The sequence below is a fragment of the Rhipicephalus sanguineus genome, chromosome 3, assembly GCF_013339695.2.
Source record: "Rhipicephalus sanguineus isolate Rsan-2018 chromosome 3, BIME_Rsan_1.4, whole genome shotgun sequence".
Classification (NCBI taxonomy): Eukaryota; Metazoa; Arthropoda; class Arachnida; order Ixodida; family Ixodidae; genus Rhipicephalus; species Rhipicephalus sanguineus.
The window spans coordinates 172,676,223-172,748,311 of NC_051178.1; the positions used below are offsets into that span (position 1 = coordinate 172,676,223).

The 72,089-nt window shown below is 45.7% G+C and overlaps 2 protein-coding genes across 2 annotated transcripts; one reads left to right on the forward strand and one right to left on the reverse strand.

The window, feature by feature from the left end:
* Positions 1 to 26,472: 26,472 nt before the first annotated feature.
* LOC119387678 (NADH dehydrogenase [ubiquinone] 1 alpha subcomplex subunit 1) lies at positions 26,473 to 32,584 on the reverse strand. Its single transcript, XM_037655142.2, has 3 exons — positions 32,348 to 32,584; positions 30,290 to 30,376; positions 26,473 to 26,581 (listed from the first exon to the last, which is right to left on the reverse strand). The coding sequence occupies exons 1-3, from the start codon at positions 32,444 to 32,446 to the stop codon at positions 26,546 to 26,548; spliced, it is 222 nt and encodes a 73-aa protein (XP_037511070.1). The 5' UTR covers positions 32,447 to 32,584; the 3' UTR covers positions 26,473 to 26,545.
* A 696-nt stretch (positions 32,585 to 33,280) lies between these two features.
* Positions 33,281 to 50,367, forward strand: LOC119387677 (metallo-beta-lactamase domain-containing protein 1). The gene is made up of 6 exons (XM_037655139.2): positions 33,281 to 33,514; positions 34,046 to 34,208; positions 37,402 to 37,565; positions 39,932 to 40,046; positions 41,808 to 43,824; positions 46,364 to 50,367. The coding sequence occupies exons 1-5, from the start codon at positions 33,320 to 33,322 to the stop codon at positions 42,026 to 42,028; spliced, it is 858 nt and encodes a 285-aa protein (XP_037511067.2). The 5' UTR covers positions 33,281 to 33,319; the 3' UTR covers positions 42,029 to 43,824; positions 46,364 to 50,367.
* The last annotated feature ends 21,722 nt before the right edge of the window (positions 50,368 to 72,089 follow it).

Consider the following 72,089-nt stretch of genomic DNA (forward strand, 5'->3'; position numbering starts at 1 on the left):
TCTATCTATCTATCTATCTATCTATCTATCTATCTATCTATCTATCTATCTATCTATCTATCTATCTATCTATCTATCTATCTATCTATCTATCTATCTATCATGCTCTATGCGTTGGGTTCGAACAGTTCTTTTCGCAAATACTGTAATGGACGCCTTCTCTCGTTGATGCCTTCGCTAATTCCATTGAGACGGGACAAAAAGAAAAAAGAAAGAAAGAAAGAATAAAGACAAGTAACACGCGCTGCAACATCGTGTGTAATAATCGCATCTCACGCCGGAGGATCGCGTCCACAAGCGTGAGTATAGATTCATTATGGGAAATTTCCTCAGCGCGCACAGAGCAGACAACGTGAGTATAGACTTCGGCATCGGTGACGGGCCCGATTCTGGCTAACTACGTGCGCGCGAAGGAATTCCCGCAGGTAGAGCTCGTAACGGTGTAACGGACGTGTCTCCAATCAGGCCTAAGCAGAAAACAACAGGAAACAATTTAAAAACGGAAACGCAAAGATAAAAGAGATAAGACAACGATGTTCTCAGAACGAAAATCCCCCCTAGGAGAAAACCCCCGCCCGAGTCACCTGAGAAAGGAGAGAGCGCTATGCTATCTACCTTGTCGGTGGCATTGAACGCTCGCATTTTTACGTTATAAGCGAACGTCGGTGGCAAGCGGGGCAAAGCGCCGCAGCGGGCAGTTTTCCAAAACGCGCAGAAAAAGAAAGCAGGGAAGATTGGGGGGGGGGGGGGGTAGTGGTGTTACGTCCGAAGCCTCATGCATTATGCTGCACCAACACGCACACACTTATAATGATGGTGCGTCGGACGCAGATTACGCTCCTCACTAACTTTGTTTGTAATCGCTCCGTCCCCCTCCGACGGTGACGTCACGAGACTCCCAGCGACGTCAACTATGACGTCTACGCCGGTGGCCAGACCGGCCGGCCCGGCTCGAAAAGACCGGTCACCGGCATGGTCTGCTCGCTGAAAGCACTGCGATTTTGAAGCACTGTGAGACGTCTTGCGTGTCCACCTTGGCAGAGTGTCGCACCACAGAATTCATTACGTAAGAGCTAGACGCTCTTCACGCCACTTCGCTTTCGCAACCTTGGGGGGAAAATGGAGAAGGTTTGCACGCGCACGAGAGATGCGCGAGTCGCTGGACAGAAGGAAACCGCCGTTTTCATTAAGCCTTCTCGTTTCTGCGTATTCGAGAATTCCTCGCGCGTCACAGATGCACGAACGCTGCAGTCGTAATTACCGCGCAGTGAAATATGTGGCGCCACGCCCAAGACGAGAAAAGAAAAGAATGTACTCGCAGTTTAGTCTAAAGTGCTAAGCGAGGAGGGCGACAGCGCTGCTATAGACAAACAGGCGCCAGTAGAAAGCTGTGTAACTCGCACAAAACGTTCGTTATACAGTGACGTGCGAACGATCCCTTGGTCACTGACACGCCCTTCCAGCACCAAGTTACTTCAGTCGAGTCCCGAACGCGGTGCCAGTCATGGACGAATATTCGTGGTCGTGAACCCACCCTTCAGGACAGTGCCGGTGCGAGGGTTCGGAAAAATGATAATAATATACAGTATTTTTATTCGAAGACAAGTGGCGCGCGTGTGCAGACACGACCGTTCCACAAGTATCGTCGCTTGATTCCGCGTATTCTGGTCTGTTTTCAGAATGGCAGGTCAACTATAAGGTCTTGAAAAGTAAACAATCTAAGAACGATCAGGAGAATAAGAAAGCGTTTTCATCTCTGTTGGAGCTGGCAGCTGTAATGTTCTCACAAAATTTTGTTACGCCTATACGCATGCTGCATGCAGACGTTATTGCAGGTCGCAGTGTAGGTCTCATGTGCATACTGTAAAATTTATTATACCTCAAAAAGATCGTGCGGTACTATTGCTTGCTTGTGCTGTCTGCTTCCTAAATGTGCTGTTAGAAACGACCCGGTTTCTCTCGCGAATCCTGTCTAAATATTCGTTCAGAAAACGACGTGAATGCGGATGATTATCGGCAACGTGCGCGCCAGTGCAGCTGATAAACAGGATAATATTAATAATTGTGGTGGTTTTACGTCCCAAAGCCACGATATGATTATGTGGGACGCCGTAGTGGAGGGCTCCGGAAATTTTGAACATCTGGTGTTCTTTAACTTACACCATGAAAAATCTGTACACGGGCCTCTATATAGCATTTCGCCTCCATCGAAATGTGGCCGCCGTGGCTGGGATTCGATCTCACGACCATCATCGGGTCGGTAGCCGAGCACCATATCCACTAGACCACCGTGGCGGGTCGATAAACAGGGTCGAAGACTATAACACATTATCTTGTTTGTGGTCAGCGAATACATAGACTAACGCCACGGACTTTTAGGATGCTGCAGCAGTGCCGAAGTTCACAAATTCTGGTCGAAAATATTGTCGTGAAGTTGCTGCGAAATTAAAGCATCCCAGCAGTAAAAGTATAGGGCTGGTATTTTGGCCTGAACGCTTGCTTTACGCAGTGTCGCGCGCTATGACGGTGCAGGCCGGCATTGACGCGACATTATTGCTGTTCTCTTCAGCGACGCAGTTGACTCCTCTCAAAAGCAGTATTTATTTATTAACACGATGACGTCATTTTATTGGTTATGTTCACTGGTGACGAAATGATATTTCGCAATAGCAATTGACACAAATTATATGGAAGAAAAAAGATTCGGGAGCAGACTTGGTGCGACTCGGCAGAATAACGAGCCGATTTGCAACGAAGGCTGTCGGTGTACGCTTACACTTGCATTAACACTCCGCTGTAAAAAGTCCGTTTTGAGCATAATGAAGTCCGGTCTTTATTACGAAGCCATGTGCACACGTACCGTGACAGGCGATTTAAGATGGATATGTGCCAGGATATAACTGGTATCGCATTCTTCTAAAGAATCGTGTGGAGTGCAAGAAAAACGAGACGAAGCAGGAGGGGACACCTTGCACGAACGCTTGCGTTGGGTGTAAAACTCGTCTCTCGTACGTTTCCTTCGCTCTGTAGTCTTATTTCTCTCTCTCTCTCTCTCTCTGGGATTATCTAAAAAGGAAGGGGCACGGTAGACGTCATTATAACTTTGAAGACCCGAAATTACACGCCATGCACGGAAGATTCGCAGTATCCACGGGTTCTTTTAGGGGCGAAGCCCCTTATAGCGGCACCCGTTCGTCCCTAGTAGCGTAGTATGTAACCAGTCTTACGCTTTGACCTGCAAGGTGGCGCCGGTGGGAGATTTTTCCTGTGCGTTGTTGAACAATAAAAAATTCGCAGCGTTAGCTAAAAGCCGACTTCTTCTGTCTCTCATTCCCATTAGCAGCCATTGTTTACCTCCAAGGTAGTGCCTGGTGAGATTTCTCCTGTGCGTGATTAAACAATAAAAATTTTGTTCAAAACGCCGTTGATTGATGAAATAAACCAACAAAAGACGCCAGTTGTTTTGTAAAAGCAAAACGAAAGAACGCCAGATGTTTCTAAAGCAAAACGAAAAGACGCCAGCTGCTTAACGAAAGACGCCAGATGTTTTCTAAGCAATGGTTTTCTAAACAATGAAAATTCACAGCGTACATGTAAAATTAAAGTGCGCTGCAAGTCGTCATAACCCATCGAACCTTTAGTATAAACGCGCCCGATCTCACGTCGGTGATGATGTACTGGGCAGCATTCACGGAAGATTCACGGTTTACCGATGAACCTCCGCAGCTTCGCCCACTCATCATCATTCACTCCGTGGATATGCTGTGATTTTTTAGGATTTCTTTGTGGGATTTTGTTTTCATGTCCCCTCGCAAACTTCACGCACAAATAACAACAGGGACAACAAATGAATAAAATGCCCTTCGGTGCAGGAAACGAAGGCGTCCGAAATCCCCGAGAAATTAAGCTTTTATTTCTTTTTAGAAGCATGTATGGTTCGTGATTTCCAAGTGGTCGTGTTTTTTTTTTTTTTTTTTTTGAGGTAGATATTGTTCGTAATCGAGGCGTACATAGCAAGGCGATGACAGTTTACAAACCAAGGCCTCCATTTCCCAGCCATACCCGAAGCAGAACAGTCCGCTTCTGCGAACCCGCAGGAGTGACTAGCATGGCGATGCGACCCCCCCCCCCCCCCCCCAGGATCAAGCATCTATCTATTCGAAAGATGGCACGCAGTACACGAAGCGCTTGCTTGCTATCTCGGGCTTGCAATCTCGTTCAATTAAAACAACGAACATGTTCCTTGTGGTGAAGCAGTATCACTGTATATATAGAACTCAACTGCACCGCCGCAAGTTTTTGCTGGTATGCGCTTCCTTTCCTGGTGTAGGCCTTGACTTTACAATGACGGGGCAAAGTCGTTGCCCTGGCTACGGAGATTCGTGCTTCGCATTAAGAGGAGAAAAGCACAAATAGTGCCACAGCCGGTACTAAACAAGTTACGACTGTCTACGTCAAAAAGAAACATAGGAATTAAAGGCGCTAAAGCTGCACTGCGTTGCCTCGAGTTACGGTGTACACATTATTCTCCTTTCTCATTGTTCTGTTCAACGACAAAAAAAAATAAGAAGAAAAGACTGAATGACATTATGATGTAGGTTGATTGAACCCTCGGCTTGCCCATCCAATTCACTTTTGCCTGTATTTATAGACGTGCACTATATACCACTTTGCCGATGATGCTACTATGTATTACTGCATATTCGACACGTCGCGTTCCTTCAAAGAACGTGGTTTCTTCCTCCTGCCTCGTAATTCCAGTAACGAATATAACGGCGTGTCTTTAGAAATTAAATTTCAAATGGTTTCTCACAAGAATAAAAAAAAAAACGTGACATGACTGGCTACACGCTCATTCAAAAATGCGCTGTAATTACAAGGACCTACTAGAAAAACGTGCGAAAAAGTTCACAAATTCGATTATCTTTCTGCCGAGATGTTATAACCAGCGGTTTACGGATGTATTCTTGTTTTTATCATTGTATAAACAGCCAAATAAGCGGCAATCTCTCCAGTAAACACAGGCCCTGATCACGCGCGCCCGGGTAGCGGTAACTGCCAATGGACTCCTGTAAGGAGGAGCCCATACCCAGCCATGGCCCCCATGCGGGGAGCCTCCACCTCTTCAAACCTACCCGAAATAAAGTCTTACTACTACTACTACTCCAGTAAACAAGAGTGCCTTCTTTAAAGAGACGGTCGCCGACACGATTTGGCAATACCGTGCATGTTCATTTACCGACGGTGTTGTGGCCAGTGGCGTAGCCAGGGGGTGAGGGGGGGGGGGGGGGGCACACCGGACCCGTGCCCCCCCCTCCCCCCCGAATTTTTTTTTTTCGCCATGGCATACAGAGCTCAAAATGACACTCGATCACATCTGCCTGCCCGATCCCCACTTCAGATCAAGAAGGTGCCACCCCCCCCCCCCCAAATAAAAAAAAAATTTCTGGCTACGCCCCTGGTTGTGGCGAAGTGCGCTTCGGGAGGCTACTTCCAAGTTACATGTTTGCCTTCCAGTATATATGTATATATATATATGTATATATATATATATATATATATATATTATTATATATATATATATATATATATATATTATATATATATATATATATATAGATATATAGAGAGAGAGAGAGAGAGAGAGAGAGAGAGAGAGAAGAGAGAGAGAGAGAGAGAGAGAGGGGATAATGGTAGTTTACCATTATCTCTCAAAAGAAAGGTATATAGAAGATGCATCTTACCGGTTCTTACGGGGCAGAAACATGAAACATGGGGGCTTACGAAGAGTGTACAACTTCAATTGACGACGACGCAGCGAGCCACGGAAAGGAAAATGATAGGTGCAACCTTAAGGGACAGGAAGAGAGCAGAGTGTGTGAGGGAAAAAACGGGTGTTAGGGACATGTTAGTCGAAATCAAGAGGAATAAATGGACGTGGGCAGGGCTATAGTAGCGCGAAGGCAAGATAACCGCTGGTCATTAAGAGTAACAGACTGGATTCCAAGAGAAGGCAAGCACGCGTGGGCGAGGCGGAAAGTTAGGTGGGCAGTTAAGAAGTTCGAGGCAAGCGCAGGACCGGGTTGATTGGCGAAACACGGGAGAGGCCTTTGCCCGGCAGTGGGCGTAGTCAGGCTGACGACGATGATGATAATCTACATAGATCGACATACGTTTTGTTTTTGTTTTTCTTTATTTATTGCTCTCACCCCCTTACTCAACGCTTCTTCGGAAGCCCTGCGTTGCATTCTAAATAAATTAAAAAAAAATAAATACAACAAAAGTACAAGCGCGCGCTCTTCATGCCTGGTTCTTAGTTCATCTTGTAGGGGAACGCAACACATTAACACCTCTCGAGGAGGGAAAATACAGATCGGTATCGAACTGGTCTCCCCGCCGAGCGGGGGAATTTCGGCCGCCGCACGAGCAGTACCCATATCGCTGCAGAATTAGCGAAGAGCCCCTCGTTTTACAAGATTGATTGTGCTTACAAATATCGACGGTAGGTCGACGAAGGCAGTGATCTTTTCCACAAGGTGCTTATCGCTTTAAATAAAGTCGAAGGCCAGGCTGGCTGGTGGGTGGGTAGTTAAACGCACGATATTTTTCGCCCTTGCTGCTGTCTTCTTTTTTTTCATTATATTCTTACCAGAGGCAATGTGTGTCAAACACACGATTTTCCCTGCAGATCACTGAAAAATAATAAAAACAGAACAATAAGAAAAAATTCGGGAGCCCTTGCCCTATCAGGAAAATGGGGGCAAGCGAAGAGCTTGGTGTGTGCGTGCCTAACCTACTATTTATTTATTTATTTATTTATTTATTTATTTATTTATTTATTTATTTATTTATTTATTTATTTATTTGTTTGTTTGTTTGTTTGTTTGTTTGTTTGTTTGTTTGTTGTTTGTTTGTTTGTTTGTTTGTTTGTTTGTTTGTTTGTTGCCGTGACGCGTCGTACCGCTTGCCACCGAGAGTTTCACACTTGCACACCCCCTACCGTAGTTCCTGCCCTGCAGATAAGTATTGGAGTACAAACTGCAAAAATGGTTGTACGCACTCTTGCATACAGTGAGCTGCAGTTAAGCTGCTACCCATTACATTCCATGCTTCTACAGTCTATGCGAGGTCTACCATTCCATTCCGCAGCGTTTTCATTTTTCGTGCATAGGCCTAAACGGATGCATGCGCTTCACGCGGCTGTCGCCTTGCAGGACGGGTTGTTAGGAGTTTGCTACCGGGCGCACCGATTTGCAGCACAGCAGACAGCAACGATACCCGATAAAGCGCGCGCGCGCGAGAGAGAGAGAGACTTTTATTCGTAGAAGTATTAGCGATGTTCCTCGTAGAGGTGTGCACGGGCTCCGGGTAGCCCGAAAGCCCGAGCCCGACCCGGCCCGCGGGCCGGGCTCGGGCAGGCCGACGTATTTTCACCTCGGGCCCGAGCCGGGCTCGGGCTACTTGGAGTTTTATCGGGCCGGGCTCGGGCCCGGCGCGAAGCCCGACTCAAGCCCGAAATATAGAGAATGAGCGGGAATTGTTTTCCAGCACGCATACAGCGTCTTTTTCGCGACCGCCCTTTACCGCTTTTCCTTTCCATTCGCTACTTTAAACAACAGGGGAGCAGGTAAAGCACTGCCTCTGTTGCACTCCGACAAACAGAGAAGTAACACCACCTGAACTAGTGACGGTGCCACGCGACTGTTCGCGTTAGATTTAAGGCCAAATCCCATATGAGTGAAAATGCACGCGACAGTGACGAGCGACCCGATGTAGATCGCCTTCGTGCAAGCTGACGCTTGCATGGGCATACGCCATACACGTGACGGCTTTGGCGAGCGAACTCCATTGTTGCTGGCATGAGGCCGTCTACTTGTATAGCAAAACTGCCGCGAACAGTCTCTATTAGAGACTGTTCGTAGTGTGTCGTTTGATCATATTTGATATGCTCAATAAAATGCCAAAATACCGGAAAACGATGTTTTGTTTTCGCAGCGAACCTTCAAAAAGCCGGGCCAGGCCGGGCCCGGGATTGTGTTTTCGTACGTCGGGCCGGGCCGGGAGGGCTCGCAGCGCTTTGCCGTCGGGCTCGGGCGGGCCTTTGATAAAGTCAGCGGGCCCGGGCCGGGCTCGGGCTCGGAAATACGGCCCGTGCACATCTCTAGTTCCTCGTAGGGTGGCGCCCTTCGCTCAGGGCCCCATTGGCTCACGGCATCCACGTGCCCGCTGGATCAGCCTGATACGTCCAGCTATCGAGAGTGAGCCAAGTCCGCAACTTTTCTGAGCAAATATACCGTATATATACACACATCATTTAATAACGATTGCCGGATGCAGACGCTCGCCAAAACACACACACACACACACACACACACACACACACACACACACACACACACACACACACACACACACACACACACACACACACACACACACACACACACGCACGCACGCACACACACACACATTTTTAAGCAATTTTTTTTTCGTATCTATATATCTATGCGGTGCTCTCAAGCACGCAGTCAGGGTACTTCTGTAATCGCCTGCTCTCGTATACATGCCGCTATGGCTGCCAGGCATTTTCAAGAGGTACCCTCCCAAGCTAACGGCCTTGTATACCTTGTAACTGTGAGACCCGCAGGGCTGTGTAACCTCTACCTATGTGACGTCTTGGCCCAGGCTGGAGATCCCCGTCAGTTCACCGTTATTCGCTTATCTATTTAATAATCCACAGTAATTAGCCACAGGCGGAGTTGTGAGCCAATTATGGAATCTGAAGATCGTTCACTGCTCAGCTACATTTCTCGTTTATGCTGACGCCTTTTTTTCTCTTCTCCTTCTTTTCCCGATGTAGTGAAAGCTTCTTTCGGTCATGATGTTTGAGCAGCAAGGCAGAGATTTTGAATAACTGATCACGTAGCGCAAAATTTGACACAGGACAAGAGAGGGGGACGAAGACGAGCGCTTCGTCCCCCCAAGCGCTAAGAGAGGGGGACGAAGACGAGCGCTTAAGCGCTCGTCTTCGTCCCCCTCTCTTGTCCTGTGTCAAATTTTGCGCTATAGTTATGCATTACCAACATGCCCAACTTCATACTCTTGGCAGAGATTTTGTCTCGATGTCGCGCTTGTCCTTCGTGACCTCTCTCTCTCTCGCCCGCTGTGTACGGAACACGTATATTTATTTACTCTTGCTCAACACCCTGTAAATAGTGAATATATATTCACAAAGATTAGGTGGCAAATTACGAAACTAACCAGCGTTTTTTTCTTCCAGGAAGCCAACTAGTGTACAAGCCATTCCCGCGACTTACTAATTGTCTACTTATGCTTTCCTTGCGTGCATCTTATATCTGAGAAATTATAGTATGCTTATATATAGTCCAGCCTGTTTGCCGAGCGGTTGAAGGCCATCGAATCGCGTTCACTAGCACATTGTCCGCTACTTCTTATTTCTTATCTTTAAATCGTTATGAACCGCGTTATGCAGAAAAAAAACTACGTATATAATTAGAGAAACGCATGCTTCGTCATTATTGCGCCAAAAGATGGGTAGATTGTGCTAAAGAAGACTTAGGCATGTTTTATCTCTGAATGGCCACAGCGTCTACGTTCTGCTGCGCTGGGTGAAAGTGGCAACGAAAACTTACGACAAAGAATAGAAAAGCTCAGAATAAAGAGTGCACATTTATGCTCCTTTACGCCTTAAATGTTTGTATCCAGAGTCAATGAGCGCCGTACAAGACGAACGAAACCAACTAGCCCAATGTGCAGCCTTTCTCAGAGACATGTGTTCAGACATTTGTCTGCATTTGTATGCGCAGACCAATAAATTATCACGCGTACTTTTACGTCGTGGTTTCTGCCGGTACCGTATCGTACGACATGTACACCGTGTTTCCGCCTCTCTCAAGCCGAATTCATGGGCCTCGGTTTTAAGTGAGGCGCGGACTGTCCCTGTCTCTCGGCGCGTCGTATCCGTCGACGCCACAGAAAACGGACAGTGAGCGACCGATGTACAGTATTTGCAGCCGTTATTAGGTGCGTAACGTGTACTTTACTCACGCACGTATACAAGCGTTTATACATTCGAAAAGCCTTATAGACTCATGCGAACGTGACCAATAGAGCGAAAAGACTCGAAATCGTACAGAATGTCACATGGCCATCTCGTGGTTCGAGGTGCGCGAGATGCGCGTTCACTTCGTCTTTGCGGCGTTCGCGTAACTAAAAAAAAAAAATTTAACAGCGGCGTTCACGTGATATAACATGCACAGTAAAATAGCCTCATCACCGTATGCATGGCTTTCGCCTTCGAGTCGTCTTAGGCGTGAGGGACATAATGGTGGGACCCTCCGAGTTTTTCTTTTTTTTTTTAAGTCGTTCAGAGTTTCGAGTCAACACGCCGTTGTGCTTGCTTATAAGACATCGGCTGTATTTAACAAAAGCTCAAGAAACAAAGAAAGAAAGAAAGAAAGAAAGAAAGAAAGAAAGAAAGAAAGAAAGAAAGAAAGAAAGAAAGAAAGAAAGAAAGAAAGAAAGAAAGAAAGAAAGAAAGAAAGAAAGAAAGAAAGAAAGAAAGAAAGAAAGAAAGAAAGAAAGAAAGAAAGAAAGAAAGAAAGAAAGAAAGACCGTGTCTCGACGGAGCGTGCTCGACGTGAAATCAGATTGCGCAATTTGAGCGACTTGACAAGCAAACTCCACATTCAGGGCAACGACGCCTCATTTCCATTGTTCTTTACAACTGACCCACCTTCTCACTCGGTGCGCGCGTTACTTGTGGCAAAGCAGCACGTAACCATTACACAAAAGTAGCTGTACGTGCTGGCGTGCGAGGCTTGTTACAGCTCTTGCATGCAAAGCACGCGCTGGCTGCGCTCGCGGCATTCGACTGACCCACCTACATGTTTTTGTGGCACCACACTCAACTCTGAACTGTGTACGGGCTGTGGATCGTGCATGCAAGTAATCGAAATACTGCAAGTATCGATTTGCGGAAATGATATATTCATATAAATACGTACGCCACACACAGGCGTCAGCTATGAAGAAGGGGGGGGGGGGGGGCAAAGGTGTACTCGTTCCCTTCCCCCTTCTACACCTACGGGGGGGGGGGGGGGGCATTCTCCTTTTTCCTTTCCCTCCCTTTTGGTGGCCGTAAATTTAGGAGACCAGCTGCGTTTCATTCCGGACATGTAAGATGTAACTACACTGCCGGCCGGAATATGAGACATGCGTAATTACCACAACAATGAGAGATTTATTTTGCGTTTTGCCTTTCTGCTTCCGAGCCCCCTCGGCGTTAATTAAGACCGCTTAATGAGAACACGGGCAGGCACACGCACCGGAGTTTCGAATTTCCGGACACGCTTCGTGGAGAGTTTCATGCACATATATATGCGGATAAGCAACACGGCAGAAAATTCTTGCGCTTAAGGTTTTCCTTTTCTCCTTAAAAATTTATGTGCACAAGTCAATTAGGAAACGCACAAATATATATACAAGCACGAAGAAAGCGAGCTGCATGGTTTGAGGCAGGACAGCTAGGACCACTAGAAATTCCTAGCTGTACAGGCTTTCAAGAAGACATATGGATGATGTTGACAATGGATGTACGTTACGATACGGCCACTGGCGTAGCTAGGAGGGGGGGGGGGAGAGGAGGTAGGGGAGGGAGGGAGAGTCAAAGTCCTCCCGAAAATTTTCAATTTTGCAAGTCCAGAGGGTTCCTGGACTAGGGAACCCTCCCACATCAGGATGATACCGGGCGTCGCTCGGAACACCGTTTCGAGAATAAACGTTTATTTCTCTCCCTCTGTATATATACATGCACACATACAAACGCACGCACGAACACAAAGTATGGTTGAAACGCTCCCCCACTTCGAAAAAAAAAATATTATGGCTATGCCCGTGGATCTGGTTTGTACCTGTCACCGTACTTAATTGCCACAAAAAATAAATGAATATGACTGTTACGTACGTTGTCAAAGGCCAGGTATGTACTCTATTGTGTTAAGTTGTTCTAGCAAGGACGCTTATCACCTTATCAACACACACTTTTGCCCGTTTTTGTAAATGCGCGCGCGTGCGCGCGATATTACAAGCGTGCGAGAACACAAAACTGGCGGGGACGTGGCGACACCTCGTGCTGTAAGCAGCACTTCTGGCGGCGTTCCATCAAGCGGAGCCCATTACAACGCCGAAGAAGGGGAAAGATCGCGTAATCGCTGTAAAGATTAGCCAGCCGTGACATTCGCAAGCTTCTGATGCTGCGGCGGCTGCGGCGCGAGGGACAAGAGTAAATTTGAAGGGAAGAAGCGCTATGTTTACTACGCAACGTCGCAGCAACCAAGGCTGCGCGGGGGTTTTTGGCCATAGAGCGGAGCAGAGGTGTAGCCAGATTTTCTTTTTAAATTTTATAAAGCGAAGCTCTTATACCTCACGGGTTTCGGCGTCGTCGTACGCAAAAAAAAAAAACAAAAAAATATCGGTGCCCTCGAGCGCTAAGAAGTGCGGCCCTCGAATGTGCGCCGGTCCCATGCGTATTTAATGCGCCGTTTTCCAATAATTGATGCTCTCTCGACCGTGGGCTTGTCAAAGATCAGCCGTTTCTGTTATGGCAATCCGATCTTTTATCGAAGTCACATTTCATAGTTGTATTTGATTGTTTCCCGCGTGACTGTCATTGTTGTCTGTAGCAACAGAAGTGTTGCGCTGCTATAGGTGCATATGGGGGAAGGTCAGTTTCCGGCATGGAGAAGGAAAAAGTTAGGAGGAAGCATTATGCAATGCGTTAGGAAGAAAGAAAAAAAGAAAAGATCACACCATCTCCCGCTAAAAGGGGACCATGAGGCGATGCGAAGCATCGTTTTGGCATATCAAGCCTGCGTTTCAGAGGGGGAGTGGAGAGGTGGTATGTGGAGAGGAGTTGTGTGGAGAGGGTTTGCGCATGCGCAGTAAGGGTGGTCACGCCACACACCACCACCACCGGATTGAACTCCGCCATAAAATGCTTCGCATCTAAAATAGCAGGTCAGGTACAGACACGCCAAGCTTCGCTTGCCCCCCTTTTCCTGATGAGGAAAGGGCTCCAATTTTTTTTATTGCGATAGCAATTATATGGACAGTCTCGGCTGGAAAATGTCCGTCCCCGTCGCCGTCATTCACCGTATATGTATAAGTATGTATATATAGAAAGACCACAAAGAAAAATAATTAAATTCTTTCCGACGCGCGACCTCTCGCTTTGCAGCCCGCCGCGTTAGACGTTAGGCCACGACACCACAGTCTCTCAGCCAGCTAACGGCGAGCTATTTATATACACCATGTAATTCAGCATGCTTTCTTAGTGGCCACATAGATGGCGCGACGTGCGCGCGTGTTGCGCGCTTTAAAGATCGCCGCCCCGCCCCTGCGAACGCCGTTGCTGTTCGCTCTACAGGGCGTCGTCGCTTTCGTGCGCTTATCTCAAGGAAAGAAGGGGCGGCCGGTGGGGTACTTCGCTTCGCTCGCTGCAGCGGCCGCGTTTGCGAAAGGAGCGCGCTGTTCAAACAGAAATAAGTAACAACTGTGACAATTAGTTCGCGCTCGTCTTGTGTGTACCTGTTCGTTTGTTTCGTGCGTCCTGCTTTATGTTTGATCAGTGCGCTTCAAGTGTCGAGCTGTGACGCATTAGTTCGCGCTCGTCCTGTGTGCGTTCTTTTCGTGCGTCCTTTGGGCTCGAGCGACGCGCTGGTATGGTAGCGCTGGCAATTTCGAGCTGCTTTCCGTTCTTCGCGTTACATTACAATTTATTGCTATCGCAATCATTGCTTCGCCGTTGCGGCGAAACTGTGACTTTTTTTCTTTCAGCGTCTAGCCCCCGTATTCAGAAACGCTCCTTGACTTGAACTTGACTTGCCACCGCCTCAAGGGAGCGCGTTTGAAACGCGTTTATGCTGCCTTGGCACCGCCTAAAGGCAGCGCGTTCGAAACATGTTGAAGGCGGTGGCAAGTCAAGTCAAGGAGCGTTTCTGAATACGGGGGTAACACATGTTTTGGTGACAAGCGCGAGTGGTGTACTGTGGCTACCGGTCAGAGAAACATGCAAATGCTCAATTGGTGGTAAAGAGGTTCAAAACGTATGGCGCGTTCTACATGATGCATCGTAATTTTAGGCAAAGTATCAGATCTAACATTACGTTGAATTACAGTAAAACCTCAATAATTCGAACTCGGTTATTTCGAAATCCCCCTTAATTCGAAGGATTTCTGCAGTCCCGTATTTTGCAATGTAATTTTGAATGAATAGTTTGAAGTGGCGGTTAGAACCAGCCCGGTTAATTCGAAAACTTTGGGTGCCATGTGCCAATTCCCGATCCCGATTTCGCCGCAAATCCACGGAAACGACTGCCCTTAGGAGCCACAATGCAATGTAGCGATACTAATGAGTGACAGCAGAAGCACCTCAGCCTCGCTGCTGCCAGCGCAAAAAAGAAAAAAGGAAGAACAAGAAAAAAAAAAAAAGTGGTCTCGTGGTCAACTGAAATGTGCGCCTGCGGAAAAGAAGACTTCCTTCACTGCAACGCAGCGGTGACACGCGGGCAGCATGTCGCATGCTTCTCGCAACGTCAGCGCGTCATGGTTTGCCCATTCTTTCTGGGAAAATAAAGAAATTGATAAAGGCCTGTCTGACGTAATTCGCAATTTATGCAAACCTGCGATTGGCGGTTGCTCCGGCAATTTGCGCACTTGCACTGCTGGCGGAGTTCTTGCCTGCAACGCCTACTTCGAAAACTTCAGTGATCATAATTTCCAGGCGAATTTCATCACACTGGCCATTATTGAATTCTTTGTTTTATCGAAAAGAATATATGAATTGGTCGCATCATGACGTGCTGACGCTGCTAGTAGTAGTAGATAAGCTGCCCGCGTGTCACCACTGTGTTGCAGTGAAGCACGTCTTCTTTTCTGTAGGGGCGCATTTCAGCTGACAAGAAGGCCTTTTCTTTTTTCGTTTTTTGGCGCTGGCAGCAACGAAGCCCGCCGTTTCCACGCGTTTCCGGCAAAACTCGGTCCGGGCATTGCTGGAAAACATAGCCCTTGGCGCCGCAAACTAGCAGACACAGCAAACGACCACCTCAAATTACTTTCAGTTATTCAAAGTTCCTTGCATCCCGCTTTTTGTAAGTTTCGTCAATTCGAAAACCCGCTGAATTCGAAGATTTTTCACAGTCCCAGTGACTTTTAATTAACTACGTTTTACTGTGCATCGTGCATACCTGTATTTTTCTTTCACATCTGGCACAGCCTTTAGCGTAATAGTGCAAAAACATGAGACAAAATGGGACAACAAGCGCTAACTTTCTGACCACTCTTTTACTGTACTTGCTACGTTAGCTCTGTTTCAACACGTGCCTGCTTATTCTGTTTTCATCAGTCACTGTTAACATTGCCTGTATCTTGCTTCGTTTCACAATAAGCTCAGTTGAAAGTTAGCACATGTCGCTGTCCCATCTTGTCCTTTGTTTTGTTTCCGCACTATTACGCTAGAGATCATGCCGTACCAACTAGCCCGAACCCCTACCCTTCTAAAGGCACCAATACATTGCAGCTGTGAATGTGACAAACAAGAAAAGCCTTGCAGCAACAAGAGCTTGATTTGGGCGAGTTGGTTCATGCTGAATATCGTGGGTACAGCGCAACATCAGAAGGAAAAGAAAACGACACACAGGAAAGAGCGCTGACTTTCAACTAGACTTTATTGAAGGTGCTCCGGCCGCTTTTATACATGGTGCAGCTACCGTGCGCATGCTCTATAACACGTGTGATTCTATGTATGATTACGCTAACTAAGAAAAGAATATTCTATATCGGATAAGTGAAGAGAAGGTGTACTAATGCACTGATCCAACAAATATTAATTTGTTGTTTTCCGCCCCGTGCAAGCTTTCAAAAGTGTGTGTCCTGAATTGCAAGAAGAACGATCGACCATGTAATATACGTCATGAGCACAGCTTCACAGAATGCCAATCAAATGTTGTCTATCAGATACCGTTAACCTGTGGAAAATTATATATAGGTCAAACAGGGCAATGTTTTAATGATCGAGCTAGGCAGCATGCGTACAACGTCAAGAATGGGTATGGTAGCCATATGGCCATACATTGCAAGGAATGCAAGTGCAGTCCTGTATTCCATAAGACAAGGTTTCTGAAAAAAGCAAAAACGAAGCATGAAAGAGAAATTATAGAAACGTTTTTTATCAGGAAGGCCTCGGATCAGTGCATTAGTACACCTTCTCTTCACTTATCCGATATAGAATATTCTTTTCTTAGTTAGCGTAATCATACATAGAATCACACGTGTTATAGAGCATGCGCACGGTAGCTGCACCATGTATAAAAGCGGCCAGAGCACTTTCAATAAAGTCTAGTTGAAAGTCAGCGCTCTTTCCTGTGTGTCGTTTTCTTTTCCTTCTGATGTTGCGCTGTACCCACGATATTCATCAAGAAAAGCCTCTCCAGCTTTCATAGCGTTCCATGCTATGTATGAAATGGAGTGCAAGACCACATAAAGTATGAGACCACTCTCCAATGTGCTTTTGTACCATTATGTTTGAACAAAATGTCAGTTTGAACAAAATGTCAGTTAATGTTGCTATTTGAAAGCCCTTTTCCATATCTCATATATGGGTCATTTCTGAAGGTGATTCGGCATCAGGATTCGAGAAAAATATCGATACCAATGTCCAGAATAACTAAAACCTGGGCGCTGATTCTGCAATGTAGAGTTTTTGTTCCACAGTTATGTTACAGCACAGGGTGACCACCATGAGATGCCTCTCTAAAAAAATGCTTCAGACCAGTCACATCTGTGTAGCGCGCCCGAACAAAGCATCATTAATTGCTATAAGCGAGAAAACAATGCGAGTATCATTTAGGGAAGTCACAAAATTTCAGTCACAAAGTCATAAAAAAATGGGACGAAGACAGTTGTGTACGGGCCGGGCCACTAGCGAAAGGTCTGTGAGCCACGTGTTTGAGACCCCTGCCCTGAGAAAGAGAATATGTTTGACAGTCCCCACACACTGGGCCAATATAAAGGAATTGCGCTATTCAAATGAGGAATGAACACAAATGTGTGAAAACTACACCCAGTTATAGGTGGCACAGCAGTGCTGCGTTCTACTGGGACAGGCTAACAGCAATTGCAGGTCGGTGATGGATCAAGAAGGCACAAATGACTGCTGTATTCCCGGAGTCTTCCGAAGAGCCAGCGTAAAGCTGCGAGCAATTCATGATTTACCTGGCTGCATCCATTCTAGAGAGTGGCATGAACATGGCCCGTGTGTTAGAGTGGGCTGATACCTGTGCCACACGGGCACAGAAAATGGCATCAACTTCCTAATGCCTTAAGAGTCAATGCCATTTCCGGGCGCCACCTGGGCAAACCAACTGGAATTCGCCTTAATGCCATTCGTCCCCTAATGCCTTTGCTAGAACCCATTCGACTGAGAAATGCGTACTCTCGACACCAAAGCTTGCCCACTTCAGTACACACAATGAAATAGCATATACCATGTCAAAAATATTTTATATATGACTTTTAACAAATCACATGTTATTTCCCATATGCACTATAGTGAAAGTCACCTCGGAATTTAAACGGCTTCGACATGACAGGTGCCTTGTGGGTTTCGAGGCTTCGGATTCAACTTGCAACTACCTAAGTTGCTGTGATCAGTTGCGACGTTGTAAAAGACAGGAACTCAAGTTAATGGCACCATAGTATCCTTCCTTCTGCATTTCACTATCCCTGAATGCAGATTAGGGTTGTTTAAATGCGTGCTCATATTTTATTATTACTCATAGACTGTTCTCTTAAAACAGGTGTCTCAAACTCACCTCATCTAGCAGGCTGCAGTCATGAAATTTAGTCCCGCAAGAGCTGGGACAGTGAAGAAGGTTGGAGCGGGGGGATAGGTGGAATTTGTACAAAATGTCAGCTACCATTGCCATTTGAAAGCAGACATTTCCCATATGTCACATATGGGTCACTTATTTAATGCAAAGTTTCGAGAAACACATCGATGCTGGCCTCCAGAATGACTGCAATCTGAATGCCGATTTTGAAATATAGAGTTTTTGTTCCACGGTTATGTTTTAACACATGGTGACCGCACGCAGTGCCTCAAGAAAAGAATGATTGAGACCAATCACACCTATGTAGCTCATGAACAAATTTCTTGATAAAAAAAAATATGGGACAAAGACCGTCACGTGCACGGTGGGCCGCTAGCGAGGCGCCCGTGGGCCACGTGTTTCAGACCCCCAATTTAAAAAGTTCGTTATAGACATCATCTGGTCAAATGCCATTAAATTCAGACCAGTGGCAGCTCTGCCAAAAAAAATATCATTCAGGAACTTAATGCCTTAACTACTGAATTTCATTTCTTGTGCCCCTGTGGCACAGGTACGATTTGGCATGTAGATCTCCAAAATGATTGCTGGAAATGCGTCAGTGATGAAGCCGCCATCAGAAATCATTATGTCCTCTTCCAACAAAACGATACGACACTGAAATCAACTGTTGATAATTACCATTGCGTAGTACTATCCACGAGTATGACAACCAGTATCGAAATTGCAGAACACCACCCATTTACATGGCAATTAATGTTCAATATGTTCAACAGCAAAACGAATACGTGAACATAGCCACATCCAGCATTAAAAAGTTAGCTGGAAAGGTGGAAGAGAAAGATGACAGCTACCATTGAATTTGTAGATGCAATTAAACCGTCCATGTAAACAAGAGAACCGCAAATGTCTTTTTTCTTTAACTCGTCCTGTTCTTCACATGTAAACTGAAATTCTGGTGCATGCCGAAACCACAACATAATTATGAGGCAAGCCAAAATGGGGCACACCAGACTAATTCTGGTCACCCGAGGTTCCTTAACGTGCATTTAAATATAAGTACTAGAGCTGTGCGAATAGCAAAATTTTGGGTGCGAAGCGAATTCGAATATTGAAGTGTGAGTGCGAATCAAATCGAATATTTTTCGTATATTTCTCGAATATTTCTAGAATATTTTTCTAATACTTCGAAGCGAAATTTCAGTTAGAGAGGATTCCTAAGCATATTTTTATGAGATAGCAACATGAAAGTGTGTCTTTTCGCTTGGTTGATGGAGCACTGGCGGGGTGGTGTTTCATAGTTTTCTTATCAAGAATGAGGCAATGTAGAGGTCGAATCCTATTCATATACATGATTTGGTGCAACCAAAGTGTTGCCGACAACACTTTACGCGTGATAGGCAAAGATGCCATTTCCTCAGCCTCTCCTCCTCTTTCAACTTCTGTGGAAGCCCAACTGATGTGGCGGACAAGGGTGTGCTCCCTTCAAGTCCGGAGTTCCAAATCTGCCTCATAGACGTCGATATACAAGAACATCTGAAATTTTTGATGCTAAAAAGCTTCGACGTCCGATTTTTCGGACTTTCTGCCCAAATTTCGGGTCCAAAACAGCATTAATTGAGCCCCCACCTCTGCCACATCTTTCATCTCCATGTTGGAACCATCGTTTTCTTAGTTAATACATTTGCGACCGTAGCAGAGCTTGAAAGGCAGCTTTGCCGCAATACCGGGGTGTTATGAGGTGAAGCGTATTGAAAATTTGGCGACCACTTCCGATCGGACGACTCTCGGCAAAGTTCGGCCGTAACGGAGCTTGAAAGGCAGCTTTGCCGCAATACCGAGGTGTGATGAGGTGAAGCATATTAAAAATCTAGGGAGCACTTTCAATTGGACGTTGACTATGCTGGCAAAGTTCGACCGTAACGGAGCTTGAAAGGCAGCTTTGCCGCAATATGAGAGTGTAATGAGGTGAAGCATGTGCAAGGGACGAGCGATAGATTACAAGAGACAGGACGTCATCACTCAGCAGGAGTTATCCTTCTGCGCCTGCGCCGAGACTGGGCGTGTCACAGACCACAGCATAAAACTGCGAACGGAACGAGCATCTGACTCAGTTCGGCAGCGGTGCACTACGGAGCAACATCTAAACTTTGCCTCTGCTTCTTGCAGGTGAGCAGTAAATCTTTACTAAGCCAATAAGTTATACAAACTTGCACTGCTGCCGAACTTGTCAGTTCTTTTCTTTTTTTCTGTACTTGTTTGATTCTTGTTTGTTAGGATTTCCTGTGTTCTTGTAATGTCGAAGGAGGCTAAAGCCATTGAAGACTTGAGACGGGAACTCAGGGCAGACTTGAGAAGTATCAAGGAAAAGTTTCAAGAAGTGGCTGAGCTGAAAGCAGAAATACAGCAGGTCCTAAAAATAAACCAAGATCTTCGCGCCGAGAATGTTAAGCTCTCATGCAGAATTGAGGAACTGGAACAATACCAACGCTCAAATAACATTGAAATAAAAGGCATCCCACTTGAAGGCGAACCGTTAACCATAGTGTCGCAATTGGGGGAGTTGATTAAAGAAGAGGTCTCGGAGGCCGATATTGACATCTGCCACCGAGTGCCTACTGCTAGACATGACCAGGCAAATATTATTGTTCGGTTTGTTCGCAGAACCAAGAGGAATGCCTTTCTCAGCAAAGCAAAGAAGGCAAAAATAGACACAACAGCACTAGGATTTCAACTATCATCCAAGGTGTTCGTCAACGAACACCTTACTCGGTATGGTAAACGCCTTCTTGGTGCTGCCGTAGAAAGGAAAAAAGAACTGAGATGGCGGTTCGTGTGGACGGCTGGTGGCAAGGTGTTCGTACGCAAGGACGAAAACTCGCCAGTTGTTCGAATCGCCAGCCTGGAAGACGTTGAAAAAATGGCCGCGTGAGCATTATGGCTTTTTTGTTTTTTTGTTTAATAGTTAGTTTGATCTAATGAAGAGTGCATATTACGATATTCCATCGTTCAATAAATTAGTTTCTAATAGCAAACTACTTAAACTTTTCTGCCTTAATGTGCGGAGTATTAAAAACAAAGAGGACAAACTGAATTGCCTGCTCGAGACAATAACGCACAATTTTGACATCTTATTGTACTGTGAAACATGGCTCACCATGAATGATGACCCCCCATACTATGAAAATTATGAATACCACGGTTTAGTAAGAACAAACAGCAGAGGTGGTGGTGTAGCAGTCTATGTTAAACAATGCCTTGCACATGAGCTAGTTCAAGAATTCTCTCATGTAACGAACAACGTAGAAAGTATAATGATACGTTTAGAATATGTCACAATTGTGCTTATATATCGGCCTCTATTGGGAAACAAACTCACGTTTTGCAATTTCTTAGAGCAGCTTTTGCATTTCCTCAGTCTTTCGTCTTCCCCCTTCGTCATAATGGGTGACGTAAACATAAATATGATGGCTGATGACACATCATCTAAACAGCTTTCTGGTTTAATTCATTTATGTGCGCAAACGTAATTACGGAACCTACCAGGCTCACTGTACAAACGCGTACACTACTTGATATATTGTAGCGAAGCGTTGTTAGTCTGTAATGGGTCGCCCTCTCGAGCGCTTTCTAGTGGGTCGTCCCCTTCGGCTCCGCTCCTCGCGCTCAGAGCCCGCGCTCTGTCTTGACTGTCGCCGTTGTGCTTCGTCGACTAGTGCTGTCAATAAACGCCTTTATAATATGTATAACTAACATACACCCAACTGACTGCGTTGCGGGACTGCTATCTGCTGAGATAAGCGATCATCTGCCTCTATTCTGCTTCATTCCTTACGTTCGTAAGCGAGGGGAGGGGAGAAAGGTAATACTGATGCGTAGTTTTCATGCCACAGCACTGGAAACATTCCGCTCCTTGATCCTATCAACAGATTGGTCATGTGTGTTTGAAAAGCAAGACCCAAATGCGGCGTACGATTTGTTCTTTGAAAAAAATGATCCACTGTTATGACCAAGCGTTTCCGTTAAAACCACGCTACCGAAGGAATAGGAAGATACGCAAACCTTGGATAAATGCTCACTTGTTAAAAATGATAATAAGAAAGAACAAACTGTACCACCAGTTTGTAAAATGTAGAAGTGCTGATCTGTTTAGCGACTTTAGGAAATTTAGAAATAAGGTGAATGCTGAACTGAAGCAAGCAAAAATTATGTACTACGCACAATTATTTGATAAAATAAAGAATGACCCTAGGAAAGTTTGGAATGAAGTCAGAGACCTGAATGCCATGAAAACAAAGAGCACTGACATCAGCATAAAGACACCCACGTACTGTACACCCACGGGAGTGTTGACTGGTACAGAGGCAGCAGCTGCTTTAAATGAATAGTATTTTGTTTCTAGCGCCCAGTATCCTGACAAGGAGGAACACACGACCACACCTATCGTGAACAGTTCCAGCCTCTCTAACTCGATGATACTTACACCTGTTACACCTACTGAAGTTGCTCAACTACTCCTCAAAGTGAAAAACAATGTTTCTGCTGGGCATGATGATGTCAAACCAGAACCAATGAAATATATTGCGGATATTATCGCACCCGTTTTAGTTCATATCATAAACAGAATGTTTGAAAGCGGTATATTTCCCGATGTTTTAAAAATAGCCCGAGTGTGTCCTATCCACAAAGGTGGGAATAAACATTTAATGACAAATTACCGGCCCATTTCTGTCTTACCTGTCTTATCAAAGGTGTTTGAGAGTGCCTTAAACGTTAGAATGCAGAAATTCTTTAATAAATACAACGTAATCAGTGACATGCAGTACGGTTTTCAAAAAAACAAATCTTGTGAAGGAGCGCTTCTTAATATTAAACATGAAATAATATCGAATATTGAAAATCGAATGTATACATTAGGTCTATTTGTTGATCTCAGAAAAGCATTTGATTTGGTTTGCCACAACTTATTAATTGATAAGCTGGAAAAGTATGGTGTACGGGGAAACGCACTCAAACTTTTACGTAATTACCTAACAAACCGATATCAATATGTCAGCATAAATAACGACGTTTCGACTTACGCTGAAATCACTACGGGTGTCCCACAAGGTTCAATACTTGGACCTCTGATGTTCATCATGTATATCAATGACTTGTGTGATATCCCTGAGTCGCCACAATTAGTTATGTACGCGGACGATACGAACATTTTCTTTAAAGCTGCCACTATCCCAGATCTCGAGTTAAAAGTAAACAACTATATGAAGCAACTCTCTTCCTGGTTACGACAGAATAAATTACAAATGAACACTTCCAAAACAAAATATATGATATTTGCCCCAATTAATAAACCGCGAAACTGCAACGCAACTATTGTTTTCGATGATAGAATAATCGAGCAGGTGAAATGTCAAAAATTTTTAGGAGTGTGGTTTCAGGAAGATTTGGCCTGGAACATGCATGTCGAGAAAACTGTAACAGAATTAAGTAAAACTGTTGGTTGCTTATACAGATTAAGTGCTCTGGTTCCTCCTTGGCTGAAAATTTCGTTGTATTACGCTCTATTTTACTCCCGACTAACTTACTGCATATTAATTTGGGGCACTACCACACAAAAAAATTATAAGCTGATTGTACTGCAAAAAAGAGTCCTACGGGCATTTGAGGGTTATCGTGGACCTTTAGAAAACTTTAGAACGCAGCCTGTTTTTATAAAGTACTCTATGTTAAAGGCAAATCAAGTGTACTATTACAAGTTAATCAAACAAAACAGGACACATTACATCATGGATGCACCCACCAACCCGCACTACAGCTTACGGCAACATCATTTGAGAAAACCAAAAATAAGAACGAATTACGGGAAACAGTTAATATGTTACCAAGCACCTTCACTAATCAATAGAATACACGAATTTCACGACGAAGTTATGGAAGTGTCAAATGAATTATTCAAAACATTGCTCATTTCACACAATATTGAGTTTGTCTGACAAAGCTGGTGTGTGTATTATCAATTTCCTTGTCTAAATTGCAAATTTTGGTTGTTGACTGGGGCAAAAAATGACCTATCAGTGTATTATGTAGTTCTTTTTGTTTTGTTTTCTTCTCGCGACTCGAGTATTTTCTACGTTTTTGTACACATGTCGTTTTCATTTCGTGACTGTTTTAGTTGAATCTGTATGTACAGAATATTTTTTTATTGACTTGTGTGCTACGTACGGCCTGCGTGCCGAACTGTCGTAGGAGCAGAAGCCTTTGTCAGGCCACATGGCCTTTAGCTTCTGCTTCCTTTCTGTTGTAAACAGAAGAAATAAAGTCAAATCAATTCAATTCAAAAATCTGAAGGGGTCACTTTCAATCGGACGTTGACTGTGTTTTACAGCGAAAGCTGTTATGAGATCATTTCAGCGGCCGTTTTTGGCGCCGTAGTTGTCCGCCACCGCCGCCGCCGCCGGTGTCCGTCCAGTATCGCTCGAAATAAGAAAAAGAACGAAGAAAAAAATTCCAGGATGGAACGAGGTTCGAACCTGGGCCCTCTGCGTGGGAGCCCAGTATTCAACCTTTGAGCCATGCCGGTGCTTGAAACTGCTTTGCAAAAAGGTCCTATACAGGCTTCATGTCGGGAAAGAACCACATGTCATTAGCATATGCAATATAGCGTGGTAGAAGAGTAAAATAAGCACCAAGCGTCGCACAACACAAGTTCTGTAACCAGGCGTCACACAATGTGAATTGCGCAACGAGTAGGTTGTTGAATGCTTCCAACCCATTACAAAGGGTTCTGCCATAATTCTTCATCAACATCAGGCATAGCATCAACAAAGTGCGCATAATGCCTTACATGCGTTTAGCAGGTGCCACGGCTCTCCGTAGAATGGTGAAAAATGGCACAGTGCCTGCTGCCCTACTTCTAAAAAATTACAATGATTTATAGTGCAGTGGGTTCCTCGCAAGTGCACTTGTATTGGTTGCCAAGGAAGCCCATAAGCGCATGATCTATTTCCTTGGGGTCTCAGTAAAGTTCTTCGCCCCCCCCCCCCCCTCCGTCTCCCTTCCACGTCAACGTATGCTATACAGCATGACGGGAGAGGGAAGTAGCGACCGGGCGTCACCCAATGCAAATTACATAACTGGTGGGCCGTTTATAGCTTCCAACCCATTACAAAGGGCTGAGCCAGAATTCGTCATCAGTTGTCGCGTCAACAAAGTGCACGTAATGCCTTACAGACGCAGAATGACGCAAGTGCACATAATGCCTCGCTTCTCCGCAGAATGACGAATAATGGCTTAGTAGGTGCTTCCCAACTTCACAAAAATTGTGATTTATGGCGTAGTGGGTACCTTTCTAGTGTACTTGTATTGTAGACCCAAGAGAGCTAGCTTACAATGGGCTCTAGAAACGCCGCTCTTCCAGCTTTTGCTGTGACTGCGCTGCGGTTTCAGCGCAGGCCTGGCGTTTTTTTGGGAAGTTCGAATAGTAAAATTCCAGTGCGAATCATTCGAATAGCAAACCCTATTAGAAAAATATTCGAAATTTCGAATATTCACACACCCCTAATAAGTACACAAGTGGCTTTTGCGTTTCTCTCTTCATTGATTTTCAGCCACAGGACCAAGAATCCAACCTAAGGCCTCGCGCTTAGCAGTTCAACGCCACAGCTGCTAAGCTGCTGTGGTGGGTTCACTCTTCATTTCTAATGTGTTGGACTGGTTCTCTTAATGTGAACTTACACGAACCAGCCCAACGTAATGAAGTTGTACAAAGTTGTGGAACCGCAAGCACTCCAGCATGTTGCAGTTATGTATGCCCTGTATTTCATAGCCACCGGAAACTCGAACACCTTTTTAGGTCAAGTGGATATGAATAGCTGGTTGCTTTTCCACGCTAGAAAGCAGGATGTTAGAAATCATAGTGAAAAATCATGCCAATGTTTAAGGCCTACAGTCGCTGAAAACAGCCAATCGCGACAGAATCGCAGTTTTAAGACTATTATCTTTGTGTAGGCCATTGCAAAATTATTGTTGTGCAAATTAAATGATTCACACAGAGTCAAACCTATCAAGACTTGCACAAGGAGAGCTGATAATGACTGTAATCAACTGTCTGAGCTAATTAATAATATGAGTGACTTTTACAGCTAATTTTACATATGAGTGACTTTTGTGTATCAGCCATTTTTTTTCCCCTGCCTGAATAAGCAGCCTCAGTGTTGAGACCTCAGCCCTCGGTAAATGCAGACCGCTGTGTATCTCGCTGCCACCAGCAGTTAAAGTAACACATATACAAAGTGCAAACATAAATTATGGATTCAGTATCAGCTCAATACACTCTGCCCAATCAATTTTCACGTGAGTTGCAGCTGATCCAGGCGAGATAGATGTACATGATCACAGATGGCCATAAGACCATCTTTATATAAAATGGATGCTCCTTTTTATTTATTTCAACATATTGCAACAAAAAAAATGGGTTATTGCAGAAGTAGGCCAAAAGAAACATTGCAAAGGACGCAGCTATCCCGAAAATTCTCAGTTAGTGATAAACCACTCAAGTCAGCAAGCGTCACTGTACATATGTCATTTATATCACTTCGTGACTACAGTGCTTGTCACAAACGTTGTTGCTCACTTCTTCCTTACTTCTCAGGCTCATCGGGAATTCCTTCAAGTCCCTATAAACAAACAAAAATGCGAAAATCATCTCTGCACCTTGAAACATGAGGAAGAGTAAAGAAAAACAAGCACCATGTATAGTGAGTACGAGAATGCAGGGACAAAAGATGAGGACACAGGGAAGGCTGGAAATGAATAAGACATGCTTGCAGGTCCTTCCCACTTTTCTGCTACCATACCGCAATTTTTTTTTGCTGAAAATCACTACCATGATGTAGGTCATGTAGAATGGAATACGATTACAATGCTGCCGGAAAAAGCATCCATGCCGGTAGTTTGTTGAAATCATAGTTTGTAACACAAGAAAGCACACGCACACAAGGCCTGCATTCACATGAAACGGTGTATTAGAAAGCACACAACATAACCACAATTATATCGTGGAGGTGGCCTTTCTGGAGAAAAAGAAAAAAAATATTGCCGCAGTTACTATGCAACTGTGGCAGATAGCAAACACAGCTGAAGGCTCTAAGCAAATGTGCAAATATCAATAAGCAAAGGATCAGTGGATTTAACACGGTGTCAAGAGAAGCCTAATTTGATGCTTACCCAAATGTTAAAAAATGCTATGCAACTCTAATGATAATTATACAAATTTAAAATGGAACAAATGCAATGAAATGTTTATGCCATTTTAAGACTACCGGCACGAATGAAGTGCTTATCAGACGTACCATGCTTAGAAAGCACTTATTGAGCCATTAGAAAGTAATACCTGATGCAAAACATTTGTGAAAAACAATGAATGATGTGATGCTGGAACACGATGACATACTGATGTTGCCGACAAACCAACAGCCATGTATTCAAGTAGACAAAAGTATTCAAGCCATGTACAGTGCTCGTCAAAAATATTCACGCTATGCTGCCTGCAACCAGTAGGGTGACTACAGGATTAAAGAAATTCTGGGGCTCAAGTGCCAAAACCACAATATGATTATGAGGCACACCACTGTGTTGGACAATGGGTTAGTTCCGACCGCGATGGGTTCTTTAATGTGTCGCTAAATGTAAGGACACTGATGTTTTTGCCTTTTGCCCACATCGAAGTGAGGCCACAGCATAGGTTGGAAAAAAATGTGGAGCTCCCTCAGACTCACTCATGAAGTATATTTCGCCCTTAGGGCTCATTTGCACTCAGACTCACCATAGTTTTCCTCAACCGGACTCACCCGGACTCAGACTCACCTAAACATTTTCTCAACTGCGCTCACTCGGACTCAAACTCACCAAAATATTACTCACTCTGACTCAGACTCAAGGTTCGATCTAGTCTGGGTGAGTCTAAGTGAGACGACTCATGAGTCCGTCAATGTGTAATTAGTTTTTTCGACAGTGGTGTCAATGCTCTTTAACACCAATATCTTGTATAATCGGTACTCTATTTGGCGCCTTTTGATCTCGTACCTACAAATACAAGTTACCAGTGGTTGAAATCTATTAACACTGTTTTCATTGAAAGAGATGACTCACACGAGATATTTTTATCAAGAACTGCTTGCGAAGGAGTTTGCGGGAGGGGCGGGGATAATGTCAGAACTCACGCCTCTGATCAATAAATATGTAGCTGGCGCATGAATGCTAGTGCGTTGAAGTATGTGTGAGTAGACGTGAGCATAAATGTGAGTCGACATGAGGCTGATAGTAATGCTAAAGTTGAGATAGGATCATAGGTCGGCAAAAAAATCTGGAGCTTACTCAGACTCACTCAAGAAATATACTTGATGCTTAGGGCTCACTCGGACTCAGACTCACCAAAATTTTCCTCAACGGGACTCATTTGGTCCCAGACTCACCAGAATATTCCTCAACCAGATTAACTCGGACTCAAACTCACTAAAATTTTTTTCACCAGAACTCAGACTCATGGCTCGATCCGAGCCTGAGTGAGCCCGAGTGAGCTTGCCGACCTAAGGGCCACAGTAGTCAGAAATTGAACCTGTGACGTTGTGATTCAGTACATTTTTATCAGTAGGCATGCATGTATGAGTGTAGGAAGAATTTTGTCCCGTGCAGGGCAAACCCGTGTTGCATTGCAGTGGTGGAGCGCTGGTTGGATTTTAGGGGCAGGTGCTTGATAAGGGGGAAGGGGGGCAAGTGTCCCCTTTGCACCCCCTACTGATGCCCATGTAGATGTGCGCTCCAATTTTAAACTGTACTTCACAAAGCATCGATTTTCTTGCTCTGCTCGACTATTCTTTCGAGCTTTGGCTTCCATGTGTTTATTGTATGCTCTGCCCTCATTTTGCTTGTGTATGAGCCCACGTCTGTGCTTCACTGCCCACCACAACAGACCTCTACAGCTTGCGCAATCTTGGGGATGGACACACCATGCAATGCAGCAGCCAGCACCCACAATGTAGGGGTGAAGCACAGAAAGCCTCATTTCATATTTGTGAGCAACCATTGGTCGGATCATGATTGTGTCAAGTAAGATCTGTGTGCTGTTAAGGCTGCCAAGCTGCCTTTTGCGTGCACAGTGCAACTGTGCACGCAAAAGACAGCTGCAATGATGAAATAACGAGAAAGAAATTATGACACTGCCATCACAAAAGTATCTGGAATAACAACACAGGAATGACAATTATGGCGTGGCAACACGGATATTGCACTGATAGGAATAGATGCTCTAACAAACTATCAGAACTTGTGGCACCAAGGAAACAAATCTGGGTGCATAATGACAGTGAAGTGATTATGTTACAAGAATGGCGGCATCGTGAGGGCACAACATGATGCGATGATGACAGAACAGTGACAACATATTATAACAAAGAATGAATAAAGGCAAGGAAATTGCAATGGAAACAAATTTGTGCAATGCTTCATTGGCCACTGCACTACTATATATAGACTAAAGAAAATCACAGTAACCAGCCCTGAAGTTTTGCAAACATTGCTTCAAGAGCACATGTCCCTCTATAATTTATAACTACTTTTGCAGTTAAGCTGCTGTTTCAGAAGACATGACATAGCTCCCCGGACCCCTGCCAACTAGCCCAACATGACAGTAATGCAACATCAGATATTTAAGCTACAGTAAATAATTAGCTACCTTCAGAATGGCATTGTACATGTGTTGTTGCATGTAGGCAAGTAATATCTGACACGGGTAGAGTCGGGGAGAGTAATATTTTACTCGGGCAGAGAATAGGCACTGGACCCAAGGCAGAAAAATGAAGCATTAGTAACATTTATGTGCTATTTTTTAAGTCTTGCCCCTTTATTGGAATGTGTACTTTAAAGTACAAAACACCACCCCACTTGAGTTCCCGTTATAGGATAGAACATGCAACCATCTACACCTATAGTCAGCTGCAGCCAACCACAACGTATGAAGTTCAGAGAGGGCCCGCCCAGATGACCAAAGCATGGCATCTCCCCAGTGACTAGAGAAATAGTCCCATTCATGCAATTGGAAATGTTCTCCACAGGCCATCAACTCGCTCAAGCTTCCATTCTTATACTCATGATATCAGTCTGTAGTGCATGCCCATTGGTGCAGGCTTGTGTGCCTCCGCAGGAGAAAATGCCACAGCCTTCTAAAGTAGCAGCCAACTATACATTGCACGCTGGTTCAATCACCATATGCTATTTTAACATGAGACAATGCAATACATGAAAGCATCCCAGCCCCACCATGCACACAGCACGGCTGTTTTTCGACATACAAGAAGCGTAAATATGCAACACTGAGAAGTACTTACGATGGTCTTGTATATACTCCCACTCAGCCGCTCGTCCCGCATGCAGTCCTCCCGATCTTTCACATTGTACAAGATTCGCCTGTAAGGCTGGAAAGGCCAAGTACAAAATGTAGCAGACCATAATTTTACGTCTGGGGCCACAAACACATTCAAAAAGCTTGTCAAAAGGAGACATGGCAAACAACTGCACCAAACCACAGCCACAATAGATAAAAATTTTAAAACAGATAAAGCCTAGGGTTTTACATGCCAAAGCCATGTTATGATTATGAAGCATGCCAGAGTGGGGGACTCCAAATTAATGTTGATCACCCAGGCCTCTAACGTGGGCCTAAATGTAAATACACAAGTGTTCTTGCATTCCGCCCCTATTGAAATGTAGCCACTGTGGCTCACAGTCGACCATAGCATACAACACATTACCTGCTAAGACCATGGCAGGTAAACACTTGAAATAAATTTTAGGGCTTTACATGCCAAAGCCATATACATATGATATGATTATGAGGCCCAATGTAGTTGGGGAATCAGGGTTAACTTCAACAACCTGGAGTTTAAACACGTACCTAAATTTAAATACCCAGGCGTTTTTGCACTTTGCCCCTTTGAGGCTGTCATGGCAGAAAATTGTACATGCAACCTTGTGCTAAGCAGCATAACACCACAGTCGCTAAGCTACCGTGACAGACGAGGTCATGAGAAGCGACAGAATAAAAATGGGTAGAAGCACATACAGCAGCCATTACCAAGTCATGACTGACAGCTCACTGCTATTCCTGAAAGGTGTACAACTGAGACGTGCCTGAAGGGCTTAACACGGTAACAGAGTTAGTTTTTGGGCACTCAGCAGCAGCAGTTATATTTTGACACGTCACACTTTCCGGCATCGCTGTATGAGACAACTGATCTTTGGGATAAACGGTGCTTTCCGTTTACAAGTGACGGCAATGGTTAGATGTAAGCTTCATAAACGACGTGCTGTTTTAAAGTTCGAGGAGCGTTTTTCCTCTGAGACATCGAATCAACAACTCTGTGGAGTTCCTGCCACGGATGAAAACTTTCGAGCCATCAGTAAAGCTTTAATCCCAATTTCAATTTGTGAGCAAGTACTTCTTATTCCTCGGAATGCTCGGCTTCTAGGACAGGCTTCAAGGAATCCTTGAAGGACAGTGCAACATTTGCCCGCTCTCTCTGCCAGATCCTCTTCACGAAACAGAGGAGGAATGAGCCAACTGACGCCCAATTATGATTGCTCCTCAAAGTGTACTAGCACAACACTAGAATGAGCTCGCTTCTTGATCTCCACCTCGTATTGTTCGAGTTATTTTTCAAAGCGACAATAGCACCGAATGCCTCAGCTTCTAGGCTGCTTATGTTAGCACAATAAAATTATGCCCAGCTATACAGGAATGTCTTGCACCTCTTAAGTTCCACAAACTTGATACTAAGTTGCTAAGTGCAGCTTGACATCATATTTAGTCCAAATACGCATGCTTGCTGCGAATGACTAGATGGCGCACCAATTTAGCACGAGCTTGTTACTCTGCATGGCGCGTTGTAGAGACGAATCATAGCCAATGGGCGACATACTTTGCTTTGCAGCTCCGAGACGACCCCATTTACGTAAAAAAATAGCACTTAGCTAGCACAAAACACTGAATCTCAGGTAGAAATAACGTCAAGCGAGCAAGCTATCTCGTGGCGAGCCGCCACACCGAATTAGGTGTTTATTCCTGCATGGCTGCGTGGGCCTCACATAACAATCCGCATATGCGAGAGTTCATTGAAAGTTCCTAGACGCGCATTAGCGCAGAAGTGGTGTTAGAAACCTGCACGCCTGACTGGAACATATCCGATGGTAGCGGAAGCATGCAGCAGCGATGCGTTCGATCCATCAAGGTAACTCCACCTTCAGCAGACATTTCTTCGTTATTTTTTTTTTTCTGCAAACTTCCCATCAAGGCGTTGCTACGTGCCGCGAGATAAATGAAAGCACTCGTGGGCTGAAAAACTTGCGCCAAGTTCCATAACCCAAAGGTCACCGGTGCACTTACTAACCTTTCCGTCGAAAAGCCAAGACAATGGCTTAGCGGTAAGATTTGGAATTGACATCAGAACGCCGATGATGGCAACAGAGGGCAGTATTTCGTACCACATGGTTAAAAATGCAGCGTTTAAATGAAATTCGACGAAATCTAAAGGAAGAAACCACGGCCTTAGCCGTTCAGCTTCGCTAGGGTGCTTCGCCGCACAGCACAAGCAACGACACGAAGACCTCAAGCGGTCGTTTAGTACAAGCAGTACAAGTTCTAAAAATTTTAAGTCTTTACGGCTTGCAGGTGTTTTCTGGCTTTCACAGTTAAGAAATCAATAAAAAACTCAGAATTTAATTAACACTTAGCGACAAATAGAACAAAATAATTTTTAAACGTAATAGTTTCGGTTTTGAGTGTGGCGACTCGCTTAGCCAATGGGGTCCACTTCGGACATTCCTTGCAATCAGCATTTAAAATAGCTTGCACGTGACGTGATGTTTTGATCGCTGTTTTGATTGTGGTGAAGCGTTAATTGGGTTAACTGACGCACAGCTACCTAACGTAAAATCGTGACTAGACGCGCTTGCAGCGACTTGCTGTTTCCGTGTCTCTTCAAAAAAAGGGCTAGGTCGAAAAAGCGAGGAATGTGTGGAACTCCGTAAGGTGTGCTGCTTGTGAAAACAGCGAGACGAGCTCTTGTCACTGAGTTCAACGCTCCTATCGTTGCCGTCCTCGATTCAAGAGAGCCTTTAACAATCCGTATCATCCAGGCAAGTCCATGCGCAACTGGCACAAACCTCGAAAGTGATACGGGATTGTCGCGAAAAACAACAGATGGCCATCCGCATGCATTGTTCGCTTGCCGTGTATCACCTGTCACTTTCCTCTTTGTGACTGCTTTCCTGTAGCTTGCATGGCGTCAATGCGCGCTGTTGACTGCGATCGCGGTGTGTGATGTCTTCGGCACTTGACGTATCGCACTCGATGAGCGCATATGCAACGTTTCATTCATTCGCAGGGGTCCGAGCGGAGACGAGATATGCGAAGCGCCTGCCGCAGAGAAGCGGCTCACTCCGCGATCACCATCAAGAAGGATCCCATCAAGAAGGAAGCGTTGTTGAACGAGTCAGGGAGCTGCGGAAGATCTCCCGTCGTCGATTTCTTCGTTTCCGCTTGGGAGCGACAGCCGGTGAGCTCCACACTCGGCGACTGCGCCTATTTACTAGCCGACAGCAGGGTTTAAATCGCTTTACCTGAATCCCACACCTGTAGTCTTCAGATTAACACTTGCACCTGCCAAAACTTTCAAGACGGTGAAAAATAGCTGCCAAGAAAACAGGTAGTGATCAATTTTGCTGGTAACAGTAGTTGTACGGTATCCTTCAATGTGCTCACGCCCTACAACTAAATATTTAATGTAGAGTCAGTGTCAAAAGTTTAGAGACCACGAGACACAAAAAGCTGGACATTCCTGCTGTTTCGTTAGGCAGCCTTGTATTTAGATTTCCAGCCGGTTCTAAAATGTGCGAACAACACGTACTGTGCAATTCGACTGAATACAGCCACAAATTATAGGGAAATTAACTGTTTTCTTAGACCTAGTGGTTTTGAAACTTTTGACGCTGACTGTACTTATTTGTGCCTCATTCATGACTATGGTACTACTGTAATTTGGTGCGCCTTTTAATTCCTTTTCTCCTCCCTGCTTTCACGTTCTCAGAAAATGGACTATGATATAAACATCATAAAGGAAGGCTACTCTTTGCTGAGCAAGGACGGTCGTACCATGGTAGCGAACGGGACATCCACCCTTGTACGTGGACCTGGCTTCAACATCATTGTCGATACACTGTCTGCTTGGGACAGGGACTTCCTTGTGGACAGTAAGTACCTTCCTGTCACATCCCTGACATGGTAATTATCGCTGTGTAAACTGTGTACACTGCCATCATCACTTGTACAGATGCTAATACTTGCAAATGTAGCAGAACGTATCGGCAGGTTCCTTTGGTACTTTTCTACTGGTCATGAAACTCCTGCATAACGCTATGAAAGACCTTCATATAGTGCCTTCAGTTGCGCGCCACTGTGTCGCGTAGCTAGAAGGCGATACTGCAAGCGTTCTAGATGCTATAGATGCTACAATAGGTGTTTTATTACACATTATGGCCGTTATAAAAGAGACACTTATAGCATTCATCCATCGATCCATTTCTCCCACCACCCATCCATCCATAAAAGCAGCAAGGAGGGCGGTTGCACCTACTGGAGGGGTGATCGCCATTAGTGGAGTGTTAGTGCAGTGTGTTGCTGTGCGTGCTTCTATTTGTTTCGCCTCAACGTGTCTCTTCATGCGGTGACGTCAATGTTTAGTAATTCGCCATAGGAGCAATGCCTAACACTTGCTGTGTGTAAGGCTGCCGCTTCAGCGTTGACAAAAAGGCATCCTTGTTCTTGTTATCAGCTGACACGGAACTGTGCCAAAGATAGAAGCGAGCTTTTCTGCGACAAAAAACTTCCCAGTTCTTGTTTGAATTGAATTACATTCGTGCATGCAAGATACATTTTGATGCCGGAGACATTATTGGAACGCCAAACTCATGGTCACTGCAACACTAAATGTGAACAGACGAAAAAAAAAAAGACAGTCACTCAGGTACGAACTGATCAGTCTTATAAGATTTGTATGCAATGCAAGAACTTTTGCTTGAAAACTGTAAATATTGCCTAGATTTTAGTAAGTGCAAGTCACAGCTTCTGGTACGATTAGTGCCAGAATCGCTTCATGTTCATACTTGCTTGTGCACGTGAAATTATCATTGATAGCTAGGTGATGCCCCAGAATAAATGGCGAATCAGTGGGATAATGAGCACTTTGGGCTGTCAGTGCACAATAGGGCCCACCCATAACTTGCACGACGACATTAATCTTCGAGTCAGCTATGCTTATTCATGCTGTACTGCACAATCTAGGCATGACTTTGAACAGCTACGCCTGGATTGAGAAGTGTTGGTATAGGTATGAGCGCAAGCGAAATCGCATCACTTGATGGGCAGCCTTGGTTGAACCATTGCGAATAATTCATGACGTGAGCCAGTAAACAAATTGCATGCTATATTGTTTGCTCAACACTCATCGCTGCTATGTTTAGTTAGCGAATCCAGGGAAAAGTTGCAGGCAAAATATTTTAGTGGGAAACACCCACGTGAACGTGTGCCTGCCCTTCCAAATGTGGGAGATCAGGGCCCTTCTATTCACGATGGCACCGACCGATACTCGGTCGTCGAAGCTGCCCAAAGCTGAGCGAGGCCATTTCACAGCCATTTTCTTTGAAAGAAGTGAATACTTCAACAGCAACGCCAGATTCAGTTCAAACCGGGCATCCAAAACAGCCGCCTTGTTTTACGTGCACTACATAAACCACGCAAACACGGTAACTGCAAGTAACGTGTGTACGGTAAACGCTAAGGGTCATTTAGTGTACTGTGCATGCCCATTTCGATTGCGCTATTCCGCTAAGCCTGTTAAACTATAACTGCCTAATAAATCTCGCATTTTATCAACCATTACTTAGTGCACAAGCTAATTTGTGACTGCAAGGAGAACTAATTGATGAATGCCAGCAGTCATTCTGTGCATAGTTCAAAGCACCTTGTACAGCACTTCAACACTGCTGTTGCTTCTGCTGCTGTGTATCCCTTTTGCCTCAAATCACATGTAGTGGCTGCCATGTAGAAGTGAGGCATTGATGGCAAGTATGGTAATGAGTACTGTAGCGATTGCCTTGGATGGCTGTTCTCCATTGCTTACTTAGCAGGAAACGCTCTGAAAGCTGAGCAAGTAGTGTTGTTGCAGAAGTCTCCATGGCACACCTTTCATTGCAGTTTTTTTTTTCCGTGACACTTCGTACGAGATAAACGCTCCATATATATTACACCTACACTTTGTGGAAACAAGGTTTGTCTATTAAGTGTTTTTACCCGCCGCAGTTGTCTAGTGGTTATGGTGCTCGACTGCTGCCTCGGTGGTCGTGGGATCGAATCCCAGCCTTGGCGGCCGCATTTCGGTTGAGGCAAAATGTTGGAGGCTCGTGTACTTAGATTTGTGTGCACATTAAAGAACCCCAGATGATCGAAGTTTCAGGAGCCCTCCACTACAGCATCCCTCATAATCATATCGTGGTTTTGGGACGTGAAACCCCAACAATTACTATTATCATCACTTAAGTGTTTATTATTTGCACAATTTTGTGCAACACTGTCTCATGTTGAATTCCAATGGCGGAGTCAGAGCGAGCTTTTGTGCTCCTTTTGGAGCAAGTGTGTTCCAATGGCAGAGTGAGGGTGGGAGTCCAGCGTTCCAGTGAGAGAATCGGAGCGGATTCAGAGTGGGAGTCACTCCGTGGAGCAGGAATAGTTGCTCCGCCAAAATCGGCAGAGTCGACCGGAACTTGGCGTGACTTACTTCCTTTAAAACGTTTGCCTGCTTGGGGGCACTGCCGCTGTCGCGCATTTTGAAAGTAATGGCGGACTACATGGGCGTCTGGGCAAATCATGCCGCATTGCTTCCGCTGATCGATAGCAACAGCTCCAAGTCAGAAAACTCCACTTCCTGCACGAGCAATTCATCGGATATTGGCAGCAACGCTAAAACTGCCGCATACGAGCGGGAGTTCGACAGAGGAATTAGCAGAATGGAATAACTACACGCAAGGTATTCTGGGCAACTCAAGTACTTCCACTTCCTTCTTGCTCCCATGCTTGCTCCGGTGGCACGGATTGTGTTCCAGTCGCGGATTTGGAGGCGTTGCTCTACGCCAGAGTCGATTGCTCGCTCGCAGAGTGCATCAGCTGTTCCGACTCTGCCATTGGAATTCAACATCAGATTTGTAAGATTGAGCATCTTTCACGCTATGAAAATAATCCATGGATAATTGATCTGTTTCTTGGCAACACTTGCAGATAGACTGTCGAAATGTATTCATCTACAGCAGTAATTTCCAAAGTTTAGTTTTACTGATGAATCGCACCATACTTCCTTGAATGATTTTCCGCGTGGTCGCCTTTGTTTTTCAGGTCTCGCAAAGCTTGGGGTCTCCTGCGACGAAATCAACTATGTGGTGTGCACACACGGCCATTCGGACCACATTGGAAACCTGAACCTGTTTCAGAGGGCCACCCACATCATTGGCACCACAGTGTCCAGTGGTGATGTGTACCAGCTGTGCACATTTGAAAACGTAATGTACTCATTCGTCCTGTTCAACTTGTGTCTGGTCACTCAAGGCTGTTTCACATGCCGCAATTGCAGTGGAAAAAATTGATTCGTTCGCTCTGTTTGCAACCGCCGCTAATGGCGGTTTCGTTTCACATGTGCTGCGAATGGCCTGCAATTTTCGCTCTGCGACTGGCACAGCCTGCATGGTTGCTTGCCGCCATTCTTTGTGGCAGACACTGTATAATTTTTCGAATGTAATGTCAAAGTCTGTGTGTGATAATATTGTGAAGTTTTTACGAAGAGTAACCGAAGAGAACGCGTGTTTTGTCATTTGAAAACGCTTTCCAATCTAAATTCATTTTATAGTGCGCAACAGCAGCCCCAACCAGAACAGAGTCGTTGGCGCAGTTTCGACAGCTCGGCCGGTGCTGTGCGAATTCGATGGGTCCCAACCAAAAAATTGCTCCGCCCTGCGAACAGAATGAAAAATTTCCAGCATGTTGGTCACTTGTCGCTGGCTGTTGCGGCAAGAGATATTGGCCGTTTTTTTCGCTGTGAGCAAGTTCGCAGCCTGAAAATAGCTGTGTTTTGCATCATGTGAAACAGCCTTCAGTCTAATTGCAGTGACAAAAGCGAACATCAGATATCTGTCGCTTGGGGAATAGCTTGAATGATAGGCTAGGCCCAATACCAATCAAAAGATTTTGATACAAAGACTCGACATTTCAAAGTTTAAGTGGCTCCTTCTTTAAGGGTGGGGTAACTAGGGTCGCTTTGAAACTTTTGCAACCTCTTGTCTTTATTCCAGACAGGTTGTGACCCCATAAATACTATTGCTATAATGTGGGTAGCATTTCTAACGATTGTTTGAAATTCGTTCATGTACCCTCTATTTTGTGCCAGAGGACTTCGTGGCATTGTAGAATAACTGGAGCAGATATTAAACAAAAGGTTCAGAAACGACATTGCTGACTTGTCCAACCTCACCTTGACGAAGAAACCAGTCTGGCTTCGAAACAGAGAGTCTCTAAATTAAAAATTTAGTTCAAGATTGTAGCTGAAAACTAGCCTATCATTCAAGAAACGCAGAGCGTAGTTTTATAGCAAATGTGGCAACGAAGCTGTTGGAAACGCTAGCATTGTCTTCAGCTATTAATGGCCTGAATGGCAACCATTCTTAAAAGTTAAAAAACTTCACACTTCTTCTAAATTCACGAGAAGAGACTATTATCGTTGATAGTTTGAAGCCAGCTCACCTAGACACTGGCAATGCCATCTCAACAATATGAACCGCTCCACGGCCACGTCTTTGTCGCTATTTGGGGGAGTCTGCTTAGAGTTCGATGCTGAAGAAGCAGTTGCATATATGGGAACCAAGGCAGACAAGCTCAAGCAGTGCAACCATGACATTGACTTAGACAAGGAGCTACCGTATTTACTCGAATCTAGGCCGGCCCCGATTCTAAGCCGACCCCCGAAATTCGCAAGGTCAGAAAAAAGAAAAAAACTTAATCATTGTACTCGAATCTAAGCCGACCCCCCCATTTTCGCACATCGTTTTTTCGAAAAAAACATCAGCTTACATTCGAATAAGTACGGTAATAATTGTTACTTACTTTTGGGCATTCTGTTCCCACAAGTGCTTGGCTTGCCAAATGAGCTCCTTGTTAACGTGTCTTCTCTCTCTTTTGTGCACACACGCCATCTTACCTCAATTTAATGAAATCCTGCATTTGTTATGGGAACAAATGAAACATCCCTAAAACACGGGGTGTCATTGGAGCCACTGTTTCGACAAGCGGACTTGTGTTCAAGCTTAAAGAAGACAAGTCGGCTTGTCGAAACGTTGGCTCCAGCGACACCTCGTGTTCCAAGGATTTTTCATCTCTTCAAGATTCCATCTTCACCTCAACTTCTACCTTATTTCGAATTACTATGTGACGTGTTCATTTATGCAAAAGCACATGTTAGTACTACGAGCTGAGAATGCCTCTACAGCGAAGATTTATGTTGTGATGCATTTGCATTGCGAAGGAATTTGATGTTAATATACATGTCCTGCAGTGAATGTTCAGTGTGCTTATGGACAGTGGTTTATTGCTGTAATAGATTCATCAGCACATACTGCCACACCTAACTAAAAAAATAATAAAAGCAGTAATCAATAAAGTAAAAATTTTCATGCCACTATCAGTGTAACAAATCGTATGAGGTAAATTCCGAAAAATGTTCCTTTGCAGGGTTGTAGAAACTGTATGTCTGAATTTTATTGTTTACTACGTGAGGACTGAGTGTTAGAAGGGTTTTAAGAACATGGTCTGGTGCTCTGCTTGAAGAGTGTACAATCAACATAACACCTGGCGTCTGATGACCTTTTATTTTTTTCAGGATGAGCCTTATAGGATTGCGACTGACGTCCAAATCATTCCCACACCAGGCCACACACTGACTGATGTCAGTGTCGTCGTCAAAACGGCAAAGCTGGGCACGGTGGCCATAACAGGTACGCACTACGATATTTTACTGAGACAGCAATTGGGAACTCGCTGCAGCATTCGCTTTGTTGGTTCATCCGTTATTCTTTTATGCTGCAATGATCATTTTAGTGCCATGGTCAGCGTACTAATTGATATGATATGGAAATATCATTCTGTTTCATGTCAGTGACAGTCTAAAAAAAATTCGAGATTGCCACAAATGAGACTTATGATTCTAACTCTTTATCGAGCAAACTTGTTCCCAGGTAGACAAGCAAGGCTGACAAACAACTGTCTATAAGTTGGTGAATCAGGTCTTATGGGCAAAGTTCATCCACCATTATACATGACTCGCCTTACATGCCAGAGTACAGTAACGCCTTGTTACTAAGCACTTGCTTTAAACAATATGAATGGTTGAAATGTAGTTGCAACAAATCCCCAACCGGGTTTCCATACAGCCTAAGCTATTTGCTGACGTCAGCAAAAATGGCCTGTCCTGTGCCTCTCGGTTAGTCTGTGCAGCCATCGCTCTTTGTCGCGTAAAGGTTAACTGCTCCCGTGAACTCACGGTGTAGCTGATGCTGCAATGTGCCGCAAAAGCTCTTCGTTTATTTGGTAATAGCCGAGGCCTGTCAACCAGTGACTCATGGATCATTGTGATTATCATCAGAAAAGTGCAAATTAGCAGCCTATCAGCTGGCTTCATGGCTAATTTGGATGGGGCTGTAGTGATTTGACCACTTGAGGGAAATCAGAACGCATGGATTAGTTTTTTTCAAGTGCCTTCAATCAGCTGCTGACTGTATTTCTAATGTGGCTCTTTGGGCTTGTCGGTACAACATATTGGTAAATCGCATCACATAAAACACAGAGACACAGGGATTTATAAGCCATCTAGTTGTGTGAATAGTGCAAAGAAAAAATGAGTTCTGATTGTAGCCAAGAATTAACCGTGAATTCAGCAAGACATAATGGTACAAAAGCACATTGGAAGGTGTTTTCATACTTTGTATAGTGGTCTTGTACTCAATTTCATACATAGCATGGAACACTACGAAAGCTGGAGAGGCTTTTCTCGTTTGTCACATTCACAGCTGCAACGTATTGGGCCCTTTAGAAGGGTAGTGGATTGGGCTAGTTGGTACTGCATGATCTCTAGCGTAATAGCACGGAAACACAACAAAAGACAAGATGGGACAAAGACATGCACTAACTTTCAACTGAGCTTGTTGTGAAACGAAGCAAGATATATGCAGGCAGTGTTAACAGTGACTGATAAAAAAACAGAATAAGCAGGCACGTGTTGAAACAGAACAAGCGAAATCAGATTAAACAAGCACGTGTTGAAGCAGAGTTAATGTAGCAAGTGCAATAAAAGAGTGATCAGCTCAGCTGAAAGTTAGCGCTTGTTGTCCCATCTTGTCTTTTGTCATGTTTCCACACTGTTACACTAAAGATTGGGCCAGATGTAAAAGAAAGATACAGGCATGCATGATGTAATTTGACATAACGTTGGGTTTGACACTTTGTCTCAAACTATGATGCATCATTGTATAGAATGCGTCGTGCATTTTTAGCCTCTTTACCACCAATTGAGCGGCGGCATGTTTCTCTGACCGGCAGCCACGGTACACCACTCGCACTTGTCATCAAAACATGGTATGTTAGACACAGAAAGCAAGAAGGTGCTTTTAAAATGCAGGAGGATAGTGTGAAGTTCGACAGCTGCAAAGACGCCGTGACTGTTCCTCCGAGAATTCTTCTTATGCCCGCTTTGATTACAGGAGACCTGTTTGAGAAGGAGGAGGACATTGACAACCCCAAGCTGTGGAAGGAGGTGGGAGGCAGTGAGGACCCACAGAAGCAGTGCAACAGTCGCCAGATGATCCTAGACGTAGCGGATTACATTATCCCCGGACACGGTCCCATGTTCAAGGTCACCGAAGAGATGCGTGAAAAGCACGCAAGCCTCTTGGAGAGTCATGGATACGAGGACAGCAATTGACGCTGTACTCCGTGTAGGATGTTGTGTCCTTAGCCCAATATTCAACCTTAGTTCGTTATCATAATTGACACCGTCTGTGATGATGAATGTGAAGTGGCAGTCATTGACTTGGGAAGTGTAAGCTTACATGCCCGCCTTTGCAGAGAGCAATTTTTATGTGCGGGCTGACTGCGGAACATACTTTTATAGCAGTATTATTAGAATAGTTTTGCAACGAGGTGTGACAGTTTTTTATACGCGATTATAATAGATGCTATAATGATTAGATTGAAAAAGCTGCAGGGGATGCTAATGGCCCTTGCTAATAATAAAAAAAAAGTTATCTTATTGGGATGCTGATTTTTAAAAGGCTTTCTTAAAATGTAAGACAGGTCCCTGAAGCAACGAGTAGCCTGCCATTGACTTGCCCACTTGCATATCGTCCAACTCTAGGCTGCAGGTGTGTGTTGAATTTCTATAGTGATGTAGCCGAGTATGGTGTACCTCATTTTTCAAACATTTTAACGTTTGCATGTAACAAGGAATCTTCATGCACTGTGATTGTGTGTCTTTTACATAGCAGTGCTCAGTTGTTCAGATTCTGTTCTCGTAATTGCTGTTTTAAGTTCATTTTTGCAAGGAGTACCCAAGAATGACTGGAACGTTCTTTACAGACAGTAATGCTCTGTAGCACCTAAAAGCTTACAGCATCATTTGTATGTAGCTTTAAGACATTCTGCATCAATCTGGCAAGGGTTGTAGCTCAGTATAAAGTTTTTTTCATTTCTCTGCCAAATGTGAATGTAATCTCAGAAAATTTTTTCGCCTGCTGCACTCTGAATTCTTCCTTGTATGTGAAAGACAAACTTTGAAAACATCTGAAACAAACATCTGAAAACGAGCAATAGTACAGTGTGAATTGGTTGGCTTTTTATTTATGTAATTAAAAGAAAAGCTTTTATTAATAAAAAACAAAATTTGGTATGTTCCTGAGACTTTGTCTGCTCATATGAATCCAGTAATAGAAGATAGAGAAAATGTAGGAGTCTTGAAAACACAATTTCGTGTGTCCTCTCTGCTCATTATTATTGCGCCTTTTAACATGTGCAAGACACTTTAAGGAATGCAATGAACAGTGCAAATTATAGCTAGGGTCCATTGACTGATGTAGGAGACTTTCGCTGGCAATACTTGCTGTTGCAGTTGAGAAACTTCACTGTGCACCTAGATGAGTGAAAAACATTGTAGGTATCTATCTGGGTGTCCCTTTGGCCTTCAATGCTTTTGAATTTGAAATCGATGTGAACGTTAAGTGCACTTGTATGTCCACAGTTTTTTGTGAGCAGGAGTAAATGCCAGCATAGTGAACTTTGGGACCCTGCAAGTTTCACTTGGTGCTGTTGAATAATGTGCTGTATGTTTATTGAGGAGGTGTCTCCAACTATTACTGTTATTTTTTGTTTGTTTTGTAGAGGTCGGTTGATAACAGTTTATGTTTGTAGCAAGCAAATTGTACATTTGAGTGTGCAAATATTATCTCGAACATTTGCCTAATGTTATCTTGTATACACGTGAATCTGGATATATCGGAACGCGAAAGGATTGTGCAATATTATAGACAATCTGAAACTCGCAAGGTTCCTATATTAAGGTTATCTAGAAACTCTACAAGTCTTGGACAGTGTCTCGAGATTGTGAAAAGTGGGAATTTACTGATGTTTCTCCAAGGCTGTGTTGAAAGTGTAAAAGTTTATTTCTTGCCTGAGGGCTCACGTCGACCTGAAGGTGATTCCCTTGTTTAGCTAGCATTCATTGTAGTACTTGCGCGGGAACAAACGGGGACGAAGAAAGGCACACGGACAAGCGCAATCTAACAACTGATTTATTTCTGAAAAAAGCGTTTGCTTAAAAGCCCAACGTGATCTGCGCGCTTCCGCCAGAGAGCACACACCATCCGCGCATACAACAATCAATGGACCACAATTCCCAAGATCATCGCGTCCACACACACACACGAAGCACCTACATCGACAAAATGAAAAGGGAACGTCATTAAAGATACGCGGACAGCAGCGAAATCTCCTTATCTAATAAAGCAACAGACGGATGGCTGATGCACTTGTCTTCTAGTCTATTGATCCAAAGCGCCTCAACTATTTCCCTCGCAGTCTTGTTACGGTGTTTGAACAGAATGCCCGTGCCTCCAGGCCGAGGTATGCAGCCACATTCTTTACAGTGCATGGCCATATGCGTACTAGGGCGACCTTTTAGGCTGGACAAATGCTCCCTTATTCTAGTGTTGCAGCAACGTCCAGTCTGCCCCACGTACGCATGACCACACGTCAAAGGAATGTTATACACCGCATTAGTCGCGCATTCCACAAACTGGTTCTTGCTCGGATGTTTGATATTGCATTCTTTTTTTGTTCGTTCCTTGCATTCGAACATCTTTTTCACCTTGGCACACACCTTTCCTATTTTGTTATGGGCTGAAAACACCACTTTCACTCCGTAGTTTTCGGCTACCTTTTTAAGTCGGTGTGACAGGCCGTGTACATACGGAATAACTGAAACCTTAGAAAATGGTTCATTTTTTCTGGGGTTAGCACCGCTTAAGTCATCTTCCTGTTTTAATTTCTTCATTAGCCTAGTGCATGAAGCCTGCAGAATGGTGTTTGGATACCCGGCTTCCCGCAAGCGATCAACTTGCTGTAAAAACACGGTGTTCACAGTATGAAAACATGACTTTCTTAACGCTGATATGAAACAAGACATTACAATACCATTCTTAACAATTCTGGAATGATTAGATGCATAATTCAAAAGCGGCTTCCCCGCTCTAGGCGAGAACTGCCAGCACACATGCCCTGGTTGAAATTCTAACTTGATGTCAAGAAACTGCAATTTGCTGCCTACAGGTACTTCAGACGTAAATGTCAAGCCTTTTCCCCGAGAACTGAAGGCATCAACCACCCTATTCTTGAACCCTTCCTTGTCCTCTTGTCTGCCCAATATCAAATAGTCGTCAACATACCTGTATATCTTGTATGTTATACCTTCTAAATCATTTTTGAGATCTCTGTCAATACTTTCTAGAAAAATGCTGCTGAGGCTAGGAGCCACCTTAGAACCAATGCACACCCCCTTGGCCTGTATGTAAGTTCCATCACAGAATCCTACGTGCGTGTTCTGTAAATAAAAAAGCAAAAGTTCTAGGAAGGATTCAACCGTCATCCCACACGTGTTGCGGAAAGCAACTTCATCGTTGTCCTTTGTGATGCAGTCTTTAACTGAGCACATGAGGGGTCCTTGCGGTAAAGAATAGAAGAGGTCCTGCACGTCTATGCTAAATCCAGCGTTAAGAAAGTCATGTTTTCATACTGTGAACACCGTGTTTTTACAGCAAGTTGATCGCTTGCGGGAAGCCGGGTATCCAAACACCATTCTGCAGGCTTCATGCACTAGGCTAATGAAGAAATTAAAACAGGAAGATGACTTAAGCGGTGCTAACCCCAGAAAAAATGAACCATTTTCTAAGGTTTCAGTTATTCCGTATGTACACGGCCTGTCACACCGACTTAAAAAGGTAGCCGAAAACTACGGAGTGAAAGTGGTGTTTTCAGCCCATAACAAAATAGGAAAGGTGTGTGCCAAGGTGAAAAAGATGTTCGAATGCAAGGAACGAACAAAAAAAGAATGCAATATCAAACATCCGAGCAAGAACCAGTTTGTGGAATGCGCGACTAATGCGGTGTATAACATTCCTTTGACGTGTGGTCATGCGTACGTGGGGCAGACTGGACGTTGCTGCAACACTAGAATAAGGGAGCATTTGTCCAGCCTAAAAGGTCGCCCTAGTACGCATATGGCCATGCACTGTAAAGAATGTGGCTGCATACCTCGGCCTGGAGGCACGGGCATTCTGTTCAAACACCGTAACAAGACTGCGAGGGAAATAGTTGAGGCGCTTTGGATCAATAGACTAGAAGACAAGTGCATCAGCCATCCGTCTGTTGCTTTATTAGATAAGGAGATTTCGCTGCTGTCCGCGTATCTTTAATGACGTTTCCTTTTCATTTTGTCGATGTAGGTGCTTCGTGTGTGTGTGTGGACGCGATGATCTTGGGAATTGTGGTCCATTGATTGTTGTATGCGCGGATGGTGTGTGCTCTCTGGCGGAAGCGCGCAGATCACGTTGGGCTTTTAAGCAAACGCTTTTTTCAGAAATAAATCAGTTGTTAGATTGCGCTTGTCCGTGTGCCTTTCTTCGTCCCCGTTTGTTCCCGCGCAAGTACTACAATGAATTCGTTCCAACTAGGCCGGCTAGCAGTTTTGCTTTAGCTAGCATGTTGCTAGATCTCGTTTCAGATCTCATAACTTCGTGTCTCTTTCTCATTGTGTTTATTGTTTGTTTAAATAGCTTTCTTTTATTTTTTATTAACACATGTTTTAAAAATGGAGTCAGTGGAGCTTTGTAAAGTGCATTGAGGTTCATTTTTGCATATTAAAAACTTGGTCTCATCTGAACAAAGAGTGCATAGTTTGTAGTTTGTGTTTCTCATTTCTGTTTATTTCATTTCCTCTACCATTATTATAGTTTTTCTTTTGTCGTTTGTGTGTAAGAACTCACAGCATTCGTAATGTGCTCTAGCCTTGCTGCACTGTGGGTACATAATGCCTCAAACCTACTTTCGTAGTTTTTCACTAATGATCATTTGCACAAATCCACCAGGAGTTCTCATTTGCTGTGGTGGTCTATTTTCGTTGCTTTGTAGCACTCTTGCGCAATAGCTCGGACCTACAGACGCCTCTGTTTCATCTTGGTTGACGTGTGTCATTCTAATGGCAAGCACATTGCCAGCCTAATTCAAGTGCACTACCATAAAGGAGCAGTAGCCTTGAACTCTCATTTAATAGTGACCACTTCAATTAGCATTAAAAAGACTTCTATGTATTCTAAAGATAAACACTTAAAGGGACCGACAACCAATTTTTATGGTGCCTATTTAGTGCAATGGAAAGCTTACTGGTGAGAGTGTCTAATCACGGAATGGTAACGTGCAAAACGATGTGAAACATTTGTAATCCGAATTTTTCTGTCTGTGGCAAATATGAAGTCATATACACAAGTGACAACACATGCTCCAAACTGTGAGTGTGAGAGGAGTTTGCGTTCGAGCGCGGCAGTTTACTGTGCATGCATGCCCTCGACATGGTGCACTGGCTACCGCGAAGACAGCGCCGCTTCTCACCGTGCAACTCCTTTTACCTCATAAGCAGCATAAAATAGAGCGGGGATAGATAATAATATACATACTCTAATCTTCAGCACTAATTATGGCGCGCATGACAGCAACAGACTACGTGACTACGCATAGCAAGGTGATCGACTCCATAATTCAGCTTCAAGGCTCTTCCGCTAGGCTACGCGACATAACGGTTGTTCGTTACTATTAAACACGATTTAAAAATATGAATCTTACTCGCAACGCGAAAATGGTGCTGGAATCTGTCACTATATTTCAGGCTGTTTTCATTTCTACCAGGATCTAATCGCATGTTCTGGCCAGTTGTCAGTCCCTTTAAGAAGTGAGTTTGAGAGATTGTGAAAATTTTTACTACCGCTATATCTTTGATAAACTTACTATGTGAGTTTGATGACTAGGAAATGCAAACAACAAAGCTTCATTTTTAAAAAATTTTCCACTGGCAACTTCAGTACGGCATCATGCATTTCAAGGTATTTCTTGCATATTTTGACTGTTGTGGCTCAGTGAAGCTGTTGGAACTTGCTAGGTGCAGCCTTTGGCTCCTATAAAATACAATATAATCCACTTTTATGGGGAATAAGATTAACTAGGCCTCAGCTGATACTGCCATAATCCGTGATTTATGTGAGCTGGTGCAGAAGCCAAATGACAAGTGTTGCCACCGATCTTTCACTTTTACACCTTTCCTGGTTTACCAAGACTCTTCTAACTATAAGGATGACTTTTTTTGTATACTATAGATACCCAGCTGACTAACATAGGTCGGATGTAGTTGAGACTATTTTTCTCATCAACATCCTTTCAACTGATTTATATTTACTGAGGGATGAGGCTTTCTCCCAAAGTCTACCTATTTCATTTTTCCGAGCCATACAAACCCAACTCATTTACCACAACTTTTCGTCTAATCCTCTGTTTCTGCTGACTGTACTTTCCTGTAATGATACCGATACTGTTTTCGGTGTACCAGGAGCTATATAATGTAAATTGTACTTGACCTGCCCAACTTCTCTTTCTGATCTCAGATAGAATATAATCTAATTTGCTTTGTAACTTATACTCATCGCTAGCTCTTAGTGCTGTGCTGATCATATAGCTTTTGTCGTTCATCGCTCATTGTGCAGTTCTGAGCTCCCCTTTTATGTGTTAAGATCCCACACTATACTCTCTCCAATCAGGAAGGCCTGTGTAGCAGAATAGGTGACTGTCACTGTTGCGTACACCTTGCCATTACTTCTAACATCAATATGACCAACAACGTATCGGGCAAAGCCTGAAAATTTTTTGTTCTTGGGCGAGTTGTGGCGTTTCGTAGGGTTTTTGCACGAAATGTCGCCAAGTTCATTCTCTAACGGCTTTGTTTAAATCCAAAGATCTTTGGCTTTCTGTAGCAGGTCTGATTGAAGTAGTCATGCTTTGCATTATGTTGAGTGGAGGTCAAAGAGGTCAAAGATCAATGGACTGGGGGCCAAAGCCTGGAAAGGGATCAAAAACTTTGTTCTGGCCTATCCTGAACAAAGGCTAAGAAGCATCTGCACTCAGAGCCTCAATGACCACATGCGCATCACCTATCACTATTATGAAATACTAGGAAGCTTTCTTGTCATTTCACTGCTGATCATTGTTGACTCCTCTCCCTTCTAGCCACCATTGTAATCATATGTAGTCGCGAGTTTTTCTGCCAGAGTCCCTATTCCCTTCTTGGTGGGAGGGTGTCTGTTACAGTTCAGTGGGCCTTTGTAGTTTGGTTTTTCATTCAAAGTATAGCCTTACTGACCCTCCATAGTTACTTTACAGTATTTAACACAGCAAATTTATATGCAAGCGAGTCGGTGAGCAAGAGTGTGGCTTGACACTTTCTAAAGCTCATTTATGTGGATTTTAAGGGCTAATTGCATTTAGTAGTCAGCCAAATGTTACGGCATTGGTGTTTGCGTCATAGGTACAGCAAAATGAATTGAGCCAGAAAGGTGAAGACAGAACAAAATGTTTGCAGACTTCGTGAGCAGTGCAGTACATAGCCTACATTACCTTGCACACCTTATGTTTGTGCAAGTAGGTCTCACTGTAAAAATTTTATGAAGGTACTAAACTTGAAAGCATGTTTTGTAATGAACAAAATAATTCAGTTGGGTTTATCATCTAATCACACACAAAGCGGAATGGCATGTCAACATTCCACATCGCCAAACAGCAACTTATCTGGTCGGTTGCTTCCGGGGCTTGCTTTCTGCTGTCGATGATGCCAATGCTAGTGGCTTAGCTTGAGAGAGCTAGAGGCATGTGTGGATGAGAGTTTTTACTTAGCAATATGTTCCTGACTCTGCCTTATCTGAGTTTGTAGCACCTTGGTGCAGTTGCGTTTTTTCTGTAGTTGCAGCCAAGTGTACACCGTGTGATTTCTTGCAGAGTCTGGATTTCTTGTGGTTTCTTGCGTGCAATGAACTTTGAACGAGCTTTTGCAAAAGAGCTCATAGCATGTGTTTACTTGGTAACCACGTTGCAGTCTACTCAGCTTATGTACTGTAGTGCTGTTGTAAGCACTTGTCTCTCGTGTTCCTCTCTTGCTGAGTACCTTTCATTCTACAGGCTAGTCGAGGATTTATATTCGAGTAACAAATCTTGTTTATCTCTTTGTATATAGTATCACACTAACTTATCAGAAGGTAAGACCCCTTTGTCGCACTTAATTACTAATTAAGTGGCAGTGATTTAGTGGGTATAGGTCTGTCTGCATTTTGATGATGGTACATAGTTAACGAATGACACCTGTGCTTGCTTTTCTTGCAAGTACAGCACTGCGTTTTGCTGTGGGAAGGTCGGTTGCTAAGCATCCTTTCTGAGGATTGCGCTAGGCTTGTTTACACAGTGTAGAGATGCCGCAAGGGATTTTGCAGGATTTTATTCAAGATATTTGTGCAAGTATTTTTGCATTTTTGTAGCATTTTGTAACTGCGTTTTGCAAGAAAAGGAATATGCAAGACATGCTCACTGAATTGATGCTGCCTCTGATCTTTGAGTCATTATTTGTGACGACTGTAATTACAACCTTGTACCCTTAATAAAAATATATTGTCAGTGAGTGACTCAGTCTCAGTGTGGTGTTTCTGTTTACTACCATGAAATGCGTGTGTAACAACATTTATTCATTTTGCAGGTCTCATTGCTAGTTCAAGCAGTACAGCCAATGACAGACATACTGTGAAGTTGTACTTCATGAGCCATAATATTCACTCGCCCCTACTAAGCCTTGACTTTTTTCGTACTACTCCCCTGAACTCGCACATGGGTGCCATGGGAAACTCGCCATGGCAAAATGGCGGTCGCCGACGGTGGGCAGGGTTTAGCCGGCAAATTCTAGGGCTTATTTTGTGCTGAAATATTCTTGTACAGTGCATTTTTCATGTACGTATAGGTACAATAGACCCTATACTTCTATCTTTCGCTGAAAACCGCAAATTCTTGGCTGACCGTGCATGGCCCCTTTAAAGGGACACCAAAGAGAAAATCCTTTTTTTTTTTCATATCAGTAAATTGCTCTTTCAGAGTACCAAAATCACCATGCTTGCCGCGAGAAGACGCTTGGTAAGCGAGAAAACGGCAAAAAAAAAAAAAATGCGGACGGCGACGACATCTTGAAATTCGCACACCAAACGTCGTGACGTCATAGATTTTGACGGCATCTACAAGTTCCTACGTAGTTACTAATCAGTAAAAATGAAGTGAGGCCGCGATAGACTTAATATACCAAGTACAGGAGATTCCGTTGAGCCAGCGTCGCCATAATACGAAATGTACGCTTTGAAATCCATGACACACGCGAGGCAATTTCGGCGCGAAATTTAAAAATGAAATTTTGACCATGATTTTCACCTCTATTAATAAACCCATGATGGTGAAATTAACGATATTAGATTTCTGAGAGTACAATTTATCAATCCAAACCGATTCATAGTTTCATTTTGGTGCCCCTATATAGGTACTGGAGATTGCTGCAATGTCAAGACTCCAGCTACATAAACCATAGCTTCAACCCCAGATCTTGCGCCGTCGCCAAGCAGATGCTTGTACAAAGACTTTGCGGTTGTGTGGCCTGGTTTGGCAAGAGGGGACAGAGTGCTTGTAATACACAGTCCTGCGGGCCACACCGCCTAACAAAAGGGGGATGTAACCATCACGTGGTGCACTCCTATAAGACTGAAATGTCGAATTCCCCTTGCGAAGATACCCCTTTTAAGGTTACGTCATGGCCGTGCTATAGCGTTCTTGTCGCTAAAATAACTTGTTGTTGTGCTAGTAGGTAGTTCGTCTTGGTATAAGATTAATCGAGCCCAACAATGGCACATTCACACACGCAAACACCCACACATTCACTCAACCAACATACGTACTGCGCTGTACATATATTTTGGTTGAATAAATATGTGAGTGTGTGCGTTTGTGAAATTGCCATGTTCGCGCTCGATCATTTTCACACTTGAGAAGTTCCTGTCACTATTCTGGGATCCTTTGTGGTGCAGGCAGCCTCCACCGCATAGCCTGGAACAAAAGTATGGGGGTTGTCTATGTGCCCTAGGAAAAAGTGCGTGTGTGAGGGGGGGTGGTGGACGGTGGTGGGGGGGGGGGGGGGGCGTTGAAAGCCGACTTTATTATGCATTGAGGGAGGTATGTGAAATAGAGCTGTCACTGTTGTGACCAAAGTGTGTAAGTTTGAAACTTTGTTTACAGACACTCCGTTTCATGTTCCATGCCACATATGTCTGGAACGAAATGAAGCATGGTAATTGATTGATTGAATAACTTTATTATAAACAGTCCTGAAGCTCGGTTTTTTAGGCCGAGGAGGGCCGCGTCCACGTCGGCACCACCAGTCCGAGACGGGTGGCGGCGTCGCGGGCCTTCTGGACAGCCCTTAATTGATCGTCGAGTTCGTCGCTCTTGATGAGCCGCATCCACTTCTCCCATTCCCGGTCGGCATCGGCGAGAGAGGCGGGGCATCCCGCCATCACGTGTCTGATTGCCATGACGCCATTACATGCATCGCACACTGTCCTTAATTCCAGCTCCGGATAAATTTTATTTACGTTGTACGGTGTCGGGTAGGTACCCGTCTGCAGTAACCGCAGACTGACCGCCTGTGGTTTATTTAATTTTAGGTGTGGCAACGGAAAATGCCTACGCTCCATGTAGTAGTGCTTTGTAATTTCATTGTACGACAGCAGTGAATCTTTTGTGTCCCCCGAATGGTCATAGACGTCACCTCGAGTTTTACCGGCACGGCATGTCAGTCCTCCCCAACTGAAAAAACGACGTTGGCTCTATGCTGGCCCAACGTGCATGGCCGACCTGGCCGGCCATGGCCCGAGCTTTGCCGACAGAGTTGGGCCGTGGTTGGGATTGGTTAATGGCCTTACACCGGCCGACCTTTGGCTGCTAACATAGGCCCAAGGCCGTAGGCCGACCTTGTGGACATCAGGTGGTGCGCAGCTGAATCATATAATCTTGTGCGAATAATGTAGGGCAAAAAATGACAGCCGACGCTCAACGCTCACACAATAAATTTTCGCTGACCGAGAAATAATGCGCGCGGTGTAGGAAAAAATATTTGCGCCCACTGATATAAAGCAATGTCGGCTTGTCGCTGGCTCATAGTACCTGGCCAACGCGGTAGGTAGCAAAGCACGGCCCTACGGAAGACCACGTTTGGTCACCCGAGCATTGGGTGCCGACTCTTTCCCTACCATTTGCCGACCGTTGGCTGAACGTCTTCGGCCAACTAATAGCCAGCGTAATTTGTTGCCAATCAGGGCCCCACTTTGGGCCGCCATTGGTCGGCCGACAATACCGGTTGCCGAGCGCTGCCCATTTGTTTGCCAACCATCGGCCGTCGGCCAATTTCAGTTGGGTCGTGCCCGGTCGTTGGCGACCTCGTTGAGGTTCACTCGGGTTTCGTCCACTTGTCCCATATGCGCAGGAAACCATCCGATGGCTGTTTCTGTGAATTCTCATTCTCCTAAGATCTTTCTTACGCATTTGGCTACTAGGCCTTTCTCAAAGCTTTTCACCGCCGTTTTTGAGTCGCTGTATACGTGGGTCCATTTGTTACTCCTGACCGCCAGGGCTATCGCGGCCTGTTCTGCGACAAACGATTGCTTACTGAGTACGGTTATCGCGTTCCGCACCTCTCCTTTAATGTCTACGACTACTGCCGTGTATGCTTTTCTACCTCTGACCCATGCCGCGTCAACAATCGCCGCCTGTGTTCCCACGCTCTCAATTTCTTTAAGAAGGGCTTGCGCCCTCGCCTTTCTCCTGTTTACGTTATGTACTGGATGCATGTTCCTTGGGAGAGGGTGGTTCTGATCGCATCTCTCTGTTCGCAATTAAGCTCCACCTCGACCTCCTCCGGCTCACGCATTCTATTCGGGTGTAGTCCTATTGCAGCAAGTATTTTCCTACCCGCGCGCGCCTTGTTTAATCTAGCGAGTTGCGTTACCTGTTGTGCCTCCGCAATCTCCTCCACGGGTTATGGACTCCTAGATCTGCTAGTTTCTTGTTCGGCGTGCTAATGGGCAGCCCGAGGGTGGACTTCGTTAGCTTTCTGAGTAAAGCGTTTAACTTGTTGCGGTCCCTGACCGTCCAGTTTACTAGACCTCCCACATATCTAAAGTGGCAAAGGGCAAAGGCATGGACCAGCCGTAGCGCGCTGTCCTCTCCTATGCCTCTGTGTCTGTTGGTTATTCGCTTTAAAAGTCTCACGACATGTGCCGTTTTCTCAGGGATTTTCTGTATGGTAGTAGAGTTACAACCCTTGTCGTCAATGTAATAGCCCAGTATTTTGAGCTCCTCGACTTGCCTTATTTCGGATCCGCCTTGGCATGTTAGTGTTATCTTGGGCTCGTTATCGGGGTCGTACCCTTTGGGTCTTCTACCGCTACCTCGCTTTAAGATTAGTAACTCCGACTTCGCAGCCGAACACCTCAAGCCCATTCCGCTTAGGGTATCCTCGACCACTCGAACGCATTCCTGCATTCTCGTCTCGGTTTCTCCCATGCTCCCTTGAGCACTCCAGATGGTTACGTCGTCCGCGTATATCGCGAAACCCACCCCCTCAATCCTTTCTAGTTCCTTAGCAACTCTGGTCATGGCCAGATTGAAAAGCACTGGAGACAGCACTGCTCCTTGCGGAGTGCCTCTGTTACCCAGTTCGTGTTCGTCTTTCGACCTCAGTTCTCCCAGCTTGAGGCTGGCTTTTCTGTCTCCCAGGAAGGATTTGACCACATTAAAGAGCCTTTCTCCGAGTCCCATATCTGACAAGGCTTCGAGTATGGCTTTGTGCGCCACCCTATCAAAGGCTTTCTCGACGTCCAGCCCCAAGATCACTCTCGTGTGCTTTGGGCTGACCTGCAGGACCTGATGCTTGATTAAAAGCATGGCATCCTGGGTTGACAACCCAGGACGGAATCCTATCATATTGTAAGGCAACTTGTCGCTTTGTTCCAAGTGCCTCGTGAGTCCGTTGAGAATCATGTGTTCCATCGTTTTGCCTAGACACGAGGTAAGGGAGATGGGACGGAGGTTGTCGAGCCCCAGCGGTTTATCCGGTTTGGGTATTAGAACCGTGGAGGCCTTCCTCCACTCGTCCGCGTATTTCCCTTCCTTCCACAGTTCGTTGAAATGATCTGTCAGGAAATTAAGGGATTCCTCGTCCAAGTTCTTGAGAAGTTTATTTGTTATGCCGTCTGGCCCTGCTGCTGACTTACTGTAGAGGTCGTGCAAAGCCGACCTCACGTCTCCCTTCGTAAATTCTTTGTCCATTTCCTCGCACAGTTCCCCCTTGTATTCTATTTCGTCATCTTTTTCACCGTCTTGTGCGAGTGGCAAATACTTCTCTGCCAATCGTTTCATGATTTCATCCTGCGGTTTATCTTTGCTTTCTTGGTGTACCAATTTACTGATCATCGAGCGTTTGCCGGATTTGGTATCGCCATCTTTTAACATGCCTCAACAGATTCCAGCTACCTCCGCGTTTGATCGTATACCTTCTGCAATGTTACATACCTCGTCCCACTGCTGTCTTGCTAGTGCTTTAGAGTGTTCTTCGATTTGTATGTTTAGTTCCGCTATCTTCTTTCTTAGCCTTCTGTTAAGCCTCTGCGTTTTCCATCTTTTTAGGATGGATTGCCTGGCTTCTATCATGTGTGCTAGTTTACTGTCCATGCTTTCTATTTCCTCGTTCGCTGTGATCCCCTTCGTGGCTTTCTTGAGATCTTGTCCGAGTTGGTCAATCCAACTCTTGTAAGATCTCGCGTCCATCTCGTCGTGATCCGTCCTTTCAGCTCTGATCTTTCTGAAAAGGTCCCAATCGGTGTACTTGAAGACTCGTCTTCTCCTTCGGGGCACCTATTCCTATCCGTACGATGTAATGGTCGCTGCCCAGGTCCATGCCCGAGTTTTCCCACGTAGCCTCTGTGGCATTGTGTACGAAGGTCAGATCGGGCGTGGTGTCTCAGCAAGAGGACGTTCCGCAGCGCGTGGGGTATGCCGGATCTGTAATCAGGCATAACCCCAAGTCTACCGCTAGGTTCCACAGGTCTTCGCCCTTCTTCATATACCACGTATATCCCCACGTGTGGTGTGCCGCGTTAAAGTCCCCACCGATGGCGAGTGGGGAAGTGCTCGCTAGTTTTAGCGTTTTATTGAAAATTGCTCTAAAGCTCTGTTTTTTGTCTTTTGGACTGCTGTAAACGTTAAGGCAGAAAATGCTATGTGCCTTACCACTTTGTCTCTTGAGTACGATCTCGGTCAAAACATACTCAATCTTACTTGTTCCCAATTTTAAATCGTGTTCTACGAACGGTAGCTTTTTGTCTACGAGGGTTACGACTCCCCTGCCGCCATTGTCTTCTATTTTACCCACCGTTTTGTACCCGGTAAAGTTTATTTTCTTCGTTAGGGTTTCCTGCAGCATAATGTCTTTTGGTTTGTCCCCGATCGTCCTTAACAATTGTTGTAGCGTATCCTTTTTATTGAGGATGCTGCGACAATTCCATTGCCACACTTCGAACCTTTGTGTGTTAGCCATGATTGTCCAACTGGTTGGCCTTACTGATTCCGGTTAGCGTTCTTTTTAGCACTGCTCCTCTCGAGGATTCGTGCCCCGTTCTCGACTCTTCCGAGTCCGAAATTAAAATGTCTTTGTCTTCCTCGTATGCTCCTTCTATTTTCTTAAATCTTTTCTCGGCGTTACTGCACCACTTCCACAGTTTTTCTACCTTGAAACTATTTTTCGTTTGCTCTTGGAAAGCTTGCTGGAACTGTTGCATTTGCTCTTGCATTTGTTGCATTTGTAACTGCACTTGTTGTATGGCCTCAAACATCGTTTGATTAATGTCACTAGTCGCCCTCTTTTTTGCCGGGGGGGAATTGTCTAACTCTCCCAACGCGTCTTCCTGACTGACCGGCTTCGCGACCGGTGCTTCGACGTGATTTTGCTTTTTCTCTATCTGTTCAGACCAGTCATCTTGTTTTTTCTTAATCGATGCGACTTCCACTTGCACATTCTTAAAGGCTGTAATTAACCAATCTAGCTTGGCGTCACTTCCATCAGAAACGTGAGTCAATGCGGTTGCCCCGCTCTCTCTCACCTTTGTTTGTCCCTTGACTTTGTCTGCCCAGGTGGTAATCCCGGCGTCTTCTGTTGGTAGGAGTTCCTTGTCTGCCCAGGTTAGGCTTGACTTTCTCCTGCCCTGGTGCTCGTTGGCGTGGACTGGTCGGGACAGCTGGAGCCCCTGGGTGTACCCGTAGTCGGCCTTGGGCGACGTGTCCGTGCCTGGTCCTGCTGCGTCAGTCCTTCCCTGGGCAGGCTTGGAAGACTCGGAACGGGCCCGAGAGCTGGAACGTGGTCCGGTGCCGCCCTTGGATTCAGACCGCGTATTGGACGTGGAGCGGGCCCCTGATCTCGAACGGGACCCTTGACGCGTCCTGGAGCTAGAGCGGCTCGCACTGCCGCCTCTGGTTTTGGATCGCCTCCGCGATCTAGATCGGCTTCCAGGTGCCGATGATCCGGGCTGGTCCTGTTGATCACAGTCGTTGAGCTCGAGGAAGGCGTCCATATCGAAGGATAGGGACCTCTCCCGAGTTGCGCGGGCGCTCAGGGCTCGCCTGCGCCTGACGACATAGGGTGTCAGATATCGGTGTTTGCATTCCCTGGATGCAGTGAGGTGTTTGCCGCTACACAAACTACATATCGGCTCACAAACGTGATCCTCTTCTTGCTGGATAGCTTGTCTGCAAGCCCTGCAGACGGAAGCGTCTGGCGTCGGGCACACGTCAGAGCGGTGTCCGAGTCGGCCGCAGGCATAGCAGACGTCGACTTGCTTCCTGTATAATGTGCACTTGAGGAGGATACCGCCGTAGGAAACATAATTGGGAACCTTGTACCCGTCGAACAGCACTATGATCACGCCAGTACTTTTGATTCTCTTCGCTCCGAGGGCCAGCGGATTTTTTGCGTTAACAATCTTGCGGTCGATGACCTCTGGGCCGTCGCTAAGCGGGATCCCGCGGATGACTCCTTTGCAGGTGGCATGTGGAGCAGCCACGTATGCACTGACTTCATGGTCCTGACCGGCCACTGTAATAGCTTCAACGTTAACGTAGCGCTTGACATTCTCAGTGCTCGGAGTACTGACGACCATGATATTTTGCAGTGGATTAGGGCACATCGTGTCCATATTTCTCCCGTCCGGATCGAGCCCAGCCGCCCCCCATATGGCCTCTGCCACGACAGACGGGCCAACCTTGCTGATACATAGACCGCCTCTAGGCCTCACAACGACCTTAGTTTCTTCTCGTGGCAGCGGTGGCATCTTGCTGCCCCTTATAATATTTTTCTTGACATTCCCGAAGCCGCGACGGCCGGGCGTGTGCTCTTCATTGTTGGTCTGAGACGCCGGCGCTTTGGCGCCAAAAGCTCCGCCAGCTTTTTTCGCTTCCGATCGTCTTCTATGTCACCGCAATCCACCCGGAATCTCTGTCAATCTCCTCAGCGTCCACCGGGGTCTCCGCTCCGTCGCATTCCATCTCGTAATGTGGCGAGAAAAAGTTCTTTTCTCTCAGAGACGCGATGCCTGTTCGCCGCGGAGACAGCGGCCCGGCCGGGCCGAACGGCGGCGTCTAGCTGCACGCCCGGCGTGGTCGGCACAAAAGTCACTTATAAACTTGAAAATAATGCACTCACCGGTGCGAGTCCTGTGTGTACAAAGCCCCGATGCTCTTAGAAGTCCGACGCTACACAGTTTCGGTTGAGCACGGTTTCACAAAGCACCAAGAAAATAAGAAAACACGGGAGCCGATCGGAGCGCGTCCGACCTGCACGGCGCCATCCTCGCGTTCCCCTCCATGAAGCATGGTAATCCGTCCCCGCTCTTCCGTAGCTGACGCCTCTGGCCTGGACTATATTAAGGCGAAAGCATTTAATGTCTCATACTCGCGGTGTCCGTCCGTCCGATCGTGCCCTGGCATGGTGCCAGCTGTGGCCTCTCCCCCTCACACTCTCTCAGCAATCACGTGATGGCGCAGCGGCTCATAGCAACAGTTGTGCGTTGCTCCTTCCAACGCACGTTGCGCAACTGTTGCGCAACGCGGCGTCGGCGTCCAGCGGAGGCGTCCGTCCGTCAACGCGCAACAGTTGCGAGTCGCTCCTTCCAACGCGCGTTGCGCAACTGTTGCGCAACGCGGCGTCGGCGTCCAGCGGAGGCGTCCGTCCGTCAACGCGCAACAGTTGCGCGTCGCTCCTTCCAACGCGCGTTGCGCAACTGTTGCGCAACGCGGCGTCGGCGTCCACCGGAGGCGTCCGTCCGTCAACGCGCAACAGTTGCGCGTCGCTCCTTCCAACGCGCGTTGCGCAACTGTTGCGCAACGCGGCATCGGCGTCCAGCGGAGGCGTCCGTCCGTCAACGCGCAACAGTTGCGGGTCGCTCCTTCCAACGCGCGTTGCGCAGCTGTTGCGCAACGCGGTAGCGGCGTCCAGTGGCGGCGTCCGTCGGCGTAGTCGAATGGCCACAGGCTTTCGCAGAACACACTTAGAATTTACAAAGTGTCCTTCAATTTTTTTCTCCCGATTCCCGGGCCGCATACGGTAGCTACGATCGCTGGCATTTTCTTGTGGACTATGTACGCTTCTCGAATGAACCACGCGTGAATGCACTTCCACATTTTGATCGCAACAATTTGTGTCCCTCTCGCAAAGGCACCACTTCCCCGCGAGTAGACCCCCTCCCCCATCATCCTCGGTAAAAATGGGAGAGCTGCGCCTTGGCTTTTCATCATCACATTTTCTAGCACCAGACCAACTTGTGCGCGGAGTGCTAAAGTAATCTCCGAACCAAAATGGAGAATCACGTCCTGCAATCCCACAACAGAACAATCGTGGCGTCGCCTGTATCGTTCATGCTGTAAAAACACGCGGTGGGCCGTGAAAAACCTGCAGTAAAGTGATCGCACCCGACGTTAAGGTTGCAGAAGCTTTGCGGCTACTTGTGTGTGCAATCTGGAGCAGCATCCTCTCAGTACAGGTAGGCCGCTGTAAGTATACGTTTACCCTCCTAGCAACAGGGAGTGCGACACTGTGCGAAGCCTTGAAAGTAAAAGGGCAGTCTATTGGGCTATAGTCGGTCTCGTGTAATTGTTAATAAAATTAGTGCGAGAAACTAAGGCACGGACAAGAAGAAGCGCTCGTCCTCCTTTGTCACGTGGTGCCGCTAATATGAGGTAAAGGGAGAAAAAAAAAACATAAAGGAGAGAGCTTAGACGGCGGTGGAACAAAAGAAGCGTGCGATTTGCCTCCCCGCATCCATCGGCTTCACCTCTGTCCTTCGGTCTTCCACAGCGGAAGCGCACCCTTTCATGCGTATAAACAAAACCCGTCTGCTCGCGTTATGTTATTCGTCGTAAAAGCTAAGAAAACAGAGAGGGGAAAATCAAACGCTCCGGCAAAGCCAAAGCCAAAGCCCTAAGCCAGGAAGTGCGCGCGTAACCTAATCGTCGTGCAACCCCTTCCTTCGCAAATAACCGATGCGCGAGCTTATTTGCTCACGCATAACGGCTAGTGTGTGCGTGCGCTAGCACGTGATCGGTGGGTACTGGAACTGTCCTTTCTCCTTTGCTTGTTTTGGAGGAGGAAGTAAAAAGGGTGGTACGTGCGTGCGTGTGGATGTGGAGGGGAGGGAGAGGATACCTAAGGTGCGCGTGCTGCCGTACAAGGTATAAACTGGGCATGTTAGCATGGCGCACCTTGTAATTGGTTCAGCGACGCTTCTGTTTGATGATAGTTGAAAGCAACCAAGTGCACAAAGATAAAACAAAGGAACGCGGGATCGACAGAGTAGTAGTCCCACGGACTCGGTTGCGCTTTCAAGGCCACTGCCTTCGTCGATCAGCCATGTTGTTGGCAAACACGCACTACGTTGAACGAGTTGTAGACTGCACCCCCACTCCCTTCCCCCCACCCCCTCTTTTTTTATTGTATACAGTTTCTCAGCTATGCGCACCGCCTACTCTGTGAAACGGACATAAATAGCTGGTCCCGGATCAGGGGCGTTCAACAGTATAAGAGGTCACGCAGTGTGGATAGTAATGGAGCCCCCGAGCGATGTCAGAATACCACTGGAAGAGTTCAAACGCAACCGTTGCGATTGCCGTTAACGGCTTTTTTTTTTTCAATTTGTAATTGCGTCCGCACACTGCCCTACTGTCCATCAGATTCGGTGGGCTACCTGTCTTCCGGATATAAAATTAAAATATTTCCGTGCTTCATTACACCCTAAAACACGGCCACTCCCGCTGCATTCTCCCACCTGTAGCAAATAATACAGCTCGTGCACGACATGCAGTTCGAGCACAGAGGTTGTGGATAACGGTTCCGCATGGCCGCCGACCTACGACTTATATCAATTATTCAAATCGAGGTGGCTTTCCGCAGTACCTCTTGTTCTTTGAGTTCTCTTTTCGACCGCATGTTCACGCACACTTGCGACGCTATTATTGCTCGGAGTTTACCCGTTAGCCGGAAGAACGAGGGGATCGGTTAATTATGCATGCTCAGAAAAGTCATTAAGACGTCTACCGCTTCGTTTCTTTCTTTTTTCACCAGCGCAACGTGAGTCCAAAGCGGCAAAAAGAAGTACAACTGAAGAGCAAACGTGATGAAAGTTGGTTCTTGAGTCGCCACGGTAGGCTCACTCGGAGCCGAATACATACCGAGCCTGACGTAGGCTTCGTGCTTGAGGTCGTGGCTTCGCTTGTCTTGTGTGCTTCCTTTCCGTGGCCGTCCGTTTTTTGCGCTGTTTATTTCAAGTTCGCTTCCACGCGTCACGCTAAACATTGCATGGTATTTTTATAGGTTCTTTCTGTTCATTTTTTCCCCTGCGACTAACGACTCTACAGCGAAACGACATGCCGAACAGGCAGTTGCGTGATCGCGTCGATTTCTGGCTGCCCTTTGCTTTGGCTCTAATCGTCGAAGGTTGAGGTGGACAGCTTCGGTAACTCACTCGCTTGCTTGTTCCTCCTGGCTCAACCCATTCCGGGGAGCCAGTCGTCAGTCGAGCTATGAAATAAGTGAAACTGAAAGATCCCAGGATGGTTAGCCTCGCCTGTAGGACGCTTCACAAAGGGTTCTGGGACACCGGCCGTGTTCGTCCTCAGCAAAAGCCTTATTTCGTTTCTTGCGGGAAACTGGTATTAGAGACATACTGTAAGCAGTGTCGTATTCTCCTATCCTTTTTCTACTTCTTTTTTTCTCTTTTTCTTTCTTTTTTTTGTAACATATCTTATCTATCATCTTTGACACATTCCTTCCTTCCTTTCTTCCTTTCTGCATTCAGAATGTGATTCTTGTCTCGCTCAGGAAAGTGAAAATGGCATCACAACTAGGTACCCGCAGACAGGGGCGTATCCAGGGGGGCGGGGGGCACACCGGGCCCGTGCCCCCCCCCCCCCCGAAATTTCTTTCCTGCCATGGTATACAGAGCGCAAAATAACACTCGACCACACTTACCTGGCCGGACCCCACGTCCGATCAAGGGCGTGCCCCCCCCCCCCCCCCCTCCGAAAAAAATTTCTGCCTACGCCACTACCCGCAGAGCGGTATAGTAGCCAAAGGTAGTACTACCGGACGAATAAACTTCACGCGAAGCTCTCGAAAGCATTCGTTCAGAAACATTTTTAAAACAGTACTTAGGCCACAATCTAAAAAGAGAAATGTTCCAAAGATTAATTTTCGTTGAAGAAGGAACGTAAAGACACGCGCGTAAAAGCCAGCGCGCCAGACCTGTGAACGCAAAAGGTATGTGGAGGAGAGATAAGATTGAAAGTATTAGTGACGTATTGTCGCGAGATAGACTTCAACATTTCTACAGTTGGGTCCCTCTTAGTTATTAAATTGACACGTGCGGCATAAATCATCGTGCCTCTTTATTATGCTGTCAAAAGTAATTCCAGAAAAACAAACGGCAGCATCTCTATAGCTTATGTGCTGCAATGGTACGTTAAATTTTAGCTAATCGGCTAGTCTAACAATCAATGCAATATGTCGTATCTACGAGGCAATCACATTTACAGGAATCAATAACTTACGCAACAAACGAGCACATACAATACGCATAATTATGAACTCGAAAAGGCGGGTACATTGGTTACCGACTAGAGTGCATGAATCCAGACAGCCTTCCATAGGTATTCATTTCTACATTGCTTTGCTTGACGAAAGAAGCCATATCTTTAAAAATTCTGAAAGCTTCGTAACTTCTTGTTTTCTTTTTGCTCGTAGAATGACAGTACAAAAGCCATCGAATCGAAAGAAAACGGAGAATTGTGCTAAAATAAGAACGCTAACTATAACGTTCTCCCCCCTGCGTTACGGTCTTCAGAGACAGCACACGCGAAAGAAAGAAGAGCTGGGGCTGATCAAGAGCTCCTCTTCAACGTCGCACAAAAAAAGGGCCACGTGACAAGTTTCTCGGCTTCCCATTGAGCGGCGTGCAATCGCGTCACCACGCTCGGAAATTATTCAGGCGACCCATTCAGAGAGCCAACAGCGATCGTTCTTTTTGACGGTGCGTCGGGTGGATAAGAAAAACGACGAAAAGCGGTGAAATTCGAGACAATGAGAGAGAGAGGGGGAGAGAGAGAGAGAGAGAGAGAGAGAGACATACTTTCTAAGCTCAAAACGACAAGCATACAAGTAGCGCAGCTGTGAATAAAGCTCGAGCAAAAACTTCAGCGCTGGTTCTGTTGCGGCGCGCAAGGAGAGAGGAATGGAAGGGGCTGCCTGCTAGGAAGAAATTAAAGGTCCAGAAATGGCGTCCCACTTCACAAAAACGCGATGGGCAGCACCGAGAAAAAGACGACACAAACGAATCTGAGAAAATGGCTGGAATGCGATGAAGAGGACGAAATGAGAAACAAAAGATAGAGAAGAAGAGACCGGACAAAGAGACGTGCAGGAGACGCGAGAGCATGGTAGAGGGTATGAAAATACCGAGGAAAGTTAGACTTGGAAGCGAGGGAAGCAAGGAGAACACACTTTGCGTCTTGGCACTGATGGCGAGCGCGAGTGAGGCATGGCGACGAAAGGGAGTAGTTTTTAGCTACCGCGGTGGCAGTTCGAGTGGCGGGAGAGTGGGACACTTGATGCCTGACGTGTCTGCGCAGCCATTTGGGTGTCGCGTTGCGAACGGCAGCCGCACTCACTCGCACTCTCGGACAAAGCCGCTCGCCGCCGGAAAAAAGCGTGCGCTATCCTTCGGCGGATAGAAATAATGAATGAGCTCGGCGGGGCAGGGCGTAGTGTCGATAACGTCCGGGCGAGGTGTCCGCGAAATGGCTGGCCTTCTCTTTGTGTGCATGTGTGTTCTGTTTTCACTCTTTGTAATTTTGTCTTCTCCTTGATCCATTCCTCTGGCTGGAGTGACGATCTCCACGCCGGTGCTCTCCTTTCCCGACTGCTTTCACCTCGTCACCCGTCGCCTCACCGCTGTCGCCGCGCGACTGAAGCGTGCCCGCGCGTCGCCTGCATTGCGTATCCCTGTCGTGGTTGTGCCCTTAAGCTCCATTTCGTTCGCTCACCCTTGCCAAACGTTGGTTTCTGTCACGATGTATCCCTGCCACTATGACGTTCTGCTGGCAAGGAGAGTGGTCGAGGGTTCGATTCCTGATTTTAAGGTGTCCCAATTCCACATGTGCTTTTTCGCATCTTGAACGCATACCGTTCACACCATATTTATTTTTTCGAAAAAGAGCACCTTACCTTCAAATTCATCGTAATTATCACTGTCGGCGGCGTTCTCCTTCTCAAACGACCGACTGACTCCACATTTCGGGGGCTGTTTTCGCCCTGTAAAGCGTGCTCCGCCTCAGCATAAGCACTGATGCGGGGAAGCTTTTATTGGCAAAAAATGACTTAGTTCCAGGAATAAGGAAAATTGACGGACGGACGTACGGATGGACGGACAAACAGGCAAACAACCCCTCCCCACACACAGCTGCTTTTGTCCTGTAAAGGGTACTCCGCCACAACGTTAGTAAGTGTGCGGAGAAGTTTTTATATGAATAGGTTGGGGTGGCACACAATACAAGTGGACGAACGTAGCTCCAGAAAAAAAAAAAGAAAAAAAAGAAGACAGATTGTCTGAACAGACAAAGGGCTGCTTTTGTCGAGTAAATAATGCTCCATCGCAACTTTGGAAAGCGTGCGGAGAAGTTCTTAAATACCTCTTGGCGAGTTACCTCCACTTTTCCGTATCGTGTAGGCTTCCAGCCTCTTCCACTAGCCGACCTTGAACACAGGTCTTGTGTCAGTGCTTTCGGGGTTATCGGTACCGGTGGTATCACCACACGGTTTCGTGGTACAGGTGGTAAAGCGCGCTATTCGAAACGGTGACACCACGGTGCAGTGCCACCGAACGGAGGTGATACCGCCGTGTACGATTTTGCCGGTGATAAGGTTACCCGAAGAAGCCGATGCTCCCGACGGTATCGGTACCGGTAGTAACACCGCGTCATTCGTGATACCGGCGGTACTGCAGCGTTTCGGTATCGATGGCACTACAGTGCAGTTGCGCCTCTCGACTGTGGTACAAGTTCAACGAATAACAGGGTAACGCAGACCGGTCGAAAAACATTAGTGCTTTGCATTATTGCTGGCGGGAGATGTGCGGAAGTGTTTTTGTTTTATTTTGTTTTGTTTTGTTCAGAGGGAAGCAAGATACAGGAGAAAATAAATAGATGGCGAACCTACTTCGAAGTGATTAATAAATAAAAAAAGGGACAATCCTTAAATTTTCTAGCGTATTTTATTTTATCTCGTAAGCGGGAAACGGCATTTTCTGTGAAAAATGCTGGTTCCGCTAGAAATAAATCACATTATCTCTATCACGTGGTCTTCAAATTACTTTGTTTTGCTCTCTCTCTATTTCTTTCTCATGCTCTTTCTCGCTATCTATACATCCTATAGGCTTTGCATTAGTAGAAGGCGCTGTTAATTGTTGCTTTCAAAAGGCAATGTCTGTTTTCATGTCACGCACCATCCCCCTCTCCCCCCCCCCCCTTCCATTTTGTAACTCTCACGCGTTCTCACTCAACAAACCAAATGATCGAATGCCTTACCCACGTTCGCGATCCCTCGTCTCAATCACCAGTCGCTTCCTCTTTTTCCTTTCAATCAAAACTCACTCGCTCCGCGATCCCCGTTGCTGCCTGAGCGCGGCCGGCGCAAGCGCGTAATATTAATGAGGAACGGGGAAGAGTCCCGCGTGCCCCTCCTATCGGCGAAGAGGTGAGCCTGACTTCTGACCAATGGAGAGCCGCGACCGGCGACGCAGTCGCCATGGCAACCGCGCCGCGGTTGGCCGGACGGCGACGTCACGGGATGCTGCCTGATATCTGCTTCTTCCGTCTCGGTCGGCTTTGCCCCGTCATCCCTCGAACCATGGGTGAGTACCCCGACGATCGCTTGACCGCGCTCGCTCCGACGCGTGACCCGAACTCTAATTATTGTTCGACTTTCAAAGTTTATAGCGGACGCCTTCGCCAGATTTAATCACCCGGTGCTGCAATGACGGGACTTTTCGTCCCACAGAGAGATGTTCGTGACCTAACATGATCTTTCTTTTTTTTTCTCAGCTTCTTTCTTATTTCGCGAATGGTACTCCTTATAAAGTCAGAGTGAATATCGGCTCAGTTGCGATTTATTTGCGAACTAATCTTTCATCATTTTTAACGACGTAAAGACGCAGCAATCCAGCTTTTCTTTTAAAAATGTTTTGCGCGTTGTCATACAATACTACATGAACACGTCAACGATCATTTTAGGTTGTCTACCATGAAGCTCAAATCAAATTTCGAAATTGTTATGATTACAAATTTTATGCACTCTATAACAACCATAATTTTTGCAAATGTTGCAATTGTTCATATATTATTAAGATCCATGATATTTCAGTTGCGCAAATACTTGAAGTTACATCAAAGAAGAAGCATAGAAACGTGTAATCTCCAAGTGCGAGGTAATGTCGCTCTCTCTTCTGCTTACAAACAGTGCAATTTCAATCACTGACAGGAAGAAATGATCTCTGACCGAGCGTTCGGTTGTATTTTTTTTAAAACCGGTTGGTTTTTCTATTTCTTGAGTTTAAAGGAAACTCTCATCTCTCACCAATGAAAAGTTAGCTTTTCGTTTTTTGCAACCTAAAGAGGTGGTGACGCCTCCGGTCTAATCCCGAAGACATGGTATATCTACTGGAAATGTTTGAACACGTTTATCATTCTCTAGATATAAACTAACCACACAATTTTCTCGTGACTAACTAACCGTTTTTGTAGGCCTGTGCCGTACAATGAACCAAAGCTGTAGTAAAAACGGTACAGTAGCTCGGTACCACCTTACGGCTCTGGTGCCGGTGGTACTGTGTGGTGTAGGCGGTGACGCGGTGATAGGGACAGCTTCACCCAGAATACACCTTGTAACACTGTGTCCCAAATAATTACATATCAAAGAATGCTCTAAAATCATTCTTGAATATCAAGCGCGTCATTCATAGCATATCTATTCTTGTAGTTGCTTATCGGCAGCTAAAATAAAATCGCGGAGTAGAGCACGGGTGATACGGGCAGCATGTTATGTCGTAAACGCATCACAGCGTGTCGTATTAGAGAGGCATATGCTTAATTATGTTCGCAGAATGCGACCCATATAATAATAACAGTATCTGGGGTTTAACGTCCCAAAACCACGATATGATTGTGAGAGACGCCGTAGTGGAGGGCTCTGGAAATTTCGACCACCTGGGGTTCTTTAACGTGCACCTAAATCTAAGTATACGCGCCTCAAACATTTTCGCCTCCATCGAAAATGCAGCCGCCGCGGTCGGGATTCGATCCCACGACCTTCTGGTCAGCAGTCGCGCGCCATAACCACTAGACCACAGTGGCGGGATGCGACCCATGTGGAAGGTGGAAGTTAGAAATTGTATAACGGGTTAAAATATCAGAGTCACCTGGCGTGCTTGATCTAATCACGTTCTCACGCATCTATTGCGGTCAATCATTTTGGCTACCTCTTCCTGATAATTTCATTCTCCATTAAAGCTTCTGTTTCTATAATGCACGGTTACCAGACCCTGTAACGACCTCTTCACTGCCAAACGTATCTTGCTAATCTCAGCTCCTGACAAGTTAATATACTTCCGTCCGCTTCGAATCCGGGCGCCTCCCCGAGCGCCTTCTACGGGTGTTGATGAGTGAATATCTTAGCATTCCCTCACAACGTACCATGTAGTTTGTCGCCTTTTGTTGCAGCATACGCATCTTAGAAGCTTCACTGCCGAACACGGTGTCGCGGTTACGATTCCAAGCCATGGCGGCCTTATTCTCAAAGATAGCACGAGGTTGTGCGCAAGGACAGTAATCACATAATCACAGGCGTGCGCAAGATTCTCCAAAAGAGGGAGGGGAAGGGTCAAAGGCTCATCGCAATGCCCCCCCACCCCCACTTCCCACCCCCTTCTGTTGGTCGAGTCCAAGAGAAAATGAGCCTCGCAATGAATGCAAAAGTGAAAATGAAGTGATGACGTGCTTTTGACAACGCCTGCCTTTGGTCCCCCGCTTCCCGGGGGTAAAGGTGGGAAAGCAAGCAGTTTTCGAGTGCAGGATCAGAGTTTCTCGGCCGCCATTATCTTCAAAAACCTGTGTCGTATGACGGGACTGGTCCAACTGTATAAAGGTGCGGTGCAGATTTGGCGTCGCCCTTTGATCATTAAGGGGGGAGAACCCCCCCAACCCCCATCCCCTCTTTCTTGTGCGCACACCTACGACAGTACTGTGTTGAGCTCTTGGCGCGTATGGATAAAGGAAAATGCTGGCGGTCAAAGTTAATGCTGGGACGTATACACCTTGTCATCACTAGTGAATTTCAGCTTTTCGAATGTTTCTTCCACCGCCGGGGCAGGACGGGTAGGTGTTGTTTTATCAACCCGAATTGCATTTTATAGTAAGTAGATGTGGCCATCTCTGAACTGTACTGCATGCAAGCAACTGTGCGCCTTCGCTTGTGGTTCGTGTAATAGCTTCTTCTACTCGTTGTACTTGTAAGAAATCATAAACTATGACCGATCGCCCTGAAAATAAATAACGAACACAACGCTTTACACTTGAATGGTTGTGTTGTTGTTGTAATACGAAACGTTCCCTTATATCGGGGCCACAAACCCCGCCGCTATTCTACGTTTCCCGGTCGCATCAGTGCGAGAGAAACCACAGCTGCTCGTCAGTTGGTTTCTCTTTCAACGAGGCCTATGGACAACGCCCTTGGAAAGAAAGAAAGGGAATGACTCAATCCAGGTTCCCTGCTCGGAGCAGCTTTTTTTCTATGGTGAAAACACGAAATAATATACGTTTTAATTACAGACCCCGCGTGCTCGTGTTTTTTCCTCCTATATGGGGCCTCTGACGTAGAGGGCATTTCGTGTTCGGGCAGCCAGATAAACATACTTTGTGTTGCAAAGGTTTCCGGGCTGATGTTTTCGAGGGCCCAGCCGGACGTTCGTGACACACTCACTGCATAGTGGTGTTCTATATCTTTGGACCACAGAGATGCGCACACGTCCCCGCGCTCTTATATCTATATGGCAGTCACCATGGTCGCCTATGGTCAATTAATGGTCGCCTATGCTCGCCTGTATCTGGCAACCATAGTGACTTCGCATGAGGTTAGTACCTCCACCCCTCCCCCAAGTAGGGTGTCCCGTCCCGAAAACATTTGTGGAAGAATAATTTGTTTAGGCACAATTAAGAACAAAACGGAAACTCCGAATTTCAGAGGATGATGTTGCAGGTTGCAGGCGGATCTAGCCTCGCGATAGATGCAGGTAATTTGCCCCGCCAGGTTTCATGCCTTCAGAATATGGTGAACACATTGATCATCCTTTAGCAGCGCAGCGTGGCCAGGCGAACTATAGGGTTTTCCATTAAGTGCCGGTCGATGTTGGCAATCTGTGGCGGCCATGTTGTTTTGGTGGCGTCTGTATAATCTGTTTTTTTTATTGTTCAGTCACTGATGCCAAATCACCGTGGCAAGTTACACGATTGAGCAGCACGTCCAAATGATGAATTTTTATTATCAAAATCACTGTTCTTTCGTGCAAACGTTGCGCCGAAAAATCACGTTTAGCGATGAGACACATTTTTAGATAAATGGCTATGTTAACAAGCATAATTGCCGTATATGGGACGACGCCAGCCCAGAGGAGGTTCACCAGGCGGCAATTCATTCACAAAAGCTTACTATTTGGTGCGGAGTTTGGTCCATGGGTCCGTACTTTTTTGAGAGCGACGTTGGTGAGGCCACCACTGTCAATGGCGAGCGCTACGGACATACATTAACCGATTTCTTTTGACCGATATGGACGTAGACGGCATGTGGCTCATGCAGGAAGGCGCTACGTGCCACACAGTGGACGTAACGATGGACATTCTTCACGAACGATTTGAGGGTATGGAGACTCTCGCAGAGGTGACCTGGATTGCCCACCAAGACCGCGTGATCTGACGCAACTAGAGTTTTTCTTCTGGGGTTTCCTGAAGTCGCAGGTCTATACCAATAAGCCGCAATCAACCGATGTCCTTAAAGTCAACATAACCCGGGCCATCGCTAAAATTCAGTTGGATCTATGTGGCAGAGTCATCGAAAATTGTACTCCTCGGATCCGTGTCACCGTGAGAAACCACGGCGGACATTTGAACGATGTTATATTCCATGCATAATGACATGCATTGGTCTTTCAAATAAAAGAAGAATTTCGTTAACACTTCACACACAGCTTGTTTTATTCCACTTAAACATCAAACCGTCTTTAATGGAAAACCCTATAGAAGGAGCGCGCAGCGCGGCGCAACAATTCACTTGCCGACGGCTCGTGAGCTAATCCGCGTACGTCGATTTGGGCCCCGTCCCAACCACATAACGCTCCGGGATGGGTGTCACTCATCACCTATCACATGCAAAGTCCGTAGCGCTTAAAATCTTCTAGAGTAGTCGCGGCACCTCCTTCCCGAATGTCGAGTGTCACCGCGGAAACACCACATCGTTGACTCTGTAATGTGGTGAACCTAAACGCACGCTGCAGTGCTTCAAAACAAACATCTTCGTAGGACTGAAAGGCGGCCGAGTTAGTGCGCTACCCAACAATGGAAACATCTTCGATCTTCGTCAAGTTCACTGCACTATCAATAAATAATGTTCAATATCACCATAGCCTCATAGGCCTTGCAAGTCGGACACAACGGCATCGTGGGAAGTCTGATCATGTAGAATCATGCTGGTGTACGCGCTGACCCTGTGCGTATGCAACGCAACAGGCAGGCCCGGCTTAGCCCTTTTGTCACACATGGGATGAGGTGTCAGCCATAAGGAATGGAAATGCCTGGTTACAGTTCCTCTTAGGCGGTGTTGAGGACCTTTAGGAACCTTTTTTCGTTGTTGTTGTTGGCCTAATAGCATTCCTAGCAAGTCTGTACGCCGCCTAGTACCCGCTATATCCACATGCCAATTGGTTGACTTTCTCGCTTTTGTAAGAAGGAAGTTCAATATGTGATCATGCACTAGCGCGCGCAAGTTACATATCTTCTGTCGTCCTCGCTCTCCTCTCCCTTTAGGGCGCACGCTACCGGTCCCCGTGCCCTGCAAGGTGTGCGGCGACCGTTCGTACGGCAAGCACTACGGCGTCTACTGCTGTGATGGATGCAGCTGCTTCTTCAAACGAAGCATACGCCGCGGCATTGTTTACACTTGCATAGGTAGGTGCAAACCAGCGATACTCAGAGCATGAAGAAGATTTAGGTGCTCAAGCTTGTTGGTAAGGTGCGTTAAGAAAACACTCCGAAGGAATAGAGGACACGTATGCGAAACAAATGGTAACACACAAAAGAATCAACGTCAACAAAGGACATTATTACGGAATGTTTATTGTTTCTTGCGTTAAATGTTTACGTGAATCGTTTGCAATTAGTGCTTATGCATGGCCACTCGTTTCAATCGCACCTTCTAGTGTAGGAGAGTGTCGTTCAACATAACTGTTATCAGCTCACTGATACAGAAAGGATAAAAATTGGGGGGACGCTTAAGCTTCGCCTTTAAGAGTTGAACGCGATAGGGATATCCTGCCCCTAGTGCGCACTTCGAACACTACGAGTGTTTAACAGAATGACAGAATGCGCGCATAAGGTGTGTGCCTTATATGTAATGGGTAGCATGC

Bases quoted from the DNA above. Each gene is read 5' to 3' on its own strand.
- LOC119387678 (XM_037655142.2), bottom strand. From the start codon at position 32,446: ATGTGGTACGAAATACTGCCCTCTGTTGCCATCATCGGCGTTCTGATG. The intron at 30,377-32,347 runs GTTAGTAAGTGC...TGGCCTTTCCAG, and splicing joins CTTGGCTTTTCGACGGAAAG to CCTTACAGGCGAATCTTGTA. The intron at 26,582-30,289 runs GTAAGTACTTCT...GTTTGTTTATAG, and splicing joins GGAGTATATACAAGACCATC to GGACTTGAAGGAATTCCCGA.
- LOC119387677 (XM_037655139.2), top strand. From the start codon at position 33,320: ATGCAACGTTTCATTCATTCGCAGGGGTCCGAGCGGAGACGAGATATG. The intron at 34,209-37,401 runs GTAAGTACCTTC...TTTGTTTTTCAG, and splicing joins CAGGGACTTCCTTGTGGACA to GTCTCGCAAAGCTTGGGGTC. The intron at 40,047-41,807 runs GTACGCACTACG...CTTTGATTACAG, and splicing joins GGGCACGGTGGCCATAACAG to GAGACCTGTTTGAGAAGGAG.